Raw genomic sequence first — 58,650 nt, forward strand, 5'->3', positions numbered from 1 at the left:
TCTGGATATATGCCCAGCAGGACTGCAAGATCATATGGTAACTCTAGTTTTTTTAAGAAAACTAGAGTTTTATACTGTTCTCCATAGTGGCTGCATCAATTTACATTCCCACGGTGTAGGAGGGTTCCATTTTCTCCACACCCTCTCCAGCATTTATTATTTGTAGACTTATTTGTATTGTTTCTGACCTGTGTGAGGTGATACCTCATTGTAGTTTTGATTTGCATTCCTCTAATAATTAGAAATGTTAAGCATCTTTTCATGTGCTTATTATCCATCTCTATGTTGCAGAAATATCTATTTAGGTCTTCTGCCCATTTTGTGATTGGGTTGTTTGCTTTTTAATACATATTTATGAGAGATATTGGTGTGTAGTTTTCATTTTATGCATTGTATTTGTCTGGCTTGGCTATCAGAGTAATACTGGCTTCATAGAATAAGTTGTGAAGTATTCCCTTTTCCTCTATTTTTCTGGTAACGAATGTGTAGAATTGGTGTTACTCTTCTTTAAAAGCTTGATAGAATTCTCCAGTGAAATCATATGGGCTGGCAGATGTATTTTTCAGGAAGTTTTAAACTATGAGTTTAATTTCCGTAACAGTTATAAGACTATTCAGATCTGTTTCATACTGGGTGAGTTGTAGTAGTCTGTACTTTTCGAGGAATTGGTGTACTTCATCTGAATTGTCAAATCTATGTATAGAGTTGTTCATAGTTGTCCCTTATTATCTTTTGATGTCTGCAACGTCTGCAGTGATATCCTCTGTTTAATTCCTGGTAGTAGTAATTTGACCACTCTTCTTCTTGTTATTGTTGTCGGCCTTGCTAGAGGTTTGTCAGTTTTATTGATTTTTTTCAAAGAGCTAGCTTTCTGTCTCTGATTTTCTCTATTTTTATTTTTTTAAATGTCACTGATTTCTGCTCTTTATTGAGTCCTTCTTTCTGCTTGCTTTGGGTTTCTTTTTTTTTTTTCCCTAGTCTCTTGGGGTGAGAGTTTAGATTATTGAATTGAGACTTTTCCTCTTTCCAAATGCATGCATTTAGTGTTACAACTTTCTTAAATGCTTTAAAAATAGTAAACCAGGGACTTCCCTGGTGGTCCAGTGGTAAAGAATCCGCCTTCCAATGCAAGGGATGCAGGTTCAATCCCTGGTCGGGGAACTAAGATCCCACATGCCACGGGGCAACTAAGCCCTTGTGCCACAACTAGAGAGAGAAAAACCCACATGCCACAACTAGAGAGAAGCCCTAGTGCCACAACAAAAGATCCTGCATGCCTCAATGAAGATCCCGTGTGCCGCAACTAAGGGCCAACACGGCCAAATAAATAAATATTAAAAAAAAAGTTAACCAGATTATGTATATACTATTTTCCTAATAATTCCCAGGTCTGCTGAACCTCCCCGTGACTCTGGCAGAGCAATGAGTCTCTTGAGTGCATAGCTACCTCTATAATCCAATGTCAAGACTGATTCAGATTTCAGTCCCAGTTCCAAATAATTCCATAAGTGGTTAAAACAAAACTTTGGTGCCAGTGACCTCGTCCTACCCCTGGGTTAGTAACTTATCAAATGCATGACTATGACCTAATCAGTTAACTCATCTAAGCCACTGCTTATAAAATGCTTAGCACAGGGTCTGGCACATAGAAAGCAATCAATAGATTTTAGCAAGTGCTGTTATCCATCAAGACTTCCTTATTCTAAAACACAGGTATAAGGAAACATCCTACGTGGAAGGTGCTCCAAGATGAAGTACATTTAGGCAAATTTAGAAACAAACAAACCTTAGAAATTAAAGGAACATAAGAATTTATAAACTCTTCCTGACCTCCCCTCCAGCAAATAAATTCTAATAAACATTTAGAAAGCCAGCTCTACTCCTGAAGTTCCTCAGGTAAAATACACTGTAGAAAGCACTCAGTCTTCTACCATAAGCAAACGTTATTACATTTTTTATTGCTTTTCTAATTCTGCCACTAATGCACAAGAAACACGTCATCAGCTCTTTCCTTCCCATTGACAAATCATTACATTTGCCATAACCATAGAGAGCAGGTTCCCTCTTAACAAGTGGGCACTCTAAAAAGATGGACTCCAAGTTATCTACATGGATAATTTGTATTAAATCCATGTCTTTTAAATATGTTAGCATAGGTTAACTTTTCCCTTCTAAAAATATCTATCTCTAGTATGTATACCCTATTTAGTTGATTTCCAAACAATTCCCCATCTATTAGCAATAATATCCAAAATTTTCATTCATTTTAAATAAAGCATTTATGTCTTGAAGTTTTTTTAATCCATGTATATTTATAACACACCAGAATGTCTGTTGATAATCTCTCATCAGTTGAATAGCAAAGGCAGAAATGAGCAGAAAATAATAGATACTTGATCACAAAGCCAATACAAAGGTCTTAAGTTCATTGCTGAGGTAGGGCAACTTTCCTCAGTAACTTCAGACAACGACAAGTTAATTATATGTAGGACATCTTATTGTAAATACGTTCTTAGGCACATTTTCCTTGTATGTCCATCTTTAAGTAGGAGCAGGTAAATAAAAAGATTAGATGTTTGATTGTACATGGTTGCAATATTAAACTTCTTTTTAAAAATCTTTTTGTCTCCAGCACAAGTAAACAGAACAAGAGTAAAATGGTATAGATAAGGAAAGTTCCAGATATCCTATTTAACTCTGTAAAGGCTTCAGGGTTCTAGACAGTTCTATGAAATACAGCTGATAGTGTTATCATCATCAGGTCACCCAAGTCAGAAGCTTGGGAATCATGCAGGTCAGTCTCTCCTCTTTATCCCTCCTACCACTGCCCCAGATTTACCTTTCACGATTACCTGCCTATCTGCTTACAATAACTTCCTAACAGGCTTTTTGCCTCTAGTCTTGAACTCCTCAGACCCATCTTCCATGAGTAATGGATCCAAAATTAAAATCTGATCATATCATTATTTGCCTAAGACATTCCAATGTTTCCCAATAACTAAAGTTCAAATTCCTTACCAGAACATCCAAGATCATTCAAAATCTGTCTCTCTAGCTTCATCCTTTGTCATTTCCCCCTCAAGCCTTATAGCCTAGCAACAGTGAACTATTTTTAGATCTCCAACACACTGCATTCTTTCCTCACTTCCATACCCTTGCTCAAGCCCTGTCCTTTGCCTCTTACCTTAAGTTTACCTCTTTCCTCTTACTCTCTTTACCTCCTTTCTCCTACTTCCTTTATCCTGGCCAAGGACTCAGGATCCTTTTTTTTTTTTTTTGTGGTACGCGGGCCCCTCACTGTTGTGGACTCTCCCGTTGCGGAGCACAGGCTCCAGATGTGCAGGCTCAGCGGCCATGGCTCACGGGCCCAGCCGCTCCACGGCATGTGGGATCTTCCCGGACGGGGGCACGAACCCGTGTCCCCTGCATCGGCAGGCGGACTCCCAACCACTGCGCCACCAGGGAAGCCCTCAGGATCCTTTTTGACTCAGCTTAGGAGTCAACTGTGGAGGAAGCATGTGCTGACCACACCCTTCCCCTCCAAGTAGTGCCCTCTCTGCTCCTTTATTCCCCAATCGTGGCTATCATGCACTCACTACATCATCGGTCAACATGTCTTTCTCACTGGACCAAGAGTTCCTAAAGGACAGGAATGGTTAGTCACATCTGCATCTTCAGAGCCTAGCACAGTGCCTGGCACTCAGCACGTGCTCCATAAATGTTTTTGAATGAATAAGGGTATAAATGTGATATAGGAGATGGCATGTGAGTACTTGGAAAAATCATAATTACACTATAATCATACTGAGAAATGTGGATTCATTTATCTGACACTAGTAAAGAGTATTAGCCAAGTTTTTAACTTTTCCCAGGACACCTACTGAAATGGGGGGGAGTAATCATCAGTTAGATCCATTACACCTGTAACTTGCCCTCACTGATCAAGCTTGCTTTAATTGTTTTTACAAAAACTTGCATGTCCTCCAAGTGTCACACAGCCCAAATAATAAGAGATGTTTGCCCAGGTTGTTTATTGGGAACTTGGAGTCAGCTGTCTGTGTCCAGTTCAAGCTCCAGACAGTTAAGACTGGTTAAGATGGCGAAAATGTCTCATGTCAGAAGGCCAAAAACTCCACCCTCAGAACATGCTAATGCCACCATTTTCTGAGCACGTGTCCCAAGAAGAAGCCTGTAGCTTAGGTGCACAACGATGATTACCTTACCTCTTTCGTGTCTCTAATTACCTTTCCTCACACTCCCCGTGCTCCTGACACCCCAGCTTTATTCCATAAATATCCCAAGTCCCTTGCCTTTGGGGAAGTGGATTTGAGATTTGTTCTCCCATCTCCTCACTTGGTGGCCCCGAGAATAAACCCTTTCTCTGCTGCAAACCTCAGGGTCTCAGCGTTTGGCTTGCATGTCAGACAAACAAACCTGGCTCGGCAACACTACAAAAAGTAAAATTGTTTTATTTCTTTCCCAGTCTAGGAAACTGGGGAAAAGAAGCCAAATGCAGCAGCAGCAGCATGAAAATAGTTTAAAATGAATGAGTGTGTGGACCTAACACCAGTCCAAGGTGCTCAATGCAGCCACATAAGTGTACCAGTAACATGAATGATGGAGAGGGCCTAAATACGAATACCATCTAGGGCCTCTAAGGCTGATGCTAGAAGGAAGTCAAAGTTTCTTCTTTCTAGGTATGCAACTGCATCCCTCCATATCCTTCCTTCCCTGATTCTCTCACTGATTACTGATACCACTCCCCACCACCTACCACTATGCTACTCTCCTTGACACTCTGGCATAAGTGTGGATAAAGAGCCCTTTCTTTGCCTCCTTACAGCAGAGCCAGAATATTCAAATGAACTTTGCTAAAGAATAACCTAAAAGAATTTTCCACTCTGAGAGCCTGACACAGTTCATTCACCTTTAATAAATGAAGCAGTGATGCCAATTCAAAAAGTCTGTCTGGGGCTTCCCTGGTGGCGCAGTGGTTGAGAGTCCGCCTGCCGATGCAGGGGACACAGGTTTGTGCCCTGGTCCAGGAGGATCCCACATGCCGTGGAGCGGCTGGGCCCGTGAGCCATGGCCGCTGAGCCTGCGTGTCTGGAGCCTGTGCTCCGCAACGGGAGAGGCCACAACAGTGAGAGGCCCGCATACCGCAAAAAAAGTCTGTCTGATTGTCAAACCTCAGATGACTGTGAGGCACACACCCAGTGAGGACCCTTTTTAGGGACCCTTCCTTCTAAGTCCCAGTCTCCCTCTGTATGTTTGAGGGCAGATGATTATACTCTACCCATAAATACAATCTCAGACATCCCAGTTCTTCGAATTCCAGGCCAAGGTGCATGCTGAACCAGCCGTAACGCCCATCTAGGTCTTGTCATCTTAGTTCCAGTTTCCTGTCTAAAGATCTGACTATTCCCCAGGTAGTTCTTCTGAGAAATGACCTTCATTTTCATGTGGTACTTGGCTACCCACAAAGTATGGCCTCATCTTTGCATGTCCTAACGGTTTAAACATGATTTAACACAATGCAAGAACCTTAATCTTTATAAAAGATACATACAGGTAACTAGTGGGTGGAATCCTTAACAGCATTCCTTCCCATCTTGAATGCCTGTGAGTGAGATAAAGGGAAACTTAAGTAACTCATATACTTGGAAAATTGAATAAGCTTGCCCACAAGCTTGTCATCAAAATGTATCCTGTGAGGAAAGTTTTTCCCTGGATGAAAATTCTTGCTGGCCCTATAACATTCTGTGGTTTTTTGTTAATTAAAAATTATGATGTAATGTTTTATACATATAAATGGATGTGCATATATATTTTGAAGCATAGTACTATAAATGAACACCAATGAACCCTTCACTCGACTTGGGGACAGTGGGCTCCTCCCATATCCCATTCTTCTGCCTCCCCCAAATCATTATTATCCTGAATTGTGTTCATGATGTCCTTGCCTATTAAAAAAATTAGTTGTGTACATATGGATATATCAACAAACAATTTATTCAGCTTTCCTGGAGAACTATTGAGCTTTATAAAAATAGGATTATACTGTATGTAGTCTTCTGGAACTTCCTTCTCCATTCAAAATTATGTTTTAAAAATTCATCCATATTGAATAGAAGGAAATACAAAACAAAAGAACAAGAATGGTCTTAGCAGCATCCTTCATAATTCTAAACTGGAAGCACTCAAATTGTCCTTCATCCTCAGGAAGGATAAATATATACACACAATGGAACCCTATCCAGCAATGAAAATGAATAAAATACTGCTGCCCTCAACAATATGGATGAATCTTATGAATATAATATTTACAAAAGAAGCTATACACAAGAGAGTTTGTGTTGTATGATTCCATTAACTTTCAAAGCAAGCAAAATTAATGTATGGTGTTAGCAGTTGGGACAGTAGTTACCTTAGAGGAAGTGGGTAAGTGGCTGGGAGAGGGCATGCGAGTACTTCCTGGATACAGGTAATGTTCTATCTTTAGATCTGGGTGGTAGGTACATAAGGGTGGTCATTTTCGAAAAAAATTCGAAAAACCGTCAAAGTGTCTACAGTAAGTCCCCTACATACAAACCTTCAGGTTGCGAACTTTCAAAGATACGAACGTGCATTCATGTGTCCAGTCACGTAAGTTAGTTCACGTGTCTGGCGTACATTGTCACGTGTGTGCATCCTCTACAAGTGGTTGTGCTTTTGTGTACTTTACTGTACAGTACTGCTGCTGTGCAACACAAGGAGCTTACTAATGAAGACCCGATGGAATTGGAGGCTCAGAGAAAGGACGAAGAGAGACAAGAGGAAGAAGAAGTAACTGAAGAACCGAAGAGATTCACGACGCAGGAAAAGGCAAGGGGATTTTCTTCATTTGAGGAGGCAATGTTAGTTTTTGAGGCACAGGACCCAAACGTAAAATGGTAAATGAAGGTTGCAACAGCCATTCAGAATGCAATCCAGTATTACTGTCACCTATGACGAGAAAAAAAGAGCTACTACCCAGACATCACTGGATAGTTTTCTCAAGAGGGTAGACAGAATTAAATCCAGCAAGGAACCAGAACCTGTGCCATCAACGTCAGGCGTGAGTGACATGGCAGCTCACCCTCCGTCTCCTGTTGCTGACGATCCTTCAGCTCTACCATCTCCCACCTCCTCTCCCTCCTCCAGTCAGTAACTTCTTGCCTGTTCACTCGATGCCAGCCCCTGTATGCCAGCTGTTGTACTATACTACTGTACTTTTCAAGGTACTGTACTGTAAGATTTTAAATGTTTTATTTTTTGTGTTTGTTTTTTATGTATTATTTGTGTGAACAGTATTATAAACCTATTACAGTACAGTACTATATAGCCGACTGTGTTAGTCGGGTACCTAGGCTAATTTTGTTGGACTTAAAAACAAATTGGACTTACAAACGTGCTCTTGGAACAGAACTTGTTCGTATGTAGAGGACCTGCTATACTTATGATATGTTCACATTTTAAGTTTGAAAGTGTTACCCATATTGTTGCATATAAATGTAGTTCATTATTTTTTTTCTTTGCTGTATAATATCCAATTTTGTAAATATAATTCAATTTATCTGTTTCCCTGTCCCTGAACATTCGGGATTTTGTTTGTTTTTTGCATTTACTTATTTTATTCAACAAACAATGCTGCTACAAACATATTTCTTGGTGCACATATGTAAGAGTCTCTTTAGGGGAAGTGTATATAAGGAATTTCTAAGTCTAAGGGTATGTTAATATACAACTTCAGAAGATTACATCACATTATTTTCAAATTTACATTCCTACATTTCAACAGTGTATGGAGATCGTATTCTGCATCCTTACTAACCCTTAGAATTTTGCCAATACTATGGTATTCCGTTGTGGTCTTATTTAGATTTAATAATTAATGAGGTTGAGTATCTTTTCATGGGCTTATAAGCCATCCTTTTTCTTCCTTCTGCAAAATACCTGTTCATGACCTTAGTGCTTTTTTTCTGTGACTGACTGTCTTACTCTAATTGATTTGTGAGAGTTCTTTATATAATCTGGAAACTAATCACTTGTGGGTTACTTTTATGAAAATATCTTCTCCCAACTTGTGGCCTGTCTCTTCACTTTATTTTACTTTTGAAAAACGAAAGTTTTTTAAAAGCTTTTTATTATAGAAAAGTTCAAACACCACAGAAGTGGAGAAGATAGTAAAATATATCAAAGCACAGATAATAATAGGAACCTTCACTCATTTTCAACAATTATCAAAACATGGCCAATTCTGTTACCTCTTTGTCACCACCCTCATCTCCCACGGGATCATTCTAAAGCAAATCCCAGATATGTCATTTCATCCATAAATACTTTTATACGTCTGTGAAATAAGGATCTTATAAGTATTACCTTTAGATGTTATTTTGCCATCTAGAAAGTAATTCCTTAGTACAATTAAATATACAGAGTATGCAAATTTCTGACTGTTTCATAAATAGTTTTTATAGTTTATTTAAATCAAGATCCAAATAAAAGCCATACATTTCACCTTTTATGTGAAGAGAACTGGACTGTTTAGTACTTGGATGTTTGATGTAAACTGTTTGTCATAGGAGGCTGATTTTACTCACCAACCTTTACTACAATCTCACAGTTGCGGTTATAAGAAACCAAGCAATATGTAAGTATTGAGCACTTCGTTACCAAGTTAGGATATCTAAAAGCATTCCTCTTTGCCAAAACTCATTTTTCAAATAAAATAAGTAAATTACTCTAATAGATGAAACATTAAGCACAATACAAAACCTCATTCTTTCACAGTATAACTTCTCGAACCTGGTAAGATGTGAGGTTAAAAAGTGGCAAATCTTGGGCTTCCCTGGTGGCGCAGTGGTTGAGAGTCCGCCTGCCAATGCAGGGGACGCGGGTTCGTACCCCGGTCCGGGAAGATCCCACGTGCTGCGGAGTGGCTGGGCCCGTGAGCCATGGCCGCTGAGCCTGCGCGTCCGGAGCCTGTGCTCCGCAACGGGAGGGGCCACAACGGTGAGAGGCCCGCGTACGGCAAAAAAAAAAAGAAAAAAAAAAGTGGCAAATCTTCTCTTACTTGATAAAAGTCTCCTGACATTCCACCCATGAGCTTCCTCCTCCTCATCTCCCTGAACTCATACAGGAGTCTCCCAGGATTCAGTGTGAAGACTTCCTTCTTTCTACCCTTTCACTCTCTTCCCGATGGGTTCTGGTCTCATGATTTTAAATACCATCTATTACATACAGATCTTTCCCCAGAACTCCTCCTCTTCACTTCTCAAAGTTAACGTGTCCCCAACACTGACCTCCTCTTATTTTCATCCACAAACTTTCTCCTCCCAGTCTTCCCCTTAAGTTAATGGCAACCCCATCCTCCAAGTCAGTACAGAGACCCTGCAGCTATGCTTAACTCTCAGACTCCACGTCAGTCCATATCCACAGCCTATTAGATCTAACTTCAAAGGATCTTCACCGTGAAATCCCATCTCATCACCTCCACTGCCTCTGCCCTGATCCCAGCCGCATCTTCCCTCTCCTGGACCACTGCCATTGCCTCCTAGCTGCTCTCCTTTCTGTCCCTCTGTTCCCTTCAGTCCGTTCTCAGCACAGCGCCGGGGTGCGCCCGTTACAATACATACGGCTTATCAAGCCTAACACTGTCTGACCCGCTTTAACCTCCAGGCCTCGCGTCCCTACCTCTCCTTCCAGCTCACTGCAGCCAGCTGGTCACCTTCCCGCCTGCCTCAGGCGTTCTGCTTGTACTCACGATTCCCTCCCTTACAACGTCCTCCCCCGACCTGCCTGTGGCCGCCCACTCCCATCTCCTTTCTGTCCTACATGTCACCTTCTCCATGAGGCCTCGTGACCTCCGAAAGGGCCTCTCCCGGCACTCCGTCTCCCTGTCCCAGCGCACCTATCACCATCTTCCAGACCGACATTTTGTGCACTTATCGTATTAATCTATCCCCCAACCCTCAAGAAAAATGTAAGCTCCAGGAGGGCAGGGAATGCGCTTAGTTCAATGCTCCATCAGTGACTCCTAGAAAAGCTCCGGGCACACAGCAGGCGCTTAATAAATACCTAGGCACTAGCCCCTGCGCCGGGCTTCCGCTCCACAACACGCTGCAGGGCGCCCCACTCAGGAAGGTCCACCGCCTGACATTAAGCGGATCCAAGGGCCGCCCTGCGCGTGAGGCCGGACAGCCCGTCAGTGCGGCGAGCGCGGGGCTCGGCACCTGTGGCTCCCCAGCGACCATACTGCGCGGATGCATCTTACCTCTCTCTGCAAGACAGCAAAGGCCTCGAGACGGGCCACACCAGAGCCAACGCCGGCTTTTTTCTCGGGGAACGACGAGCGCCGGCAGAACAGCGCAGGCAGTCGAAAGCTTTGGCGGGAAAAACTGGGGCGCGCGGGGCATTCTGGGAGCGCGCGGGGTTACGCTTGGGGTCGCGGGGCGCGCGGGGCATGCTGGGAGCGGTACTTCAGAGCCGCCGGGAGGACGCTGAGGATCGTGGGCCCGCGGCCCGGGAGACTGAGGTGAGGAGGCCGTGACCCGGGAGACCAACTTCTTGTCTGAGCCAGAGACTGAGAGGGTGAGTCGGGGAGGTCGCTGCAGGCCGGGCCGCCTCACCGGGAAGCTCGTGCGTTCGCGTCCGGGGGCGAACGCTCTGAGGGCGTTGCTTTGACAGGACGCGCGCGCTGAAGAGCTAGTTCTAGCTTGTGAAAAGGAAAAACGTAAGGAACAAAGAGTCGTTCTTTTACGAAGGCCCACAGGTTCCAATAGTAGGGCACCTTATTTAATCGGTAACTTACAGAACTGCCTTTTAAATAAGGTGCTTAAGCTAAATAAAGACCTTGGAGATGTTTCCACCAGTTCCATGCTGTGCGTTAAGAAGATGGGGCCCGGCGGTGCGGGGTGGGGGGGGGCGTGGGGGCGTGGAAACTGGCCTGTTGACCTTGGAAGGCATCGGTGGGCCAGCAGGAATCCGACCTGCAGGCAGGCTTTTTCCCACCGAGGGCCCCAACAGAGGGAGAAACTGCAGCTCCAGAGGGGCCGAAAGTTGCTTAGACCTCACAGCCTGGGCGTTCACAGCGAGTTTGGTTCTCTTGGGGTTTTTGAGTCATCACACGGAGAATCTTGTAGGTACCCGTTCCACCAGGGCAGAAATGTGGTCAAAATTTTATTTTGGAGCCAGCAAGTTTTCCATTTGTCAGCTTGGACGTGAAAGATGCTAGTCTCTGATCAGTATGTTAATTAACAGTTCATCTGTATATGTTATATATAGTATATCCGGGTTTCGAGCCTTAACATTACAGTTCGTATACAATCTAGGAAAAGAAAACAAACTTTTAATTTGTAAATTTTGCCAATTATGAACTGAAAAAAAATTGTTTTAATGTAGTTCTAAATAGTAAAATTAAATAACTTCTCACCTATTCCTGAACAGGTCAGTGTTGTTTACATACAGTTGTCCGAGCACTCTTGGAGGATTGACAAGAGAAAGGGAGGACCACTCGCAGGAATTTCCTGGTGACTTTGCTGGAAGATATTTAAAGGAAAAGTGAGGCAGAAAGTACTTTTAGTGGGAAATGTGTTTTAGAAATGGAAGTAACAGATCTCTAACTTTCGCCCATGTCTTTGACCTACTTCCATTAAAATATGCACAGTTGTACCTCTGGGCCCAAGCCATAATCAGTTCTTTGTTTTATATTTTACTTTATTTATTATTGATGCCCTTTACTGAAACGCTTCAGAGGAAGTGAATTTTAGCAGAATTGTGAAGTAGATTGTGTTGGCCTTGGAACTTTGTACTTCATTTTTATTTTATTGTATTTATTTATATTTTTGGCTGCACTGGGTCTTCATTGCTGCACGCGGGCTTTCTCTAGTTGCGGCGAGCTGGGGCTACTCTTCGTTGTGGTGCGCGGGCTTCTCATTGCGGTGGCTTCTCTTGTTGCGGAGCACGGGCTCTAGGCATGTGGGCTCAGTAGTTGTGGCTCGTGGGCTTCAGAGTGCAGGCTCAGTAGTTGTGGCGCATGAGCTTAGTTGCTCCGCGGCATGTGGGATCTTCCCGGACCAGGGCTCGAACCTGTGTCCCCTGCATTGGTAGGCAGATTCTTAACCACTGCACCACCAGGGAAGCCCTGTACTTCATTTTTTTAAAAAAAATATCACAACAGGAAGCATTTACATAGGAGAGTAGAGCAGAGAGAAGGAAGGACTGTTTCCATTTTTAATATCAGAAATCATCTTGATTAGGTATTTAACACCTTGTGTGACTTTGTTTGTGTTAATCATTTCCAAGAGTACTTCCACTTTTAAAAGAACCTAAGTGATCTTTAATGATGAAAATTTTAAGCACTGTGGTACTTGAGTGAGAAGGATGTGTGGGCAGCAGAAGGGCATTGCCACTGCTCCTCGAATGGCACCACAGAGACGTTTGGTTCCTGACATCAGACCTAAGGCTGGTCACACTCCAGGTTCCAGGACTGACATGTTACTACTTTTCTTCTTAAAGAGAGAAACTATGAAGGTGTTTAAAGGTTTGAAGTACTAGAATACCAGTTACCTTCCCTGGATGTATTTGTGTGCCCTAGAGAAATTGAGCTTAAATTATATGCTTTACTTTTACATTGCAGCTTTCTTTTCTGTCGTACAAAAGATAGACTCCAAACGTATGCCCTGTGAATTATCAACTGTAAAATGTGTCCCACATAGAAGTTTGAAAGCCAGATAATTAGTGGGAAAGGAAACTAGATAAAAATTTAGAGATCTCAGTAAACATTTTCTTTCGTGTAAGATAATGAAAATATATTCTTCAACTTTGAAGTGCTTTATAGAGATAATGTGAAACAGCAGAAGACTTTGCTATACATTTTGATTTTTTTAAAATTATTCTTGTCATAGGAAAGATTTCATTTTCCTGAAAACAAAATGAAACTTAAGAATAGCCAGAAACTTTAGAAGGAATTTGTTAAATAAAAACAATATAGTAGAAACATATCTAGTACCCAGAACAGAGTAGGCATTTAATACACATTGCTGTGGGGTTTTTATATTATTTGTATTCAAATTATTCTACTTGTTTTATAGAACTGCAGGTTTAAAATTCTAGCTTATATTTTTGGGGTGACAAAAGTGTTCTAAAATGTATCATGATGGTTGCAACTCTGTGCATATAATAAAAACCATTTAATTGTACACTTTAAATAGGTGAATTTTATGTTATATGAATTACATCCTTATAAAACTTGTACTCCCCCCCCAAATTCTAGATTATCGTTAGAAAACCTCAAAGGTAAAATGTGAATGATATTTAACTGCTGATGTTTGCTAACTTGTTTTTATCATCTTATACTAACACATATCAAATATTCTGTAATGGATTGGTATTGAAACCCTATTGGTAAAATAGTTTGCTACCCTTTTATTGTTGTTTATTTTTAAAGGCCTGATTACTGAGACATTCAGTCAACAAGAAAGTATGAATGACTCTAGGAAGCAGTCACTGTTCTTCATCACACTTCCAGATTTACACAAACTCTGTGCTGTCAGGATAATATTGAGTAATGGAGTGGCAGATACTGAGATGAGGAGTACACAGTTGAAGATATGCAGGTAAAAAAACACATCTTATAACTTTTTGAGACCTTTAAGAGCTGTTTTAGTAGTATCTCCTTTAAAGCAAAATACTCATTTACTCAATTTGTTTATATAATTTTGAGATAAAGGAATCCAGTTTTGTTCTAATCAGGTATATTGAATTACATTTAGGGGAGGACTTGAAATACTTGAGATAGACTATCTCACTGTTGAGTTTTTATATTTGCGGCTTCTTGTGTGATATTTTAATTTAAATATTTTATAGACATTGATGAAGTAAGTCAGGCTCCCAAAACATAGAGACAGTAATTAATAAATATATATGAAGTACCTACTGTTTATGAAACACTTTAGGAGATACTGTAAACATTTTAGATTAATATAATTTTTAAATTTTCAGGTTGATATAAGAGTATTTCTCAAGAGTATTTCTCCAAGAACTATCTTGAAATATCTGACCCAAGATAGTCTTTGAAAAACAGCTTAGTTGAAGCCTAAAGTCACTGTGATTACTGAGGACCCACCATGTATTTAGTCCTTTAAATTGTTTGAGACATTCACAAAAGAACTCTTAGAATACATAACAATATTATATCTGTAACTGAATTTCTTGGAGAGGAACAAACACGTATAAGATTGCTAGGGGCCAGAAATAAGACACTCTTGGGGTGTCCTCCATTTTGCTCTTATTTATAAAACTTTTCTCCTGCCCACTGTATATTTTCCCACTCGAGTGCAGCCAGGAGTCTGTACCCTTCCTGCTAAGGTACAATTTAATACCCATTGAGCATTCACTTGTGACCCCTTTAGGAAACAAATAAGTAGAAAACCTTAAGAGAGATTTTTTGCTGTTCACCCTCATATGGGTCATGCCCATAGAGAGGGGTGTTTTGACTCATCGTTCCAATCACTGACAAAGAGGCTGGAACAGAGAGAGCAGAGATGTGGTTGTGTCAGACAAAGGCAGGCCTTGCAAAAGCACGTACCTGCTGCACCACAGTTCCAGAAAAGATGAGGCCACCAGAAACAGATTGACCCATCTCACTTTTTGATGTAATCCCACACACACTCCTGGTTTTTAAAATTTGTTTCCTTGATGATTAATAGTTTTGAAATTTTTACATTTCCACCTCTATTCACTTTTATGTTTTTCCCATTTTTTCCAACAAAATTATTGATGGTAATTTGAATTGTAGTGATTGTTGTTGTAAGTTCATTTGGCTTTTGAATACTGTACTAAAACCACTACCCACTTCATTCTGGCTTGGAAAAAAATTCCTTTTTGAAGAAAAAGAATCTAGTCAATAGTTCTCACACTAAAGTAGTTGATAACTTCACTGATGGGTGAATCCTTAGACTCTTTCCTCCAGTGCTTCTGACCACTACTTTAAAAAAAAAAAAAAAAAGGGGAAAATGGAAGAAACAGGAATTAAAAGAGCTGGATTCTTCACAGTGGTTTGACTTTTTCAAGTCTATACTTAAGATAGAATTGGAGTTTTAAAAGAGAAATTTTGGGGACTTCCCTGGTGGTCCAGTGGGTAAAACTCTGCACTCCCAATGCAGGGGGCCTGGGTTTGATCCCGGGTGGGGGAACTAGGTCCTGCATGCATGCCACAACTAAGAGTTTGCATGCTGCAACTAAGAGTCCGCATGCCGCAACGAAGATCCCACGTGCTGCAACTACGACCTGGCGCAGCCAAAATAAATAAATAAAATTAAAGAGAAATTTTGGTTCACAGATGAAAGGAGTTAGGAAACAGATGCATGGACAAGTTTTCATATTAATATATCTAAAACTTTATAATTCTCTTAATTCAAATCTTGCCTGATTGCTTACAGGGTCAAGGTAACATGCTAAGTGTGGGGAGAGATACAGAAATCTATATACAGTCCTTGGCTAGAAGAAACTTAAACTTTTGATTGGAACTAAGCAATTTTTTTTTTTTTTTTTTTTTTTTGCGGTACACGGGCCTCTCACTGTTGTGGTCTCTCCCGTCGTGGAGCATAGGCTCTGGACTCGCAGGCTCAGCGGCCATGGCTCACGGGCCTAGCCGCTCCATGGCATGTGGGATCTTCCCGGACCAGGGCACGAACCCGTGTCCCCTGCATTGGCAGGCAGAGTCTCAACCACTGTGCCACCAGGGAAGCCCGAACTAAGCAATTTTTAAATGTTCTGGAAAAGGAAAAACAGAGTGGGCAGTCCACTTAAAAAATTAATACATTTCATCTCCACAGGCAATTGCTGTTTTTGCACCAAGATATCCTGACATCACCTGTACCTGAAATATTTACTCAAATTTGGGTGGTGATGGCGGTTAGTATTTTAACATTTTATAAAGTATTATTACTAATTATTGGGAGCAATATTGATAAACATTAATTCATGTATTAATTAAAGCTCAAATTGAACATGGTTTATGAAGACAAATTATGTTGTGTTGTAGGTTGATCAAACCATTAACAGACTTTAACTTTGATATACCTGATGTTTAAGATCCATTTTTGTGGCTCTAAATTCATATTTAGTTTTCCCTGTCATTAATGTTAAGATAAAGATTATCAATGAATAAAATACGTTACAGCATAATTTTCAAGATAGCACAGACTTAATCCTTTTCTTATATTTTATTTTTTAGAATTACATTTAATATAAAAGAAGAAGTTTCTTGTTCCAGCAAATCTCCAATTGTTTTTAAAGAACTTAGGTCAATAGGTTTTTTTTTCTTTTGAATTTTTGAATTTTATTTTATTAATTTTTTTATATTTATACAGCAGGTTCTTATTAGTTATCCATTTTATACATAGTAGTGTATATATGTCAATCCCAATCTCCCAATTCATCATACCATCACATGCTGAATAGTTTTTTTTAATTTGGAAATTTCATTAAAATTTTTTCTTAGTAAAATTAGAACAAGAAATATATTTCCAGTGCTGTATATAACTGGGAATGATAAATGAAGTACCAAGAATCTTTATAAAAATTATATTATCCTGAGATTTTTGTCAAAAATCTTTCTGAAAATCCTCTTATTCTGAGATTTTAATTCCCCAGAATCCAGTGAAATCAATATTTAATAACAATGCTGATAAGCCATTCAAAATCTTCTTCTGGCCTTTTATTTCTCTTCTAGGTTTTATGGTTGTATGTCCATCTTTTATCTTTTCATTCTTAATATAGCTATTAAGAAAGACAAGCTGTTGGTGAACAAGTAGACAGTAAAGTCTCTTATTTGTGTTCTTTTCTACCTGAAAAATTTATGAAACAAGGAGGACATTGTTTTAGAGTTCTAGTAAATTCTAGTACCCTAATCTTAGCAAGAATAGTAAGAGGAAAATTGCCATTTAAAAATATGTTTTACTTTCTTACAAAGATATTACATGCTGTAAAAATTTTTACAAAAATATTTAAAATAAAAAATGGGATTATTATACATACTATTTTGAAACTTACCTTTTATTTCCCCTTTAACAGCCTGGGTATTGTTCTGTGTCAGTATATATATTTTACTCATTTTTAAGGATGTGAAATATTTCATTGTATGCGTGTATAATAATTTAATTATTACCTTCTAATGCTCATCTGAGTTTCTAGTCTTGTGCTATTATAAACAATGCTTCAGAAAGTGGAAATTATATCATTTTTATTTATCTGGTAGTTTCTGTGGGTTAAATTCTTAGATGTTGGATTGCAGTACATTTTAAACTATAATCTACATGCTGCTAAATTGTGCTCTGAAAAGCTTGTACTAGATTACATTTAATAAATAGTGTATGAGAGAACCTATATTTCAGCATCCTCACAAACACTAAATATTAGCAGTCTTTGTGTATCTGCCAATTTGTTAGGTTAAAAATATCAATAATATCTTCTTTTAATTTCTGTTTCATTGGTTAGTTGGAACACCTTGGCCTGTTGAACTTTCTCTTGATCTTCCACTTGTGTCCATTTTCCTTATTCATGTTTAAGAAATTATTGTTTATTAAGAAAGGTATTAAATATTTATTATATGAAATTTATTGGCCTTTTCATTTATGTGGTTTCTGGATTCAGGTCACTCCCAGAAAGGCTTTCCTCACTTTGGAATGTACCCACAGATTCTATTTCAGGACGAGAATGATTATTACCTGCTTCTTTCTCCTGGGCATAGAAACTGTTAAGATGATGGCCCTCTGCTTTGCTGTGCTGTATAGTGTTTAAATTCTTTATGTAGTGCATTATTTAATAATATATTTATGTTAAGTCCTTCTTATCAATGTGGATTTTTTTAATAGATACCATTTTATAAAGCTGGAAAACTCAATGCCTATATTGAAAAATGTGGAGCTAAGGTAAGTTTTTAAAAGGATAATAATTCCAGATGTTGTTTCTATTGATTTTGTATTCAACTTCTTTTGTCAGTAAACAAAAATTGGAGTATCTTTGTCATAAGTTATTGCTATGCATGTGAAAGAACCAACATTTTTTTCCCCAGAACAATTATTTTGTGCACATTTAATAGAGAAAGGGGGGAAGAGTCTTAATTTTGTTGGGTACTTTCTTGCAGGCATTTTATGTGGCATAATTTCACTTATCATCTGTATCTTCCAAGGAGTGAATGTCCCCATTTTTACAGATGAAGAAAATGAAACCCAGAGAGGTGAAAGTATTGTCCACAATCGTATAGCTAATAAGTAGAGGAACAAAACAGTGTAGATTGTATTTCCCGTGGCGGTGAGTGTCTGGATCTTAGCAAGAAAGAAAAATGAATGCGTGGAGCTGAGCACCGGTCATGTCTCAGTTCCTCAGGCCGTGGAGACTTGGCTGGGGCGCCCGTCATGTGTCTGCATTGATCTCTGAGGCACTGCATCCTTGGTTATCCTAGCAGCCCATCCAGGCATCGCTGCTGGCTTCTGTTCCTAGACCTAGTGGGGTTCGGGTTAATGAGGTTTTCGGTCATCTCCAAGATGAGATGCTTTCTTTGAGTTCTAGGAGGATGATAAGATCTCAACAATACCCGGAGATTCTTTGAAGTTCCCTGAGAAATGTTTGAATAACCTGAAAGCTGGTTTTAGCCATCATTTACAATCTGTGGGAAGGCAGTATTCTTTCCCACCTTTGTGGAGCCTTCATGATGATGCTCAGTTTTTCTTTATATAGATATTTTCTACATGATAATAATCACAGCAGAGATTTATTGCACATCTATAATATACTGAGCACTTTACTTGTTTCTGGAGATAAAGCTGTGAACCAGCTTTCATGGTTTCCTGCCTTCATGAATCTTAAAGTAGGAAATAATTCCCTCCTTTTTACCTATTGGGTGACAGTTATCTTTGGCCCGCTCACTTTTCTACATGCTAGCAAAGGCAATGGCAGTGTTTTCTTCTGGGCTACATTTGTAAGGACGTTTGTATAGCAAACAGCCCTGAGAAGTTTCCTCATATGCATGTGCTCTTCCATATGTAACTGAATACTCAAGGAGGGACTCCGCTGATCTCAGAGCTTTCTCTCTATGCAGCTCTCTTCTCTCAGTACTTAACCCCCAAACTCTAGCTTCTTTGGCCTCCCTGGACTCTCAGTTCTGTCTGCTCAACCCACGGAGCCCACTGCCTCTTCCAGGATTCCTCCTCCCTGCACTGCAGCCTGGAAACCCTCTTTAATCAATATGCTAGGGGTACTCATGAGTTTCCCATCTGATCATTAAAAATTCTGTACAAGTAGAGATACTCTGCTGGTTGCATGTGTGCCCATGTAAATATTTAATTGTTTTGTGTTATTGAACTAGAGTGAACCATAATGAGAAATACTACAATATAGTTCTGGACTTGTTTCCTTTGTGTACAGCAAAATACAAAGTAAAGTTTAAGGTCCTAGCACCGGAGCTCCAAAAATTTAGGCTGATTGAGCCAGGATAAGCAGGTAGAATTTGCCCATTATAGTCATAATTTCAAAGTGAATATATTTTAACACTTCTTTAACTTTAGAACCAGCTAGGATTAGCTGTAGTGATGACTGTAACTTATATCCAGGATAGCCCAGTTTGTTAGGTGGTGATCTAAACACACAGACATTTTTCTCTGAGTTTATAGGGACATAACAATTGCTGTGAACTTGCCCATATTTTGTGCTTTAATATTTTAGGTGGAGGCTCCACAACAAGTAATTCCTGTAATTCTTCAGAACTGCCTTTCATATTCACTCACAGCTAGACTTGCTCCAGCCTGGAATAAAGCTGGCCATCTCTTGGTGCAAGGTGACTTTATCTCTTTCAGTCATTGGAGCTTTCTGAACTAGCTTACTGCTACTATGTACATGTGTTTTTAATTTTAAGATATATTATTTTTAGGGAATGGTTTTTAAAGCATAGCCCCAACCAAGCATTCTCAAGCAAGCCCACATCAACATAAGTGTCATCTCCTTACTTTGGGATTATATCCAGAGGGCTCCTAGTGTTTCTTTGAAAAAAAATGTTTTTATTATAGAATACTTGACGTTTAAAGAGGAATAAATATAAGTTATGGAGCATTATAATAAAATGAACACAAATTACCAGTATTGTTGGAACCAAAAGTCTGTTCAAATTTTTTGTTGAGATCTAACTGTTTTCTAAATATTTTATACCAGGAATAAATATTTGAGGGAAGAACTGGGTATTTCTGTCCTTTTAATTGAAGAGATACTTTTTGACTGATTATATTTTTTCTCTGAATTGTCATTATATAGTCATATAAAACTTCATTTAATTTATTTATTCATTTATTTATTTTGGCTGTGTTGGGTCTTCATTGCTCCACGGGCTTTCTCTAGTTGCCGCGAGCGGGGGCTACTCTTCGTTGCGGAGCATGGGCTCTAGGCACATGGGCTTCAGTAGTTGTGGCACGCAGGCTCAGTAGTTGTGGCTCATGGGCTCTAGAGAGCAGGCTCAGCAGTTGTGGCCCATGGACTTAGTTGCTCCGCAGCATGTGGGATCTTCCCAGACCAGGGATCGAACCCGTGTCCCCTGCATTGGCAGGCGGATTCTTAACCACTGCACCACCAGGGAAGTCCCTAAAACTGTATTTTAAAGCATTTTCCATAGCTTTGATAATTTTACATAAAAAGGTTATATTAAGCATGATTTATAAGTTTTAATGATATGGCATATCCTATGAATTTTTTCAGGAAGAGAATTTCTTTCTCAGATGGGAAAGCAAAGTGCTGTTGGTAAGTAAAAATACGTAAGTTAATAGTTAAAACATTAATATAATAACAGTTGTTTAAAGAATGATACAGATGGTTAGGTTGTTAAAATCTTGATTAGTTTATCAGAATTTAATCATGTATTGTTACAATCACAGTTTTACTCAGGAAATCACCTCTGGTTCAAAATATACATTCTACTTACATAAGAAAAAAAATTCACTACTCTTAATTGGAATAAAAGCTATATTTTAAATTTCTCTACTTAAAGAAAACTGTGACCAAAAAGGAGTTTAATTCTGCAGGCATTTATAAAGTATAGTTTCCATAGCCATATCATAAGAATTCTTTAGTAGTGTTGTAAGTAAAAACTTTATTTCTTTTGAGTACATGATTCTTTTTCTTCTTAAAAAAAAAATTGTCTAAAGAGACACAGATGATTTAAAACACACAGTTTACAATATGGTTTAATCTGATTCTTTCATTGATGTTCATGGTTGTATTGCAGGTAGACATGTTCCTAAATAGTAGTCCAGAGATAGCAGATGGGGGAAATCCTGAGCCAAGTAGACATTATTGTCAGTCATGGTAGCTTGTACTACCATCTGGCCATAGCCTTAACTCTCAGACTAGCACCTATAATCCACAGAGTATTTGCTCTGAGTTGACTTTCAAGCTGAAGCCTATTTGCCCTCCTTGCTCTGGTTTTATGTTTAAGTTGGACAGTGGCAGTCACTGTGCATTAGCTCTGGATGAACGGGTTCATTACCTAAATTTAGTTCCATCCCCAAACACTGTCAGGAGACTACAGCTGTCAGAGGTTAAAGATAACAGTTTAGGAGAGCAGAATTCCTCAATCATGTGTTAGAATTTTTTTCTTCTAGTTTTACTGAATGTAATATTCTATGGCAAAACTGACAAATTGTAGATGTATAACACTACCAGTACACCAGAAGCCCCCTTGTGCTTTATTCCAGGTACCACTATCTGACTTGTATGAGTAATTTTAATCACAAGAAAGCAAGATAGAAGCCTTGGGGCTCTGAAAGATCTGGAATATATCTGCCAGTATATTTGAGGACATTTGTTAGTAAGATGAGTGAAGTCAAAAGCATGGCCTGGTTCCTCTTCTAATTTAAGAAGAGCCTTCATCTTTCACATATAATAGATGTCAGACTTCTAAAAAGTATTTTGTTGAGTTTTCCTCTCAATTGTGGGATGTCTCATTTTTCTTATTGTAACCCTACCTTACAATTACATGCCAACATATGCTTTTGTCTTCTTTTAGATGTCGTATCTATAGACCATCAAATATTATATGGTGATTATTTGAATTTTACCATGTGTGAAAAAAATCCGTTCTTAACTGAGTTTCCAACTTGAATAAATTGAGTTAAATTAATTTCTTTTGTTACTAAAATACTTAATTTGATAGGATGGAGTAATAATTCCGGAAAGTTCACAGTTAATAATTTTATTTTCAGTATTAGACATCAATGTAACAGAAACTCAAGTTTGTCTAAGCATAGAAGCGTACACAATCAGACTGCCACCACCTCAGGTACCACATATTTTATTTCTATAATTAACCTTACTATACTTACTATATAATTAATATATTTATTATTATTACTGATATGCTAGGAGGTTTTAATTTTTAACAAGAAGAGTGATAAGAAAGTTTTTATTATCAAAATCCATATTATTAAATGCTTGCTATGTTGATATTGTCTTAAATCTGTTTACCAAAGAAAACACGATTCTGTCAGTATAACACAGATCTAATTATATTACTCCCTTGCTCAAAAATCTTTTTAGGTGGCATTCAAGACTCCACAACCCTGCCCTGCCTCGGCACCCACTGCGTGCCTCTTCTTTCATCTCCAAATGTTAAAAATGCTATTTCAGCTCATACTAAATGTAATAACCCCCCATTGGCATTATTAGAGCTTTTTTTCTCATCTATTTTTTACTCATAACAGTTTCTTCCTTCTTAGTGGAAGGATATGTCTTTTATTTTGCTGATTCTCATATCACCCAGCATAGAATCTTACACATTAATGGTAACTCAGTAAATGTTATTTTCCTTCTTCTATGACAGTGGTTCTCAACAGAGAAGGGTGGAGGGCAAAATTAGTGATTTTGTTCCCCATGAGACATTTGTAATGTCTGGAGAAAACTTGGCTGTCACAAAGTGGGAGGGGTGTGTTGCTACTGGCATTTAGTGGATAGAGGCCAGGATGCTGCTAAATATTCTACAGTACACAGGACAGCAACCCCACTCCCATCCCCACAAAGAGTTTTCCAGCCCAAACTGTAAGTAGTGTCCAGATTGAGATACCCCACTTATAGCACAGATGACTCTTCCTTTGCTTAGAGTGCCCCTCTGATTGGCTATACATTATGCTTATTCTTTAAGGGCCAGCTCAAATGCTACTTTATTCATTTCTCTATAATTTTTTGATTACCTGTTATGTTGAGGCAATAGACAAGTCAAAAATGAATAGGATCTACTTTCTGGCCTTCAAGAGTTATGTAAGCCAGTAGGAAAGCTGACCTGAATATAAATAATTGGAACTGTCACTGAGTCAAAGCCCGTACTGCCCGCTGCACGACAGTCCAGTAAATTGAAAGATGAGGTGTTGGAGCAAGGAGTAGTCACTTGCCAGCAGACCGAGGCTGGTGGGCTAGTGTCCCAGAGACCCATCTTACCCGAGTTAGAGTTCAGGCTTCTTTTATACTAAAAAGGGAGGGGTGTGGCTAGTTGTTGCAAACTTCTCCGTGCCGAATCCTTTGTTCTTGCGGCTGTCCATGTAGGTCAGGTCACGATGTTCCTGTAAACCTCCAACAAGACAAATGTTATTCTCTGTTCCACAACTTTCTATCTCTATATGAACGAAAAGTGTTAAACCTTTAAAGGTCAAACCTGGGAGGCAGAGCCTTGAGAATGGGCCATCATGTATATTTCAGGTTTGTTCTTCTCTGTTACAGAATGGGTGGCATAACATGAATATCTGGTACTGATGAGGAACCTTCCCAAGGCTCCAAACCCACTGTGATCTCTCACTCTCTTTTAAACCTTCACACTACTCTTCACCATGCTCACATACTTATTTGTATTTTTGTTTATTTATTTACTTTAATATTATTTATTTATTTGGCTGTACCAGGTCTTAGTTGCGACATGTGGGATCTTTGTTGGGGCATGCGGGATGTTTAGCTGCGGCATGCAAACTCTTAGTTGCGGCATGTAGGATCTTGTTCCCTGACCAGGGATCGAACCCGGGCCCCCCTGCATTGGGAGCACAGAGTCTTAGCCACTGGACCACCAGGCAGGTCCCCCTATTTGTATTTTTAGAGTTATACTCATTTCTGTATCTCCAATTTGCCTTATAATTAGCTTCTTAGGGACCAGTATTGTGTTTTACTGCCCTTTGAATTTTCTACAGATGATACTTCTGTTCTATATATCTGAGATTTGAACCAATTAGAGAATGATAAAGAAGAGTATGACGTATAGAGATCAGAACACCACCTTTATTACTAGGATGAGAATATAATTTATCATCCAAAATGAACACTTTTGAGAGTGAAAGGGACACTAGCTAACCTAATGGGATACTGGCCCAATGTGTATGAACTGGGATATGTTAAAAATTAAAAGCAGATCAATCAAAATTGTATTTATTAAGAGTTTATTGTGCATAAAGCTATAGTTTGTGAACTGGGAGTCTTCAAACCAACAGTGGAATGAAGCTTAGAGGTGTGTTGTTATAGGACAGCTTATATAGCAAAAATGTGGAAGCTGTTTAATCTTTATAATGATTGGTTATAGCAGTGGGGTTTCCAAATGACAGGGGATTGGTTAAAAGTTATTGTAGCATACCACTTTGGAAAACAGTGTGGTTCATTTATGATTTTTGGAGGCATTTACAAGAAATAATCTAAGTTAAATTTTGCTTGTGTTGCAGAATAAGCTAAATTAGGTTTTGCCTTTGTAGCTTAACTGGTATTGTCTGCCTAAGGAATTTTCAAGTTTGGTCTTCATTTTAATTATTTTAACAGATATACGGTCACACTGTTTATTACTCAAAAAGAAAAACAGCTACTGGAGAATGTGACCTGTCTGAACCCTAGAATAAGGTAGATTGACCCACAAACTTATGGCAGTAACAGAAACCCACAGATTCACTTGGGAGATCAGGCACCATTCCCAGTATGACTGAGAGAATACAGAACACCACTCTTTGCCAGCAGGCCAGCTCCCAAGAGGACGAGGTAGGAGTTGTCCCAATTTTACCAACCAGATAAGCCATCCCATCTGCCCTGGGAGGGGTGAGTGAAGGAGAGTTACATCATGAATATGTGTTAGTAGATCGTTCTCGACATGGAAGCAAACACCAGAAATGGGGGCGATACGCTCCTCTCTTCTGTTCAACATTTACACTCAACAGATGCTTGTTCAGTTTATTTAAATTGATTCCCTAAATTATAATTGCTCATCAGTTCCTCTAAATCTCACTTTGCTTATACTTTTGATATGTCATTTTTCACCTCCAGACTGCTATAAAAATTAGTTTCGGGCTTCCCTGGTGGCGCAGTGGTTGAGAGTCCGCCTGCCGATGCAGGGGACACGGGTTCGTGCCCCGATCCGGGAAGATCCCACATGCCGCGGAGGGGCTGGGCCCGTGAGCCATGGCCGCTGAGCCTGCGCGTCCGGAGCCTGTGCTCCGCGGCGGGAGAGGCCACAGCAGTGAGAGGCCCGCATACCGCAAAAAAAAAAAAAAAAAAAAAATTAGTTTCATACATGTCTATGTTCCTACTAAGTTGTAATTTCTTTGAGAGTCTGGGTCCTGCCTTATTTACCTTTGTTCCCAGTATACTAAAAGATAATTGGATTGAATTTTCATTTTATCAAAATCTAGTATTGGTTATAGGTCCGGAGGGGGGAATAAAGGTGAGGAAGGAGGATATTAACCATCTCTCTCCTTTCTAGTTCATCTTCTACACTTTCACTCTCCTTATTAAAAATCTACCATGGCTTCTATTATCAATAAGATGAAATCTCAACTCTTTAGTATAATATACCAGTTGACCCAAATTCATCTCCCCCATCATTGCTCTCCAAGTAGCCAAACTACTAATTGTTTCTCAAAGATAACATGGTCTTTCATACTTAAACGTGTTTGCTCATACTGTTCTCCAAGCTTGTCGTGTCCATTCTCTGGCTCATCTTCCCACTCGTCTTTCAAGGCTTATTTCAGATATCACCCCTCTGTGAAGACTTACACAACTCCCAAGACTCACCTCTCTCTGTGCTCCCCTGGCCACGTGTATCACATATTCTTGTCCATGTAACTATCTCATTAAACTTAGAAGTCTTAGAAGGAAGGGCCTGTGTCTTAATGGATTTTTCTATCATCAGAGCCTACCATAGTACCTGTCACTCCAGTAAATATTTGTGGAATGAGTGGAAGGTTGAGTGGAGTGGAAGACTAATTTATATGTTGAACTAAGTGACATTTGTTTCTATATCCTCTTTAACTCCTGTGGGCTACAAATTGTAGTTTTCTAAATTCTGATCTTTGATCCTATCTTGGCAAATTTTAAGACAGTTTATCATAATTCATTATGAGAAATGGGATTTTAGCCTTTATCTTTAGAGTTTAAACGGATTCAAGAAGTATTTGAAACAATAATTTACTCATTTATTGAATTTTAGACTATTTTAAACTTTAAAATAATGCATTCCTGACAGTTAAGTGTTTAAAAAGAAATTTATATGCATAAACTGCTGTTTTACTGGTGGATGCTTTGCGATTATAATTGAATCCACAGTTACATGAGGAATAGATTCCAGAATAGCATTATGTAATCTTAAGCTATTTGCCTTGATCATTTAATTATATGGAAAATTTGAGAAGTGGGCACCTGGAAACAAATTTGTATTTATTCCATAGACAACTATTTATTGGTTGTCATTATGTATATGTGCACAGTGCTGATGGAAGACATCTTTTCCTTCCAGAAGTTTTTATCTTGGTCAGAAGAAAAGGCATGCACACACAACTTACCAGGAGAAAGGAACATTTCCTCAGCACCGGTTAAATTCACACACCGAAAAAAATCACTGTAGGCTTAGAACTACATTAAAGTCCCCAGTTCTGCACTTATTAGCAGTGCCTCTTTGGGCATGTTACTTAATTGCCCTGGATCTCTTGTAAATTGAAGGTAATGATGTTTACCTCATACAATGTTAAGAGGTTAATGGGATAAAGTACATTAAGTGTACATAGTAGAGGTTCATAAAGGATGGCTATTGTTATTACTTCATAAGTAAATTGAGACACAGAGTTTAAGTAATTTGCTGTAGGTCATAAAGGTGAATAGATTCAGGATTTAGATTTTGTCCTTCCACTCTCTTCTTTCTACTACACTACATACTTCCTTCACCTAGCCTTGGGTTCCTTGGCTCAAATTTTTATGTCCCAAAGAGCCTTACAGAAGTACATACCTAATAAGTATTGAGTAAAAAACACAACAACTGAATCGCAGTTTTTTTGGTAATAGAGTATCAAAATAATTGTTATAGGAACTATGTTTCTTTAGGAATTCAGAGAAAAAGGAGATATCTGAGGGAATTCATATTTGAAACCTTTGGAACTTTGACAAAATTTTCCTCTCTTGAATCAGCTCCTTTTTTGATTTCTCTGAAACTGTTTTGGTATTTTTTCCCCGGAATCTCCTCCATTGATTCATGGCTCATCTTTCTCTTATCATAGTGTAAATGTTGCTTATTACACTGTAAATGGAACCTTTGGGTTCCATTTTCAGCCCTCTTTTCTTCTCCTTCACAGGCTCACCCATTCCAGTGGTGAACCTATACAGTGATACCTCCCAGACATCCTTGTGTAATTTCAGCTTGTCTGTCCTTTCTCTGATACTTTCACATGAATGTACTAATGGTACTCAGACCCAGTTGTGTCTAAAACTGAATTATTTACTTGTCACCCTCCCTAGCCCCAACTCTGCTCCTCCTTTGAATTTACTCTTTTGGTCACTGGCATCAACAGCCAGTAAGTCACCCAGCCAGAGGCTTCAGGGTCATCTTTGGTTCTTGCTTGCTATATCCAGTCGCTCTTCAATAGTCTACCTTTGTCTCTGAACTCTCTTCCTCTCTGTCTTCATTTCCAGTGCTCTAATTTAGACTCCTTTCCTTTGCTTGAACTATTAAAATGGTCTCCATTTTGGCCTTCCTGTTTCCAGCATTTTTCCTTCTTGTTCTCTAATTTTTCCTCACAGTGTCAGCAGAGTTCTCTTTCTAAAACAGAGGTCCCCAACCTAAATATCTCTAGTATCTCAGTGTTGCCTAGGGAAGATAAAGTCCAAATTCTTTAGGTTGGCATTATAAGGAGGAAGTGATATTTATTGAGTACCTTCTTATGTGGGTTTGCTCACATAAGGACACAAATATTTGTTAAGTAAATAACTTCAGAAAACTCTAAGTTGAGAAAGACCAATATAAACATAGTGCTAGTATCATGGAGATCCCTGCAGCAATTGCCTTGAGTCCCTGAATAGTGTAGAAAATACTCAGAAGGATATAAACTCAAGCTGTGTAAGTAGATATATGTGAGAACTCATAAACTGCAAACATTTGGAACTGATACCCACCTTCTCTGAATTCGATTTCAGGTTCTGTTTTCCCTTAAACAATTTATTCATCCACCTGCAGCCAGTCTTTTCTAACAATCATAGCCATTCCTGCACTGACCATCTTTTTCTTAACACACAGCTCAGGCAACTAATCTCTTAAGCACAGAATATCACAGCACAAGATTTATTTCCAGTGTACAGCACAATAGGTATCTTTTCATTCTTGGTGTCCTTTCTACATGACCAGTGCTTATCATCTTCCTCTTCCTACATCCATGGTTTTTTGCTCTGCCCTGCTCCCCATTTCCATTAATCTAATAAATGCAATGGAAATTCAGAGAAGGATAAGTCACTGAATGTGGAGGAGAAGGGTCTAGATTTAGGCCTGTAAGGTTTGTATTAGTAGAACTCAGATAAATCAGAGTGGGGGCAATGCTTTAAGCCAGTGCATTGTTAAAATGCTTATGACTTGTCCAGGCAATAAGAAATTGGCCAGGTTAGCTGGAGTTCATTGAAAAGCAGTAGGCAATAAAGTTAGAATGTTGTTTCCCAAAAGATGGATGATAAGGGCAAATGATTGTGAACCGTTCTCTCTAATCTTAATACAGTGTCCTCTCACCCATTAATACTTTATTTTCCACCTCACTTGAGGTCTGTCTAATCTCTGTCTCACTGTAAGAAAATGCCCCACACTTCCTAGGGTGAGAAAACTGTAAGTGGCAAGTTGTTGGCTGCCTACAGGCTTAAATACCCTACAGACAGGGCACCTGAGGACCAGAGAAAAAAGCATTCCAAGACATGAAAAAGGGATACAAAAGGAGAGTGAGAGTATTGGCTCTGTTCCCTCCCCTCCAAAAGACCAGATAGAGGTGTAACTCCCTAACACATCCTCCAGTTAAAAAAATTTTTTTTTACTTTAGTTAAGATGCTATTCTGACAAAATGTAAATACCTTCCTTTGGACAGAGATTCAACTTCTTATAAATTAACATAATTAAAGAAACTGAAAACCAGTTCAAATAAGTACAAAATAGGAGTTTGGGTTTGGAAGGTAAGAGGGAAAGCATGAGATATTTGATATACTGTATAGAGGAGAAACAGGGTGAGCGGAAACACTGATTACATTATGTAAAGTGGTTATGTATGATTCAGTGTAATAGCCTTTGAAACTATATAATGCATAACTGACTGTGTAATAAATCTGTGTTGTTTAATGTTTCCTTTTGTTTGCCAAATTCTTTTGAGGACTTATGCATTAAAATCTTATTTCTATTAAAAGCTAAGAGAATTTGATATTTCTCAAAGTATTGTAAAGGATTTTGAAGCTAACAAGAATGATGTTATTGCGGGACATTCGATTTTGAGCAACTGGTGCTATGTTTTGCCAAGGTAAGATTTCAATTTGTAATATCTAGGGTGGGTTCAAGGTAGTAGTTGTCTCTTATTTTGCTTCAACATTGATATGTGCAAAAGTATAAACCATTTTTGTGAATTTTTGAAACTGAATTATCACTTTAAAAAGGTGTTGAAACAATATTGTCATACAGAAGCCATCAAATTACTAAAATAATTTTGTTATACATTTACTTTTTTTTTTTTTTTTGCTGAACATATATCCAACAAAGCACCTTTACTGAGAATACATAATATATTGAATATATAAAGTACTCTTACAATTCAACAATATACAATTCAATTAAAAATAATTAAAGATTTAAACAAGTAATTCACAAAAAAGATATATGGGTGGCAAATAAGCACATTAAAAGATGCTCAACATCATTAGCAGTCATAAGGAAAATGCAAATCAAAACCACAATAAGATACTGCTACACACCTACTAGTATAGCCAAAACTAAAAAGCCTGATATAATATTGATGAGAATGTGGAGGAACTGGAAAACTTATATATTATTGGGAAGAATGTAAAATGGTACAACCACTTTGGAAAACAGTTTGGCAGTGTCTTTAAAAGTTAAACATATACCTACCATGCAGTTCAGCCATTCTACTCCTAGGGGTTTACCCAAGAGAAAGGAAAGCATATGTCCATACAAAGATTGACATGTATACACTGATGTGTATAAAATCGGTGACTAATAAGAACCTGCTGTATAAAAAAATTAATTAAAATAAAATTAAAAATTATCTAAAAAAAAAGACACAAATGTTCACAGCAGCTTTATTTGTAATAGCCAAAAACTGGAATGCCCACTAAAAAGTGAATAGGTAAACAAACTGTGGTATATCCACACAATGGAATATTATTTGGCAATAAAAAGGAATGAAATATTGATACCACAACAACATGACTGAAGAATCCAGACCAAAAAATAGTATGTATTATATTATTCCATTTATGTAAAAATCTAGAAAATGCAAACTAAGGAAGAATTGGAGGGATTACAAGGACAGTTTGAAGAGTGATGAGTATGTCTGCTATTTTGATTGTGGTGATGGTTTCATGGTACATACATAGGTCAAAATGTACCAAGTCGTACAGTTTAAATATATGTAGTTTATTGAGAGTCAATCATACCTCAATAAAACTGTAACCAAAAAACTACCTTATTTCAACTCATTTTTTGTTTTTTTGAGATTATGAAATGTTCTAAAATTGACTGCGGTGGGAGTTCCCTTGTGGCCTAGTGGTTAGGATTCCAGGCTTTCACTGCTTCGGCCCAGATTCAATCCCTGTTGGGGGAACTGAGATTCTGCAAGCCACGTGGCATGGCCAAAAAAGTTTAAAATAAGCAAAAATAAAATTGACTGTGGTGATGGTTGCACATATCTGCAAATATACTAAAAACCACTAAATTGTATAAATGGGTGAATTAATTGTATGGTATGTGAGTTACATCTCAATTAAACTGCTTAAAAAGATCTATCTATTGGGAATTCCCTGGTGGTCCAGTGGTTAGGACTCTGTGCTTCCACTGCAGGGGGCACGGGTTCGATCCCTGGTTGGGGAACTAAGATGCCACATGCCACTGGATGTGGCCAAAAAAATAAAAATATCTATCTACTTTTTTTTTTAATTTACGTAAGAGTTTAACAAATTTTTTTTTACCTGGAGGAGATACTATAGGCAAGTACATGATTAAAAGTGGGAATGTATATATAGCCTAGAATCTGACAATAACAAGTAGAAACAAGACCTCAAACAGCTCCCCATTCTGGGTCAGCAAACAGCTTGAAAAACCTCAAACTGCCATGAAGGGAGAGCATCATTTTACTGTGTATACATTAGTACCTGGGACTATACTGATAAGCCAAAAATGCTACTCTATTTGGTAAACTCTGCTAAACAGACCACATAAACACAGTACACTTTAGAGAGAGAATCTTAAAGTGCATGACTCTAAAGGCCTCTGATATACATTTACATTTTTATTAGACCTAGTTTTAAAACAGTAAAATTTCTAGGTATCTCATTACAAAATTACAACTATTATAATATCAATAGAATATTATAAACTTGTACATATAATTAATGATTCATTATCATTTGATATGAGCTGTTTTAAGTTTGTACTGTCTTCAGGGGAAAAAATGACTTATTATTAACATAAATATGACTATTGGCATGAAATTTTAACCTGCTTAGGCAAAAGAACTTTCAAGCAGCCTACACACAATGCCTTGGTCATTGAAGCCAAGAAGAGGTACGTAGGGAACAAGATTTGACTCTGATTGATTCAGCTCTTAACAGACTTTTCCCTAAAGTGTAACAATTACAAGGCATACCTCTGTGTGGCAACACTGTATTAACTATAGTTTGTGTTTATAACTGGCTTATTGTTTGCATCAGTTCAACTTAGTTTTTTCTAACAATTCTAGTTGTTAAGAATTTAGTACAATGTTAATTTAGAACTGGGAGCTTATTACTTATGTGTTGATAGTGGCTAAAATTTTTGAATGCTTTCCAGATCACATAGTTAAACTGTATCTAAGCATTGGCTCATAATACTTTACCACCTCTATCTTTTATAGTATGAAAATGGGACAAATAATAAGTATTCTTCACACCATACCCCCTGACTGTCCTTTTCACTCATATGAAGATTTCCAGATGCACTGGGATGACCTGGTAAGGAATAGAAACATATATTACATTAGTAGCTATTTGATTTTACTTCTTGTAATTTAACCTTAAGTTTAGCTTTCTCAGGAGAATTTCAACTTTGTTCTTAATTTTTAGTATAGCTATAAGCTTCCAGAAAATTGTGGAACTAAAATATACTGCAGCATCTACTTCAAAATGATAGGAAGAAGGATCTTCACGTATCCTTTATATATGTTCTCTGCCCACCTTATGATCCAGGCTTACTCCTGCCCTGATGTCATCATTTTCAACCTTCTCTAAGTTCAAATGAAGCTACTTTCCCTCTACTTATTTTTATCTGAATAAGTGTTTTTCGTTTTCCTTAGAATTTTGCTATTTTTATTTGAGGATGAGCTTAATAAAAATATTTTTTCCCCTTAAACACTACTGCAACAATTTAGACAGCAGAAGAAACTTTAGAGTAGATAGGAAAGATGTTTACATGATTCCTAGTAGAAAGTAAGAAAATAATTGCAGGCTTCTCCTTAGCCAAGGGCTCCCTCCTGTGGCCTGCTGGATATTACTGAAAGGGTAGAATTAAAAGAATTAGTTATTTAATGAAATTTTCTTTTTAGGGTATTTAATTTTACGGTCCAAGTTTAGAGGATTTGAGTTGCACTTAATGCACCCCTTTGATTCAAGAAAATATTTTTCTTAATGTTATTTTTAAAAATCAACATACAAAAAGCACACAGCGCTCAGGTGAAACTCTTCCATCTTAATTAGTACTTATTTCACCATTTCTGTCTCTTTGTATTCTGACCAGGGGGAGTTTCCAAATGGAAGAGGGAGGAGCCTAATGTTCTCTTTCTGTATTCTGCATTTCCTAACCCAAATCATAATATACAGCTGAGGTTGACAGGTATCAATTTTTCCCCTTCATTGGGTGCTAAGACATTATTCCAAGTCTTCCGAATATTTTTCATCAGAAAAAGTAACTGCTTTTCTCAAAGAGCTGCTTTCAGAGCTTGAATACAATCTATACATGTTGTTTCTCTGTACTGAATTTTTACTGCTCTTGGAGATGCAGCCTGTTTATTGTTTACTATAAACACTTATTTTTATAATCTATAAAGGTCATAGTATCTTTTTTATAAATCTTTTTTTTATAAATCTTAGTTTGCCAGTCTGTGTAGAAAGCCATATAGTAAGGGTACTGTGAGTCATCTTTATTGTGAGTGTTAAAGTTTAAGCAGTTAAGATTCCTGTGAGTAAACGTTCTCTATAGCTTTGGATAACATGGAATAAGCAATATATAAATAGTTAGGATTTAGTTATGTGCCTTTTTAGCAGTTACTATTTTAAGACCCGTTATACTTCCATTAAAAAATGCTGTCTTCTATCTACAGAAAATGTCCCACTGTTCTTTAACAATGTTCAGATACCCTCTCAGTTGCATCAGAAGTCAGCCCATACAGTTCTTTCCAAGGGTAGATATGGAAAGTGTGTTGAAAAGTTTTCTTTCAGATTTAAAATCTAAACTGCCCCATGTATGTGGATTTCCCATAAAGATGACAACTAAACCGTGCTACTACACACAAGAACTAACTAAGCTGTATCTGCAGGTAAGAGATTCCATATCCTACCAAGTTCTCTAAGACATGCTATGCACCTTTTGGCTTCAGTGATGGACTACCTACCCACTGTGCTATAAGTCTTTTCCCTCAGTTCAGTGTTTCCCTAATACTATTTGTCATTGTTGTACTTAACCATTTGTTATTGTCATTATTATTATTATTGTATTTAACTTGGTATTATGGTAGTAGTTGTTTACTGTTCTATTTCTTCTAATTTAACATGAGTTCCTAGAGGGCAAAGAGCATATTCATCTTCTTATTCCAAGTTCCTGGTACTTAATAGGTGTTCATTAAATATTTTTTCAAAGAATAAATGAATAAATGATCGTATAGGATAGTTTGGAAACATTTGCCTCGTACAAATCCAAGTTTTCTTTGAAATTCTGCCACTTCATTTGAGTCTGATTGATTGAAAAAGCCTTTGAATAATTCCATTTATAGAAATTGAATTAACTTGGTAGCATTTTCATTGTAAGATGATACGCTAAGTGAAATCTTATTTATGAAAAAAAAGAATAAGTAGCAATTAAGCAATATTGATGAAGAAAATATGATGGCCTATCTTCACACTCAATAGAATAAGATTTCTTTGTCAAAAGGAAACAAAAGGGAAGTTTTTGAAGAACAAGTGGAAATTCAATTTAAATTTTTCAAAAATGATCTTTCTTTTAAATGACAAATATGTGTGTTTTCATCAGAAGGAAAGACGGAGGTTTGAATAATTTGAACAGTTCGAAATGTAATATGAATTATTTGAATATTTCTGTGTCTTCTGAGTCTCCTTTCTTGACTTATAATACTAGCGATTTAGGCTTTCATGTGGTGTTGACTTGCTATGGCTCAAACACTATGCCTCATGGCATTTTTTCAGCTTTTGCCGCCAAACTACTTGTTTCATTCTCTTTATAATCCTCAAGTAAAATTCACCAGAGCCAGTATTTGATAGACCCCTTTTATCTTTTCTAGCCAGGTCACACCATCTGTCACTAGCCAGCCTGTGGATCTGGTATCCTTGGGTTAGGGGCTAACACCTCATATAAATGCTATAAAAACGTAATAGCCAAGATATCAGGTGCTATAAGGCAAGGCCATTTCCTTAGAAGGGAGTGTGCATGGACAAATACCAACTGACATCTTTATGATCTTTATGAATCTTAAAATTTTGCCCTGACATAACATTTTAAAAAGTTTAGTTGTTGGCCAAGTCCAAATCTGAGGAATTTAGAAGATATGTCATTACATCATGCATTTTTATTGAATATATTTTTTGAATACCTTATATTTCCAGCCTACATCTGTTTTGTAAGTGGTGAGTCCAGACAATATATTTGCAAAAATTTGCTTCTTAAATGAAAAATAACACTTATTTGGAAATTCTGTTCTTTATATTGCTTCTGACAATTGGTACATTGACAAGAATTTCTCCTCAGTTTTATTGAGTGCCTTCTCTGTGCCTTCTCACTTAATCATCAAAATAGACTCTTGGGGTAAAAAATTGTTTTCTCAGTTTTGCAGAAGAAGAAACTTGAAGCTCACAGCATTCAAGTAATTTAACCAAAGCCACACAGTTAAATACATTGCAAAATTAAAACTGAAACCCAAAGAATGGATTCTTAGTTCTAAAATTGGAAAAAGTTTAGATTTGTGGTAAAGAGCCAGGCTCTAGAGACAGGCTGCCTAGGTTTCAACTCCTTACTACTTGTATAATCTTGGGCAAGTTATTTAATCTCCCTGTGCCTCAGTTTCTCCAGTTGTAAAATGGGGCATAGTAGTAGTGGTAGTAATAGCACTTGTCACAAATTGGGCTCTCTAGGAGGCCTACTCTGAAGTGGAGTCCAGTGCGTGTGATGCTTACTGAGAAGTGCCCTTGGAATCAACACCTACAGACAGCAGGGAAGGAAGAAGAATGGGTAAAGGGAGAAGTCAAAAGCAAAGCAGGTGCCAGATAGCCATGGCCAACCTTCTGAGGAGCACAGTGGCTAAAACGGCCCATCACAGTGGTTCTGCATTGGCCAAAATAGCCAGGCCTTTCTTTATACCTCTTCCATCTGTCGTTGGATTTGGGCCACCTGGAGACAGGCAGGTTATAGGGTGAGATGGGTCTCCATAACTGAGGCAGTCTCTGCAGGGGCTGACTGCCAAAGGTGGTTTGCTGACAGTACCCCGGCAGCGGGGGAGCAGCCCTTTCTTGAAGGGGATCTGAGCAGCACATCACCATTTCCTTCCCAGTACTTCATAGGGTTTTTTGTGTTTTGTTTTTGGATTAGATAATCCTATTTGGAACAGTTCCTTGTACTTGAGCTCTCAGTAAATGTTAGTTCCTATTATTGCTACAACCTTTTTAGCTCTAAGATTCATGAAGTACTAAAAAGAATAAATTAAAAAAATGAAAAACAAATTGATCAAACTACTTGATAAAACTCAGCTGACTTAAAAAAGTAAATTAGTAGGAGTGCTTAGCCAAACTAGCTTTTTTTTTTTTAACTTACTGGAATTCTCCAAGATACATAAAAGAAATTACTATAGTATAACGAACTCTTGTATGCCTATCATCTGGCTCCTCCTTGACGGATTTTTGGGGTGGGGGTAAACTGTAGTATTTTAAAACAAATCCAAGATATGCTGTTATTTTAATCTGTAAAGACTTTAGTATGTGTCTTTTTCTGATAAGAGCTTTTTAAAAATATTATGTAACAATAATTCATTAATATCACCTAATACCAGTTCATACTGCAATTCCCTATTTATCTCAAAGATTTATTTTAGAGGTTTTGTTTAAGTCAGAATCCAAGCAAGGTCCACATAATTTGGTTGTTCTATCTCTTAGATCTCTTTTATTGAATAACATTCCAAACTCCCCTCCCTTTTATTTATGCCAGTTATTTGCTGGGAAAACTGGATCATTTACCTGGAAAATGTCCCGTATTTTGCATTTGAATGATGGCTTCCTTGTTGTGTCATGTCTTTTAAACTTAACACATTCTTCCAAGCCCCATATTTCCTACAAACCTGTACTTAAATCCTAAGCTTAACTGAATCCTGGTTGGACTTTAATCAAGAAACACTCACGTGGTGCAAGACACAGAACCAAATTTTAATAGAAAAAAACACATTTGATCCATCATTTTGATCAGTCCTCAAGCTTCCTTTAACAATGTCCTTAATTCTAGGCCTCCATTAGATGTCCATTCATATCTAAATATAAGTTAAAGCTTTTGGTTTCCCTATAATTTTATGTTAATGTACAAAGTTATATAAATTGTATATAAAGTTCTAGAAGTTAAAGGTCAACTAAGCCACACTGACCCCTGGCAGAATAATGGTAATCATGTGGTAAAGCATATGTTTTTTTGTTAGGTTATGACTTCACAAAACTTTGGTTTGTTGACAATTTAAGTATTTTAAGTTCTGTGAATTACTTATGATTTCATCTGCTGTTTACATTGGCCCTTTTTGTAGTCTTTTTTAAATTTTTGAACGTAAACCTAGAAGAGGTTTCCCCCTTTGGGCTGTTTACTATATTTTAGAAATTGAAAGAAGGAGTAAATAATACATTGACAGGCTAGGGAGCAAAACAAGCTCCTGGAAATTATCTCCACCAGATATATATTCCTGAGAGACAGATGAAGATGAAACTGGGTGTGAATATAAATGTTTCAGATACATATTCTAGATAAGTTTTATATCAAAATACAGGTAATCTATTCTTACATGAATCTGCGTAGAATGAGTTTTTCTTTTGGTATCTCAAGTAGTAGGTATATTGTTTAACAGTTACTACGGTTTATGAAAACCAAGGGTCTAAAAAATGTTCTTTGATTTTCTATAATTGATTTCAACTTAGTTCTTGACCTGTTTTTTCATCAAATGGAAAAAATTCAATCTAGACATTTTAAGATGATTCAGCCGCTTATGACAAAACATCTTTTTGAGGTAGAATTTCATTCAAATTTAAGAATCATTCTCCCCGTGATAGCATCTACGTACAGGGGAAAGTCTATATAGGGTGAGGGCATTTGGTGTGTTTGCCTCAAATGGTCCACATCAGGAGAATGAATGCCCTAAGCTCTGTTTCCAGACACCTGCAAAGCTGGTGAGTGGACACTTGGGCTTCTGCTAACTCTGCAACTGAAAAACCAAAGGCATTCATAAGTAAACTTTTCAGCAGAAACTACAGAAGTATGGCTTTACCTCACTTCTTTCTTCCAAATATTGTATGAGTGCATCTGACTGGTTGATGCTAAATCACATCCTGATCCCTAGCTGCAAAGGAGAAAATGTTCATTTTAGATTTCCAGGCTCTAGAAGGAGGGTGGAATGGGTATTGAACATCAGTCCACCGTATCCGTCACATCCATCACACAGTCACAGCTGAGTAGTGGAGGGGAGAGGGCAGGCATTAACTTCTTGACTTGCATTAGTCTGATGTTTCTGGTCTCATATGGTATCTTGACAAAGATGGTGTACAAGGTGTTCTTCTAGCTCCTTTGTACAGATGGTCTTCAGAAGAACAGCTGTACCCCCTCTTGAATTTCTCTAGAGCTACATGTCAAACCCTGTTATGGGTAGAATTGTGCACCCCTCCCCCCCAAAAAAAATTGACATGATGAAGTCCTAACCAGCAGTACCTCAGGATGTGGCCTTGTTTGAAATAGGGCTGTTACAGAAATGATTATATACTGGCATATGTGGGCCCCTAATCCAATGTGACTGGTGTTCTTATATAAAAGGGAAATTTGGACACAGACTCATTTGCAGGAAGAATGCCATGTGAATATGAAATGGCCATCTCCAGGTCGAGGGAAGAGGCCTAGAACACATCCTTTTCTCATGGCCCCAATTCTGCCAGCACCTTTATTTTGGACTTCTCACCTCCAGAACTTTGAGGCAATCCATTTCTGTTGTTTAAGCCACCCAGTTTGTGGTGGCTTTGTTATAGCAGCCCTATCAAACAATACAAACTCCTTCTTGATGTGTGCTTTTTCACTCAGCCTAGCAGTCTCCTGGCATTATAAACCATTCCTCAGTTAGCTTCTGCATCACTTCACTCAGGGTCATGAAAGCTGGCTAGGTCCTCTTCTGTGCCCTCTGCAAATTATGAGGAAGTAAAGAGGGGTGTCTTCTTGCCTTCCTGACATGGATAAGACTCCAGCTTGAGAAATCTACAGACAAAAGTGAATCCAGTCACCTACTTTGAGCATCACCCAAACCTTACCCAGGACTTTACTGGGGACTTCCCACTTCTCCCACGAATAGCCATGGTGGGAGAAGGAGCATTGTTCTCTGTGGTGACTTTGTGTTATGTCAACTTGAGTTACGCTGTAGGTATGTGTCCTTGAATTCTTTCCTACATCGTTCTGGCTTAGGGTGGCCCGTGATTGGGAAGGTGGAGGCGAAGCAAGAGCTACGTTCACACAGAGCAAGTCTGTGTGAGGCCAGTGTTGCAACTCAGCCTCATCGGGATAAGCTGTGGCAGCTTGTTGATGTGGAGCAGAAGGTGGGCCATAGCTCCATCTGCCCAGATCACATCTCCTTCAGCTCTCTGAATCCTGCGTCGGGTCTGTATGCATCTCCATTGCCAAGTGCACCAGCCCTTTTGTAGGTCACCTGTACTATGATGTCAGAGGCTTGAAGTTGGGAAGAGACCAACTGCTCTCTGACATTCTACTCCATTTTTCAAGGTGGCCACAAGGTCACCCAGCCACATGCCCTTCTGACCAGTGACAACTCTCCTATTGTAGTATGGGGTCTATGTTCCCTCCCTTTGGGTCTGGGCAGGCCTGTGATAGAAGTGATGCTACATGACTTCCAAAACCAGGTCATTAAAAGAAAAACAGTTTCTGCCTGTCTCTTGGGACACTTGCTATGCCACGTGTGAGGGATCCCAGTCTACATGAAGAGGCTACCTGTAGGTAGTCCAAATGACAACCAGTGTCGATCATCACACATGTGAGTGAGGAAGTGATTCCAGCCCCAGAGTCATCTAACCACAACTGCCTGAGAGACTCTTAGCTAAACCATGTCAAATCCCAGAATCAAAATATAAATAAAATTTTTTTTAAAAATCCCAGAATCATTAAAGATAAAACATAATTATTTTTGTTTAAAGCCACTAAGTTTTGGTATGATTTGCCTAATAAGTAACTGGATCACTCACTCACTTTTCCTCTGCCTGTTCACAACTCTTATCTCTTAAAATTCTGTCCTACTGTCCTCCCAATTATATTCAACAACTGAATCTCCAGTAAGGGAGAGAAAAAACAATTGTTCTGGTTTGAATATTGTTCTAGATTGTTTTTTTAGTTTTATTTCAAGGTGTGAATCTATGCTTTTTTTATGTCAGAGGGTGAGAAAAGAACTCTGTGTTCAGTGTTTCAGGTTATTGTCACATGTCTCTCTTTTACAGACACTAAGACTTAATAGGTATGTATTTTAAAAGGCTATAAGCCCTTCCCAGCAACAGATGAACAGATTAACAAATGTGGTATATACATACAATGGAATATTATTCAGCCATAAAAATGAATGAAATTCTGACATGTGCTACAACGTGGATGAACCTTGAAAAGCTAAATGAAATAAGCCAGACACAGAAAGACAAATATTGTGATTCCACTTACATGGAATACTTAGAGTGGGCAAATTCATAGAGACAGAAAGGAGAATGGTGGTGACCAGAGCTGTGAGAAGAAGGAAACGAGTTATTGCTTAAAGACTATGAAGTTCCTGTTTGGGATAAAGATAAAGTTTTGGAAATAGTGGTGATGATTACACAACAGAAGTACAGTGGGGAATGTACTTAATGCCACTGAACTGTATGCTTAACAGTGGATTAAATGGTATATTTCATGCTTTATATTTTTCTACAACAATTTTTTAAGAAGACTGTGAACACTTGTTTCTCTTTGATGTATCTGACAAGTCAGTTTGACGAGTACTTGCTGAATTGCTTCCAGGTACCAGGCACTCTAGTAGGCAATAAGACTGCAAAATGATTAAGACACAGTCACTGCCCTATACTCAAAATCCTACTTGTTCTGAAAGGCGTAGTGTAGATGCAACCACCTCCTCCATTAATTTAATTTCTGAGTAAGTGTTTTGTTAGTAACTGTGTGAAAGATTTAAGAATGTGAAGGATGTAAGAATAAGTAACTCATAGTTCCTGCCCTCAGAGAATCTAGTATCTACTTAGGGAGACTGAACATGCACGCTAAAAGATAAGAGCATTACCTTGTCCTATTTTTTTGGTGACAAATAAATAGTAACTGATAGAAGATCCTTGGGAAGTTGAGAGGGAAAAATGGAGAGAAGAAGGAAAGACATTCTGAGAGAGCAGAACGAGCACGTTTGGAGGACGATGGTAGCAGCTAAGGGTGTAGTTTTTATAGTTGATTTATATACAATTTAGAATATAACTTCATCTTAAAATATTGTCTTGAAAGGATGGTATCAAAAGAAGGATACAAATCATAAGGCTCACTAAGGCTCATTGTTTTTTGTTTTTTACCTGTTCTATGTATTGTCGTGTTACTTTTTATCCTTATTTTGATGATATCTTATATCTTATTTCTTTTCCATTAAGGACATTATTACATTTTCTAAATTTCCTAATCTTTATCCTTTCAGGAAAACAAAGTCAAGGCGCCTAATCTAACCACTAAACAAAAGTTCAGGTCCTCTCTGGCTCAGGCCCCTTCCACAAGACCCGTCCAGGCTCGAAGTATTCCACTTCATTCAGTAGCCATGGACCACAAGGTGGAGCTTTCGGTCAGCCAGCCGAAGCCCTATGTGTCCTCAACTCTGCACCTCCAGCCAGAATCTGTTCAGAGCAGAAAGAAATCCCTGCCTGACGAGGCAGCACAAGTACATCTGGAAGTACCAAAGCTCAACAGAGGAAGTACTCAAGTTCAAGACACAGATTTTAGCTCCCAACATAATATTGCCCCTAAATTCATACCAGTTTTCAAAAATCGACAATTACAGATGAACAAAAATATCTTAGAACCTGACAACCTGAAAAGAAAACATGTTGTTACAGAATCCAAGTTGCTTTCACTTAAAACCAGTGTGATCCAGGATGAAAAGCTGAATTTAGATCCAGCTATTAAAAAAAGATCTAATCGCAGCATTCAGATGAAGACTCCTAGATCTCTGCAAGAAAAAAACACTGAGTCCTTTGAAAATATGACAGAAAATCCCCCTTCTAGTGGAAAATTATCAGTCATGAGTTTAAGTGAAATTAAGCAACTATCTAATAGTTCAGTATTTCAGATGTCAAATAACAAGTTAGGTGTAATAAAAAGTGCTGTTGACTTCCAAGTGAATGAAAAAGAAAATTTGACAAGGAAATACATAACACAAATTTTAGGGAAAGGCCACGAGTCACTAGAAGTGAAAAGACCACCACACATTTTTGAATCAGACACAGAAACGGAAGATTCCCAACTGCTGCAGCAACAATCAGTTGATCAAACTAAAGAAGCTGATGTAAGTGACCGTGGATTAATAGTAAGCAGAAGAGCCCACAAGTCTAAAAGGAGATTATGTCAGGACTCTTCAGAAACTTCAAAGAAGCCTCACTCCAATACTATCCATTATAGACAATCCAGTTCTTCTAAGAACCAGGTAAAAAACCTAAAAACAATTTTAATCTGGGGATATTGACCATGTGATAGACCTTGAAAACCCCTAAATAAAGATTTAAATGATTTTGCCCAAGATCATCTAGAAACATTAAGAAACAGAGTGTCTAACACAACTGCAAGTATATACAGTTAATTTATAACAAAATGTAATTCTTCATCTGGTTACAGATACATAACTTGGACAAATCAAAACGTAAGAAATCTCTCATTCCTAAAGCTTAGGACATGGATGTGAAAGAAGGAAATATCCACCAGGTAACTTAGGTGATATCTTCTGATTGATTGATTGATTATTATTTGGCTGCGTTGGGTCTTCGTTGCTGCACGCAGGCTTTCTCTAGTTGCGGTGAGCGGGGGCTACTTTTTGTTGCGGTGCGCGAGCTTCTCATTGCGGTGGCTTCTCTTATTGCGGAGCATGGGCTCTAGGCGAGCAGGCTTAAGTAGTTGTTGTGTGTGGGCTCCGTAGTTGTGGCTCGCGGGCTCTAGAGCGCAGGCTCAGTAGTTGTGGCTCGTGTGCTTAGTTGCTCCACCGCATGTGGGATCTTCCCAGACAAGGGATCAAACCGTTGTCCCCTGCATTGGCAGGTGTATTCTTAAACACTGCGCCACCAGGAAAGTCCCTGATTTATTTTTTATTAACACAATTGGAATTACCAAGTTTAGGGATCCCCGATCTCATGTACCAAAGGAGCTACTTTTAATTCCTTGAAGCCTTAAAATCAGCAAGGAAATAGTAAATGGTGGGGACACTACAGTCCTTGACTAAGGACTGTACACAGCAACTGTAATGTGTTGTAAAGGCCCCTGAAGAAGGATGAGGTAGAGAGAGGTCATCACTGGCTCCCACCCACTCTGTACTGGGGTCTTTGCAGACTAAGAACAAGGTGTGGCGCAGACTGCCTAAAGATACAGGATTTCATAGCCATTAGAACACCTACCTTTTGAACTCTTACCCAAGTTGATTAACCTTAAATGTTTCAAAAGTTAATCATTAAGTTCAAGTTTACTCCAAAAAATTTTGCAGTGCTCGCTGAAGTTAAACTTGAGATTTAGCTGATAAGGCTGAGTCCACAGCACTGAAGTCACAAAACCATGCATCTGGAAATTGCATTTTATTCCATTCTGCCATCTGTTTAATCTAACAAACATATTACTAAAATACCCACAAATACTTTTTTGCATAGAACTGTTGGAATATTTTCAATTCAAATTTATTATGAACAAACTACAAAGCATTTTCTTATTTTGTTTTCCAAATGCTATTTCTTTCTATAATTAATAGAGTTTTCAGCCTGATTTGAATTACCAAAAGATACTTAAATATATTTTCATATATTTTATAATGTTAAGTTTCATGTAGTTTTTGATAGCTTACTATATGCAGTCGGTGGTTGAGGAAAAAATGTATTTGCTAGCTAGAATGCCTTAAAGTTTTTTATTTTCATTTTTAAAAATAAATGAAATCTACTCTAGATTTCATATTGTTTTAGAAGTATAGCACTTTCCCACTTCGAATTACTTAAGACCTAACACAGTTTTTAACAATTAAAACATCTGTCCATCAGCTAGAAAGAATAACATAATGAGAAAAATCATAGGATATCATAATGGAAAAGAAGTTCCCCAAAATATAAAATTAATATATACCCCTGTAAAATTGTTAAATAATAAAAAACAGTTTCAAGAAAAAAGTAAAAAAACAAAAACAAAAAACCACCTGCAATTCCTCTTTGCAGAGATAACCACTCTGAACAGTGGATGGACACACACACACTCCTGTGAACATGGAATCAGGCTCCGTACGCTGCTGTGGAAACTCTTTTATCACTCAACAGGTTTCTTCATAGTTGGATAGTGTTCCATTGCAATGTGGATAGCCTATATTTAACTGTCCCTACTGATTGACATTTAAGTTGTTCACAGCCTTTCACTATAACAGCGTCATATAATTAGTCTAGTACAGATCTTTGCAAAATCCCAGTTATATAGTAGTTTTGTTAGTTGGAAATATCTTTATTTTGTCTTTTTATTATTGAAATGTATTTGAATTCACTATTTTTACTGTTGAAATTTTCAAACCACACAACATGCATAGTATAAAAAAACCTCTCAGTACCTATCACCCTGCTTCAGCAATTATTAATATTTTGCCACTCTGTTTCATCTATTTCTCACAGATACACTTTTTTTCCTATACTATTTTAAAGCAAATTCAATATGTCGTATAGTTTTACCCATAAATAATTTAGTGTATATCTCTTACAGATAAGGTATAGCATATTTTTAAAGAAAAAAAAAGAATGTGTATATATACATTAAATTTTGGGGGTCTACCATATCTTCATTGATTCACTAACTTTCATTTTAGTGTAAATATGCAAACTAACAGGAAGCCCTCAATAAAACTAAAATCTATTTCACAGAAGAACTAGAGCCTTCAATCATATAATCAAAATATTGGAGGGAGATTTATTTGTTCTTCCTTGTTTATTAAGCATATGCTATGTGCCAGGTAGTAGGTTATACACTGGGTTACTGAAATAAGACTGCAATCGGCCATGTGGTCTGTTCTCCAGCAAACCCATTCTGGGTGCCTGGCAAAGACATAGGAGTATAAATGTATTGAAACAAATGTCAACAATGATATTTGGTCCATATTACAAATAAATTATCTAATATATAAAAAGAGGGAAACAGAAATGGAGCTTCTCTCCTAACTAGTATTATTCTGGCTTTCAAACATTTTAGAAATTTAATTTGCAAAATGTGATATAATTGTTGTGGTAAGATATTTAAAGAAACCAAAATCCTCATTAATATTCCACTGCACTGAAATAATCCTTCATTAAAAAAGAGCCAGCAGAGAGTCAAGTATAAGTTGAACTTAGATTTTTTTAGTGTGACTTACTGCTTTTGCTACTTCACTAAACCACTGCAATTAAAGGCAAAAATGAATACAAACTTTACTTCAAAATTGTAATTATAATTCTTGTTCTTGAAATTGTGCCCTATTAATTTACTGTATACCTTTACTGAAAAAGTTTCTATTTTCCAGAATTATCTCTATTTTATAATTATTTTACCATTTTCATAGGGAAATACATCTGGTTTAAAGCCTATTTTGAGTGTGCCTTTCTCATTCTAAAACTAGTATGATAGATAACTAGTAGACTGCAGTAAAAAACAGTATGTCACTTTGTTTGTGAGGGCATGGTGAAAATATTTGTTTATGAAGGTGCTGTTAATAAGGATATATATTTGGTCACTTGGTCAGTCGACCACAACCTGTACTCATTCTTGAAACCAGTCTTCCTCCTGCTCTGTGGAGCTTTAGGCTGCCTTCCTGCTACTGTCCAGTTATCATGTCTCAGGTAATAAAAACTTATTTTACTATTAGACTTAGCAAAATAATTTAAAAAGATAAATCCAATGCTTAAGTAGTGGGTAGTATCTACCAATTCTTTATATAACTAATCTTGATAGCCCCTCCTGTACTCCATTAGTGTCTAAAATTTAGAATTTATAGGAAAGCACTTCTTCAGATAAATATTAACTTATATGGCAAAGCCTGCTTATGTTAGAATCAGTCTATTTTCTGGTATAAAGTAGGTTTATTTTTCATCTAACAATATTTATCCTAATGAAAATTTACCAAAAATATGTATACACATATAACATATAAAGACATATACATATATGTGTGTGTGTGTGTGTGTGTGTATAATTTACTGTAAAGATAAATTGATTGATTGACTGATTATTTACTACTCCATGTTCAGAGACGAGAGTCCAGACCAAACTGTTGTGCTCAAATTCACTGGAGAAATCAGTGAAGATTTTGGTTCATTTTAAAGAAGATTTTGGTTCCTTGTTTTAATTTATATGCATTGTGGAATACCCCTTACCCTGCCCCCAAATCATTCTTCACATTCCAATTATATGTCAGTTTTAGAACCATTACAATTTTAAAACCATAAACAAATGATTTTGTTTGCCTATGTATAGATCAGCCATGGCATTTAAAAACTGAGTATGCTGAAATTAATGCTAAAAATCACCTTCATAGAAATGTAAAAAAGCTTTTTTTGTACCTTTCATATTTTAAATTTCACAGTATTTGTTGCTTACTATGTTACTATTTATTTTTATTTATATTTTATTAGATATTACTATATTATACATTATATTATTTATATTTTATATGTTTCTTACATAGCAAATAAGTAAAAAATACGGGTAGGTCAATGATTAGCTTTTATCTGACTAACCAGTTCACTAACCAGTTCTTGCTCTCTTTTTCAAATTGCTCATCTGCTGTTATGCTGGAACTGACAATATATTGGGTATTTATTGATACTTAAGAATGGTCAGTATTGATAAATGCTTAAAGATGTCATGGTCATTATCTATTGATGCTTAAAATATTTATGCTGTATCCTACATAGTGTCATAGTGTCTTATTTTTAATTAAAAAAACTATTTCAAATAGATGTATTTTTCTATGTCAGAGTGATTCTATAGGAATGGAAAGGCTTAGATAAATTACAAGTTCTTTTACCTCTGTGGTTCCATTTCTTCACATGCATTTGCTGCTGGACCCACGTAAACTATTTTAGGTTCTCACCACTTTACAGAACCTTTATTCTCAAAGTCTTTCATTCTTTCATACAACAGACATTTATTTAGTATTTGGCATGTGCCAAGAGCTATTGTAGATGCTTGGGATATATCAACGAACACTGGCAGGGAGAGACAGACAATAAACATAACAAATAAATAATTTATATAATGTATTAGAAAGTGACAAGTATAGAAAAAAAGAAAAATAGAGCAAAGTAAGAGATATGGTTTAGGTAGCCTTCCTTGAGCAAAGACATGCAGGAGGAGAGAGAGTTAGCCACGTGGATATCTGAAGGATGAGCTCTCCAGGTGTAAGGAACAGGCTGTATGTGCAGGGAGACATCAGGGAGCCCAGAGTGGCTAGAGTTAAATGGGCCGGAGAGGAGAAGCCAGGAGATATGACCTGATCAAGAACACATGCTTTTACCCTGAGTGAAATGGAGTTGGGACCAGAGGGGTGACACACCTGGCTTAGATTTCAGCAGCATCATTCTGACTGCTGTGTTTAGACTAGACTGGGGTAGAGGAGAGTTCAGGAGAAGAAACAGGGAGACCCGCTGAGAGGCTGTTGCAGGAATCCAGGCAAAGATGAAAGTGGCTGGTAGCAGAGGAGGAGATGAGAAGTGGCTGACTCTGGATACGTTGTGAAGGCTGAGGTCCACAGGATTAGGGATGTGAGGGAAAGAGGTGCTGAGGAGGGCTCCAGGGCTTTTGGCTTGGTCACTTGGGAGGATGGAACTATTATCAACTGAGATGAAAAGGAGCAGGCTTTGGAGTACGAGGAGGACTGGGCATTGACCATTTCATAGCATGGAGGTCATTGATGACTCTGACACGCAATTTCTGTGTCATGATGGAGGTGAAAGCCTGACTGGGTGAGTTTAAGAGAGAAGGGGGGCACGGGGGGGATGGGAAATCACGAGTGTAGACTGCTCACTTGAGAATAGTCACCGGTGGACTTTCCTAACTCGTTTTCATTTACTCCTTAACAATATTATCCTGTGATTACGCCTTTCTTGAAACACTGTTCTCCCATGGCCTCTGTCATCTTACATCTCTGGACACAATTTTTCTGTTTCCTTTACTCACTGGCATTAAATACCTCAAAGACCTTGAAGGATAAACAGTGGTTATGCCTGACACATTTGGGACACGGGAGGAACAGTAAGGACATTCCAAAGAGAAGAACTAAAACGAACAAAGGCCCGATGAGGTTACATGTGTTTAAGGAACAGTGAATACTGACTCTGGTGTGGTCAGCATGTGCTTCATACAGGGACCAGAATGAGTGTAGACTGGGCCACGGTGGTCAAGGAGAGTTCTAGGCATGTAGAAATCATCTGGAGACTATTCCAGAAACCTAGACCAAGGAGCAGAGAATGGAGAATAAGACAGTACTAACAGACCTAGAAATGGCTGGTCAGTGAAACTGGCTGTGGATGGCACATGCTGGAGAGGTAGGCTCAGAGATGAAGCTGGATTTTCAATCTTGACCAGTGCAAGAAGAGCATTCCCCTTTAAAAATGCAGAAATGAAGGAGTGGTAGGGAAGATGTAACAGGAAGATGACTGATTCCGTCCATCATAAACTGGGTTGGACTGAATCAGTAGACAACTAGATTAAAACTCAGGACATGGTATCGTTTGGGGAGTCGTCCACATAGAAATGTTAGTTGAAGGCATGTGTGAGCATGTGTAAGCAGCAAAGAGAAGAACACAAATGACAGTTCTGAGGACAGGATATCGACGCATAAGGAATGGGGGAGAGGGCGAAGGTGCAGAGAAAAGCAGTCAGGATAAGGTCAGAAAGCAGAGGTGTGGAGTCCCAGAGCTAAGGAAAAGGAGGGTATGTGGTGGCAACATTGGTGTCAGTAAAAGCCCAGGAGAAGGAGGCCTGAGAGGCAGAAGGCTTCGGTCTCAGAGGTCCCTAGTGGCTGCTGCGGTTCAAAGGTGAAGCACAGAGGATGGTCAGGTGTGCAGGAAGCAAGTGCTGGAGTTTTCTGTGAGAAGTTCAGCTGTGAAGGGAGGACGGTCATTGGAAGAGATGGCAAGATCGAAGGAACATGTGTGATCTGAAACAAAAGTGCAAACACTTCAGAATAACCAGAAGAAAAGGAAACGCTGAGAATATAACAAATTAATAGGATTTTTCAATTTAAGCTTTTCATCTATGATCTGTAAAATTTCTGAAAACTGCTACCACTAAATATGAACAGAAACAGTCATAAACAGTTGATCATCGTAGTTTATCAGCTTGTGTTTTTAAGAATGCTCATGATTGATTTTTTTTAATATTACTTGTATCTTTCATATGTTTTCTGCCAGTGAAACTTTTCCTAGTTTCTACAAAAAATAAAATGCATTAATGTTTTATTGTATTCCACAGAGATCATCCTTGCTACTTTATATTATTAAATTTCTGAATTTAAATATTCAAGGAATGTTTTACTGTTAACATTCAAAGATGAAAGAAATTATATATAGTATGCAAGTAATATTTTAATATTTTGTTCCCCTAGCTTTTTTCCAGAGGATCAATAGGAATTATTTACATTTGGTAGCCTACATTCCTGTATAAAAAAGCAGAAATCTGCAGTCATATTCAAGGAGAAATCTGGCAAAACATAATTGGCTCTGTGGTTTATTATATATCTACTTATCTCATCATTAAAATAGTTTTGGAATAAAATATTTAAATCTCTGAAGAACAGGAGTTAAGCTGCATTAAAATAAAATCCTGGGTCTGCATGTAAAGGGAACATACGTCAGTATAATCATTTAGCTAAGATGAATGACATAATGGAATTTTATAAACATGCTGTTTCAACCATTATAATGTTTTATTGCTAAGAGTAAAAATTTTATATAAATTGTCTTTTTCAAATTCATTTCTAGCTCTCCTCCTTACCAATACCGCCATACTGAAAAAAAGAAATAAATATCGGACTTTTATGAAGCAATGACAGCCTCACTACCCTCATTTCCCTTTGGTTCTCAACTTGGTAAATGCTTGTTTTAGTCTGAATCAGAATTTGAAAACTAGCTTTCTTTCTGGAGTTCCTGTTTTTGATAATGGCAAGCTGGGTTATTCAAACTAACCCTCTCATGGAAAGCAACTAATAATGCTGGATGAATTTTTTAAAGTTCATGAAAACATCCAAGAACCAAAATGACATAAGGAATTACAGTCTAAACACTAAGAAAAAACCAGAAAGGTAAACAGAGAATTCAAAAGCACTTTTGCTTATAAGATATATGATAGGTTTCCCTGGTGGCGCGGTGGTTGAGGGTCTGCCTGCCGATGCAGGGGACGTGGGTTCGAGCCCTGGTCTGAGAACATCCCACATGCCGCGGAGCAACTAAGCCCGTGCGCCACAACTGAGCCTGCACTCTAGAGCCCGTGAGCCACAACTACTGAGCCCATGCACCACAACTACTGGGCCCGCGTACCACAACTACTGAAGCCCATGTGCCTCGAGCCCATGCTCCTCAACAAGAGAAGCCACCGCAATGAGAAGCCCGCGCACCGCAACGAAGAGTAGTCCCCGCTCGTCAAAACTAGAGAAAGCCTGCACGCGGCAACGAAGACCCAACGCAGCCAAAAATAAGTAAATAAATGTTTAAAAAATGCATTTCTCAGCACCTCTCCCATGAGAAGGTAGCTCTTCTCCAGAAAAGTTAAACTGGGTAATTTCCACAAAGTATTGTACAGGTGAGGGAGTTTAGAACTCTCCAGATTTACAGTCCAGGTTCACCTCCTTGTGTAAAATTTAGGGGGGCACTTCCTCAGCACAAAGCTGGGTATAAACCCAGAATCAAGGGGTCACCCTCTGCAACTCTCCACCCCATTAGCAATAGAAGAAGGAAACCCCTCACCCTGGTAGACTTTCGTACGCAGAACGCACAGATCACTTGTATTATTTTTCTCTGACGTGGTGAATCCTAACTGCCTCATACTTTTTCATGTCATTCTATAACATTAAAATAATTTACAGGGCCATAGTCTTTCAAATGACACCAATGTCCTTGCAGGAGCCGTGGCTCTCTCTCTTCGGCTGTACAATCAAAATAGCTGTGGGTCTGAGGGTACCCTGGTGGTCCCAGAAGGAGCACAGCATAAGTGTGTTTCTCAATGTCCCTTATTTTAAAAGGGGGAGGTAATGCCTAACGTAAAAGGAATGCATTGCTAATTGTGGAATTCCATGTATCTGCAGGGCTTGGGGAGGCTGGAAGAGGGATCCTGTCCTTGAACATCTCAACTCAGACAGTGCAAGCTGGCCCTGAAGATGACAACGGCTCCTACAGACTAGACTCCTTGACCGTACTAGAGGAGGATGGTTCTCAAACGTGTCAGTCTGGGCTGGGACCCGCATTTCTTCCACGTTCCCAGGTGTTGCTGCTCTGAGAACCACTGGGCTGCAAGCACCTTTCTCAGGTAATCTCATGTGCTTGTAAAAGCATATAAACCTGCCTTCTCTTTACTCACTGTGTTGACGAGCATCGGATTTGAACCATGGTGTGTGCTGCAATGCCCATCTGCAATATTGTGATTTACAGCAAAAATGTATATTTGGCCATTCGGATGAGAAACAGTATGAGAAATATATATTTGGTCATTCTTCCACAGTTCCTGGCTCATAGGTCCCGAAACCCTTGGAATTCCCTGAGTGATAAGGGCAGTGAGATAATATTCGGTCTCTCGTCCTCAGTTCCTGAAAACACTTCAGGGAAGGTGACTTCTGGATCCCACGCAAGCGTGGGGGCTGGTTGCCATGTGAACCGTGTGATTAGAGAACGGAACTTTCAGTCCCACCCCCTGATTTCCTGGGAGGGGAGGGGGCTGGAGGTCGACTCAATCACCAGTGGCCAGTGATGTAACCAGTTGTGCCTGTGTAGTTAACCCAAGAGCACCGGATTGGAGAACACGTGGCGATCTGGGGAGAGTGGCGCCTGGAGTGGGCGTGGGAGCTCCACAACCCCTCCCAGTACCTTCCCCAGTGTATCTTTTCACTGGCGGTTGATTCCTATCCTTTAATATCCTTTTGTAATAAATCGGTCTAGTGAAAAAACAGGTTTCCCGAGTTCTGTGAGCCATTCTAGCAAGTTAATTGAAACTGAGGAGGGGCTTGTGGGGACCTCTGATTTATGGCCAGTCGGTCAGAAGCACAGGTAACAACCTGGACTTGGGATTGGCGTCTGAAGTGGAGGGCGGCCTTATGGATCAGACCTTAGCCTGTGGAATGTGATTCTCTCTCCTGGTGGATGGCATCAGAATTGAGTTGAAGTCGTCAGCTGGAGTCCAAGAATTGCATGTTGGTGTGAGGGAGCCTCCACACGTGTGCTGGAATTGGGTCTGGGAACCCAAAAGGCACCCCACCCCCATATTTTCTGTATTTAAAGTGATGTAGGCCAAATAATTTAAGGGGGAAAAAGCTTTTAAGGTGTAAAAGAGAGACTATGAACTGCTTTGGGTTTTGTCTTTAAAGAAAATTCCTGGGCTCTGGAACTATCACCTTTAAGCTGGAATCATGTCCATCTATTCCTGTTGAGAATCTCGAGCTCCCCAAGCAGTGTGTTCTTTTTCTGCTTCCTAATCTTAAAATTCACACTTCCGGGCTTCCCTGGTGGCGCAGTGGTTGAGAGTCCGCCTGCCGATGCAGGGGACACGGGTTCGTGCCCCGGTCTGGGAGGATCCCACATGCCGCGGAGCAGCTGGGCCCGTGAGCCATGGCTGCTGGGCCCGCACGTCTGGAGCCTGTGCTCCGCAACGGGAGAGGTCACAACAGTGAGAGGCCCGCGTACCGCAAAAAAAAAAAAAAAAAAATTCATACTTCCTAGACAACTGCTGAGTTTATCTTGTCTTTCCAGCCACTGAATTATATAAGGGCTGTTACTGATTTTTTTTTTTAAAAGAAGAGCAGAGAAATATTAAAGAGCCCCGTCTAATAGAGGAAAAAGACAGCAGATACAGAAATGATTTGAAGTTCTAGCACATTTCTGTGCTTTAAAAAGCCAGTTCCAGGCTGGCCCACTTGCCACACAGTGACCCCCCCGACTCTACCCACAGCTGCGTTTGGGGAACAGAGTCAGAAGAAACATCGTCCCTCAGTTAGTGGTCCTTCTCCTCCCTTTCTGCTGGTAAGTTCTGGAAGTTCCTCATGCAATCAAAAAACGTGAAAATGAGGTGGAAGTTGATAATAGAGAAATGAAGATAAAAAACAAAGAAGGCGGAGGGAGGGCCATGGGCCCTCCGAAGACAGCGCAGCCATCATTCTGTGGAGGAAAATCAATATTCAAGAGAAGCCATTTATCAGACTCAGTCATTTTACACTTACCAGCCATCCAGCCATTGGAGGTAGTGCTGCCTGTGTTGGACTTGGGGGTGAAAAGGGTGGAAACTAGAAGGACCAACACAGGCCTTACCTTCAGGGTCTCACAGTACACGGGGAGGGGCCAGAATGATGGCCCCACTAACACGCACCGACCTAATTCCCAGAAGCTCTGAGTGTGTCACCTTATGCGGCATAAAGTACTTTGCAGACGTGATTATCTTGGAATATTCATGTGGGTCCATTGTAAGCACAAGGGCCCTTCTAAGGGAAAGAGGGAGTCAGGGGAGTCAGAGAAGGAGATGTGAGGATGGAGCAGAGGTGAGAGAGAGAGAGATTTGAAGATGGCATGTTTCTGGCTTTGAAGATGAGGAAGGGGCTGTGAGCCAAGGAATGAGGTGACCTCCAGAGGCTGGAAAGAGCAGGATCCCCAGAGCCTCTAAAAGGAACATGATCCCGTCGACACCTTGATTTAGCCCATAGGACCCATTTCATACTTCTCCAGAACCCTAAGATAATTAATACGTGTTGTTTCACAGGTAAAGTTGGTGGTAATTTGCTGCAGCGGCAATAGGAAACTGATACAGAGGGACAGGGGATTAGAAAACGTCAAGCAGCCTGAGGCCCACGCTCCCAGCCCAGATTGGGGTACCAGCCTGAGTCCTGCACCCCCAGTCCTGATCAGGGCCTGGGCACGATAATCGGTTCCCACCTGGGGACTGGGGGAGTGGACACTGACCTGGGTTTCCATTTGTAGTGGAAGCAGCCCTGCCCAAGGGTTTTCTTCACCCACAAAACATGTAGTTGGCCCCTTTACCTCCATTGTTGCCCAAAAATCTTTAGAGACTTAAAAGGCCTTATGCTAATCTGGGTAGATTAGAAATTGTGGAAATTCCAGTGCAGTATTTTTCAGACCTTTCCCTACCACCCTATGGAAATGGGGTCTGAGAAACAGCTCCTCCAGGGGAGAACCCACTTAGAATTCTCCATCAGCCCAGGAAAACAGACTGCACAGCACCCATGAGGAGGGAACTGGCTTAGGGACAGAAAGGTTTATTAACAAGGGACACTCTCCAATAGTACTGTGAATACTACATGTGGACGAGCCCTATATTAAGCATTCGGGATAGAAGAAATTGATTTAAAGCCATTCACTGAATGAGCCAAAAATAATTGCCCAAGAGGCTTGGGATAAAAGCCAAGAAAAGCACAGAGCAAAGTCCACAGAAATACATGAAGCCCGGACATACATTTGCTTCAAAATTTGTAGCTTACCAAACAATTGAAGTTGGTCCTCCCTGTCCTGCTCCCTATTTAGAAGGAGCCCAAAAGGAGGAAATACATGGCCCCCCAAGTGCAGGTCAGGAGGAGTGAAGAACTCCCAGTGGCTCTGAGCATAACCTTGGTTCAGCCAGTTTCTTTATGTGGCAAAGAGATCAGACTTATTTGCTTTGGAGGCTGCAATAGGAAGTGTGGCAACAAGAAAGTGGACCAGATGTTGCTGAATTCTACCCATCATTCGTTCCCCGAGCTGCCAAACACCATGCTGGCCAATGGGGACACACAGATTCCACACCCTACCATGTGATATAGGGGGTGGGAGTGGAGTGGCTGGAAAGGTGTAAGCCATGAATTATGATCTAAAATGTGGAAGAATGACATGCAGCCCCAGAGGAACATACCTGGTGAGCAATTGGTGGTCTTGTCTTGCTCAGCAGACAGCCGGGCCAGAGTGTGCAGGTTGACAAAACTTTGAGGGAGAGTGGGAGAAAAGAATGGTTGGCTAAGCTTAAGAGGAGATATGAGGGAGATAAGAGGAGATAAGGGATGGGAGAGAAAAACTAGGAATGAAACAGCTGCTGTAGGGAAAAAGAATCTTGGAGAAAGAATTTTGTTTTTAATTAATTGATTTATTTTTGGCTGTGTTGGGTCTTCATTGCTGCGCATGGGCTTTCTCTAGTTGCGGTGAGCGGGGGCTACTCTTTGTTGCAGTGAGTGGTCTTCTCATTGTGGTGGCTTCTCGTTGCAGAGAACAGGCTCTAGGCGCGTGGGGTTCAGTAGTTGTGGCACATGGGCTCAGTAGTTGTGGCTCACGGCCTCTAGAGCGCAAGCTTAGTAGTTGTGGCGCATGGGCTTAGTTGCTCCGCGGCACGTGGGATCTTCCCGGGCCAGGGCTCGAACCCGTGTCCCCTGCATTGGCAGGTGGATTCCTAACCACTGCGTCACCAGGGAAGTCCCGAGAAAGAACGTTTTAAAGAGGATTTTAGGAATTCATGTGATTGGCAATATAATATCCCTCTCCAGCATAAGTAAAATCAACATTACTCATCTATGCTGCTGGAGTTTGTGAGGGAATTTTGGGGTGCAAAGATATGCAAGTGTATCACTTAACATTAAATTTAGGCTGCATGTAACCGAAAAATCCAAGGCCTTTCTAACTTGGGATCGAACGTCATCTGCAAGCTCCTGCTCGGAGCCCAGCACTATCCATGCAAAGCCCAGGCCCCTGACAAGACCACATGCAGGTGCTCAGGGCTACACTCATACCAGGGCCTGACTGATGAGGGAAGGCGCCGTCTTGGCAGTGGGCCTTCCTGCCTGTTCCTGCTGTGTTGAGTTTGGCTTCCTAAACTCTAACCCACAGAATCTGTGAGCATAAAAAAAGATTGGTTTTTATACTACCACAGCAGTAGCAACCATGAGGGAAGATAAACATACTTACAGTATGTCTTTGAATACATGTAGATCTTTGTAGGTCTTTGCACTTACTGAAGTCTCATTTATGTCCCTTCTTAAAAGTATGTCTTGTCTTCATAAAGGGTGTACACGTCTTTGATTGGATTTATCACTGAAGACTTTTGTTGTTGCTTTTGCTATTATAAATAACATCTCTACCAAGTACATTTTCTAACCATTGTTTGCTTCTGGCAAAAAGACTAAACTTCATATTAATTATATTTAACTCTTAATTGATTGATATGTTTTATTCTTTAATTAAGTTGAGTTTTCTAAATAATAAATTGTTTCCAGTTTTTTACATATGCAATCATGCAATCTAAAAATACTGACATTTTTATTTCTTTCTTCTAATTTTTATAACTTTTATTCCTTTTCCTTGTAATGTTGCATTGGCTCACGCCTGCATTTAGTACAGTGGATTTATTTCTGCCATGTCATTTTGTTTTCTGTCTGCCTTCCTTTTTATTTGGCTCCTTACTTCACCATTTCTATTGGATTTATCAAATTTTCTTTAGTTCCTCTCCTTTTTTCTCCCGATCGGGAAGTTACAGTTTGTATTTCTAATCTATTTTAACATGCATTCTTAAAAAGCAATTTCTTTTAAACGCTCTAAATGTTAACCCCCGATCTATATGCCCCTCTGGGCAGGCTCAACACCCGGGAATAGTCTTCCTGGCTCACTCTGAATCAAACTGCTCTGAAGGACAAGCCATCAGGAATAGCTCCAGCCTTTTCCAGTCTAGGAGATTCTGGTTTCTGGAGCTCTTTTCAAGCAGTAATGCTAGGGAAGACAAGACGACGGGGTAGATGTTGTATATTGATTTATTATCTAACGCTGATTCCACTCAAATCATTGATCAGCAGTACCTGGCGATTGCCTCTCCCTTTCCTACTTAATGGTCACAATATTTTCAGAAAAGTGGTTAGCAGAGATTGACCTCTGACGAGTTGCCACTAGACTCCCAGTTTCAAATGGCTTCTACCTAAAAGTCCATGATACATCCCCCAGTCTTTCACTAAAATACTGGGGGGTGTAAACATCAAGGTTGCCATTCTCCTTAGCTAAACTAAACAAACACAACTCACATTTTCCTAGAGTTGCATCCAGGTGGTCAGAATCCATTTCAATATTTATTATCTAAACAGGAGACTGGAATTCCAATTTAATAATAGGACGAAAGCTTGACTTTTTCCCCTCAAGGTCTGGCTGACTTGAAGTTCCTAATTTAACTCCTTTAAATCTTAGTAGCTAAGCTAAATTCCTTTCTCACCCTTTGCACAGTAGGTTTCTCCATCAATTAAATCTTCTGCAATTAATTCTTCCCACTCAGACTTAAATTTAGTTAAAATTTCTATCATTTTCTGGAGCAAAACCACTCCCTCAGAATGTCTTCATTCCCAAGTCCTTTCCTTTTCCACATTATTATTATTATTTTTTTTTTTGCTGTACGTGGGCCTCTCACCGCTGTGGCCTCTCCCGCTGCGGAGCACAGGCTCCGGACGCGCAGGCTCAGCAGCCATGGCCCACGGGCCCAGGTGCTCCGCGGCACGTGGGATCCTCCCGGACCAGGACACGAACTCGTGTCCCCTGCATCGGCAGGCGGACTCTCAACCACTGCGCCACCAGGGAAGCCCTCCACATTATTTTTTGTCAGTTATTTTAGTTCCACCTTGTTTTTAAGTTTCTCAAAATTCATCATTTTTAACAAAGTGGGTCTTGCATTGCCCATTGTATTTTAGGGATTCCACTTTCTTCTCATTACCCCTTAGTAATTCTCTCAGACTGGCAAATGTCTTAGACTGAAAATGTTATTTTACCCTCATTCTTGAATGATAAGGTAGCTGAATATAGAATTCTAGGCTGACAGTTATTTTCTCTCAACATTATTTACTGGCATTTATAATTACTGATTAAAAGTCTGTTTTTAGTCCAATTGTCATTCCTTTGTAAGGGATGTGTGATTTTTCTCTGAAGGTTGTTTATCTTTAATATACCATAGTTTGTTTATGATGAGTCTAATGTGGAGTTGCTTTTATTTTTCCTGTTCAGGACATTGTGTGCTTCTTCAACTTGAAGACTTGGGTCTTTCTTAAATTCTAAAAATCCTCAGTCTTTATTTCTTCAAATAGTTTATCTTCCCTGTTCTCTGCATTTCTTTCTTCTGAAGGAAACCTTGTGGGATCCTTCCTTTCTGAG

General features: G+C 38.9%; 1 protein-coding gene across 1 annotated transcript; it reads left to right on the forward strand.

Annotated features, from left to right (window-relative positions):
• Nucleotides 1–13,476: 13,476 nt before the first annotated feature.
• On the forward strand, nt 13,477–42,988 carry LOC308626985 (uncharacterized protein C18orf63; the record flags this gene model as incomplete). Its single annotated transcript, XM_081252589.1, has 12 exons — nt 13,477–13,637; nt 15,858–15,936; nt 17,898–17,954; nt 19,747–19,858; nt 20,767–20,808; nt 22,269–22,345; nt 29,719–29,828; nt 32,433–32,529; nt 32,641–32,723; nt 33,926–34,109; nt 41,748–42,746; nt 42,935–42,988. The coding sequence occupies exons 1-12, from the start codon at nt 13,504–13,506 to the stop codon at nt 42,986–42,988; spliced, it is 2,028 nt and encodes a 675-aa protein (XP_081108715.1). The 5' UTR covers nt 13,477–13,503.
• Nucleotides 42,989–58,650: the final 15,662 nt, after the last annotated feature.

Source organism: Mesoplodon bidens, assembly GCF_964165515.1.
Source record: "Mesoplodon bidens genome assembly, chromosome: 13".
NCBI lineage: Eukaryota > Metazoa > Chordata > Mammalia > Artiodactyla > Ziphiidae > Mesoplodon > Mesoplodon bidens.